Source organism: Bidens hawaiensis, unplaced genomic scaffold, assembly GCF_021521415.1.
Source record: "Bidens hawaiensis isolate Kalapana, Puna unplaced genomic scaffold, B.hawaiensis_p1.1 tig00028736_1, whole genome shotgun sequence".
Taxonomy (NCBI): domain Eukaryota; kingdom Viridiplantae; phylum Streptophyta; class Magnoliopsida; order Asterales; family Asteraceae; genus Bidens; species Bidens hawaiensis.
Window position 1 is genome coordinate 90,951 of NW_027505128.1, and position 72,089 is coordinate 163,039.

At 35.6% G+C, this 72,089-nt stretch overlaps 3 protein-coding genes across 3 annotated transcripts; 2 read left to right on the forward strand and 1 right to left on the reverse strand.

The window, feature by feature from the left end:
• The first annotated feature begins 28,582 nt into the window (after positions 1 to 28,582).
• On the forward strand, positions 28,583 to 35,130 carry LOC143610914 (uncharacterized). The gene is made up of 6 exons (XM_077085263.1): positions 28,583 to 28,776; positions 28,853 to 29,125; positions 29,211 to 30,181; positions 33,329 to 33,742; positions 33,830 to 34,035; positions 34,837 to 35,130. Exons 1-6 carry the CDS (start codon positions 28,691 to 28,693, stop codon positions 35,092 to 35,094), a joined length of 2,208 nt encoding a protein of 735 aa, XP_076941378.1. The 5' UTR covers positions 28,583 to 28,690; the 3' UTR covers positions 35,095 to 35,130.
• Positions 35,131 to 35,581: 451 nt separating this feature from the next.
• On the forward strand, positions 35,582 to 36,195 carry LOC143610915 (non-specific lipid-transfer protein AP10-like). Its single transcript, XM_077085264.1, has 2 exons — positions 35,582 to 35,936; positions 36,023 to 36,195. Exons 1-2 carry the CDS (start codon positions 35,599 to 35,601, stop codon positions 36,027 to 36,029), a joined length of 345 nt encoding a protein of 114 aa, XP_076941379.1. The 5' UTR covers positions 35,582 to 35,598; the 3' UTR covers positions 36,030 to 36,195.
• A 656-nt stretch (positions 36,196 to 36,851) lies between these two features.
• LOC143610913 (uncharacterized) lies at positions 36,852 to 44,758 on the reverse strand. The gene is made up of 4 exons (XM_077085262.1): positions 41,618 to 44,758; positions 40,893 to 41,152; positions 39,337 to 39,885; positions 36,852 to 39,234 (listed from the first exon to the last, which is right to left on the reverse strand). Exons 1-4 carry the CDS (start codon positions 44,756 to 44,758, stop codon positions 37,026 to 37,028), a joined length of 6,159 nt encoding a protein of 2,052 aa, XP_076941377.1. The 3' UTR covers positions 36,852 to 37,025.
• Between the last annotated feature and the right edge of the window lie 27,331 nt (positions 44,759 to 72,089).

Genomic DNA, 72,089 nt, shown 5'->3' on the forward strand with positions numbered 1-72,089 from the left:
ATATTCTTCTCTACAATCACACACCATCGTATTAACAGAAGCAAAATAAAATATGAAAATAAGTCGGACCCTAATATAAAAATCAATATGAATTTAAGCTTTCTTAGGAGACTTTCCGAAAATCACAACTAAATTTTCATTTCGTATTAACTATTCACGATGGCCATTGGAGTTGAGATAAGGAATGGATCTTATACATTGGATGTTACATAATATATATAGCATATATAGTACAGATAATACAAGTACAAAACGAGATAACTTGTGTTGTATCTAATCCAACATGTGTAAGCCCACTATTAATGGTGTACATAATAAAATTAAGGTATAGAAGGTGTCCCGCGTGATTTCCGACTTTAATAGCCATAAATTGGCAAAAAAATGAAATTAAATAAGGTAAAAAAATTTTATAAATAAGATAAAACTAAAATAAATAAATGTTGAATTGTTGGTTCATTGAGTGTAAGGTTTTCATCTTCTTATCAATAACCATACTTTGTTGGTTCATTGAGTGTAATGTTTTTATCTTGTTATCAATAACTATGCTATAATGTTCATATAATCAGCTTAAACCTTTAAAAACTAAACAAAATACCCCTGCTCTATTACAATCAGTAGAAGAAAGCTCATTCAAGAAATAGGCTGCACATTATCATAATATCACTTACAAGTTACAGTGAAATAAATTAAAATTCTCAAAATCATGAATACAAGTGAGTAATTATCATCACAATCTATGTATAAATTTCAGAATGTTCAAGAGCATCAACTAACTGGACATTTATAGCAAGAGCAGAAAAAAGCACACTTTTTGATTTCATTCATATTAATGGCAGGAATACATTTGCTTGAAAGAACCTGCAACGGATTTCAATTGTCAAATTTTAAAGGCTAGTATGCATTAATAAGTGCCATGTAGATGTGTTTTGTAGGTTGAACTCCTGAATCATACAATTCTTTTGGAGTACCCTTTAAGTTTGCTTTTGACCTTAAACATATAAAATGGTAATATTCATAAAAAAGTAATAAGAAAAAAAGTGTTTCTTGGGCAACCTAAATTGGCCTGTTTTGACCAAAAAAAAAAAATAAAACTACTTGGCCCATTTTGACCCATGCAATAACTGTCTGACACGTTTGACACTTCTGACCCACACATTTTTCAGCTCAAAACAATGTGTTAATTTCTTTTTCTAGATTTTATCTACACGAACGTTAGTTTAAATAAACGGGTCCAAAAGTCCATTTGGCCTCGTGCAAAAGAATTACCTATTTGACCCGTTTCACAACTTCAAAGTCCAAACAATGTGACAGTTGACTATTAATGTCAAAACAGTGATTTACCTCATCAACACGAAAATTATATATCTGGATGGTCGAATCATCCATGCCGATAGCAATAATATCACTGTCTTGAGTATGAAAAGCAAGAAAAGTAGTTGCTAGTGGTGGAAGCATAATAGTTGTCACTGTCTGCACAAAAGTTGAATTTTAAGTTAAAACATTGTTCTAAATGAGCATAACATCAAAGAGCTTTGTTGTTTTAGATTCATCACCAACGTCTTTGAAAGGTGGTTACTTGTTAAAAACTTTCATCTAGATAACTTAAATTTTCAAAATCTTGATCTAGTTCCATTGAAGTTGATGCTAAAAATTTAGTCAACATTACCTTAAAAGTGAGAAAGGGTTGGGGCAATGAAGTAGGTGAAGTGGTTGGATTTTGCGAGTTGTTCCCACCACTGCTGGATGTGATTCCAAGAGTCGAACGAGAATGAATACCACATATAAAAGTCAAGACCATGCTCCCTAATGGAATGTTTAACCGATTCATTTCAGATCGACCGAATTGGTACAAAATTTGTAACAGGGAAAACCACGGAAAACACTTTGAATAAAGAAAACTTTCCTCCCGATGCTGACATCACCTACGAATCAGTTTTTGACAGTGCAAAGCAGGAAACCGCCTTTCTACCAAAATTTATAACTTACAACCTGTAGAGTGTAGACAAAATAAAACATTAATAAATATACAATGAAGTCTTCAACTAAAATAACTAACTACATGTAACGAATTTGCAAAAAAGAAGTCAAAAGCACTAAGAACATGAAAACGACCTGCTTTTCCTTTTGAATAAGCCCATTTTAATTGGAAATTTATCTATTATAATTTATATACTCGAGATTTACTTTAATAGAAAACCACTTTGGGTCCATTATGAAATATAAAATACTAAAATAACACAAACTTCCCAAATTATTTTGTAATAATAGAAATGATAGCAAGAAACAGTTCTATTAGAGAATCTCAATCTGAAAAGCCAACATTTAATCAAGAAAATTTTAAAGTACCAGTTTTCATCGCATATCAAGTCAATGTTTTTCTCTTTAACAACATTAAACATAAAGAATTAAGAAAAAAACAAAACAAATTGGATTATGTATTCAAATATATAAAACTTACTATAACACATCAGGTCGGCACATGTGGTCAATTTTGCCATCTCTAGTTAGATGTGAATATCGTTGGTTCAAGGGAAGAGTATGGTGATTCCCAGTTTTGATTTGTATTCTTCCTCACCCTAAGCAAGACAATGATAATGTAATCAATACAAGATGAAAAACACAGGGTAGAATATAATAAAGAAACAGAATATGCCTGGAGAGGTGGTCTCATCTCCCTAATTATGACTTCCAACCAACAATCTATACCTAAAAAATGCATTCTCATTTATTAAAATGAAAACAAAACTCAAACCTTTTAGTTTTAGATGATACGACCATACGACAACATTAGTAAGGTGATAGGATTATACAGAAGCATACAAATCAAACGATTGTTCAACCAATACAAGCATATGATTTTTGTTTGCTAGTGAAGGGATTGTATGTGAATTGAAGGAGTAAGAATTTTTGTTTGCTATTGAAGGGAATGTATGTGAACTGAAGGAGTAATCAATTGAAACAGATGGATGGTAATCTGAAGCGACAACTTAAGGTAGTGTAGAAATCGTCATTCATATGCATTCAAGGTGAAATCAATACCCTGCATTCAAGTCACACAGTAAATCCTAAACCTTCAATAAAATTTTCCAACCCAAAAGGATTAAATAGCAACTCCTAAAGTTTGTTAGCTTCATTAACTTGTACGATAAGTTTGAAAAACGAAATAATGTAATGGCAAATTACTTTTCCTGTCATATTATGAAATTACATTTATATCCTCGTCCTTTAATTGTGAAATTACTTTTCTAGTCCATCACTACTCCTTAATAATATAATATAGATATAGATATAAACTTGTAATAATCCCTAAACACCACACTAATAATAATATTATTATCATCGTTAAACCTTGTTCTAAAATCCTTCCTAAACACCACACTAATAATAATATTGTACACATATTTATACTTTCATTTTTGTATTTCAAGGTAAAAATAACATTGATGAATTATGAAATGTCTTTTTTGTCCTTTTCATTAATTATGAAATGATCTAAGCAAAAGGGTAAAAGAGTAATTTCATAAACATGAATTATAAAATGTCATTTTTGTCCTTGTCATGCAATTATGATAAGACATTTGTGTCCATCACTCTTTCTTTATAATAATATAGATTAAATGTATAATTTAACATTGGTTTAAATCATTTTATTTAAGTCAGATCATCAAGATGCATATCTAGATAAAGGAGATCCAAAAGGACAAGGATGTTGAACCCCTGAATTTGAACATAGTATTGCTCATGTCACATTATCTATATTGTTTTTATTGTTCGCGTTTGTTTGTTTTGTGTAACTTTTTTATGATGTCACTGCAGGCATTGCAGAGCTCAACAGTGACTTGAAGGCCCTGCACATCAACTCTGCAAAGTAAATATTTGTTCTTTTTTCATGTTTTTATTATTTGTTTGAAAATGACATCAACAAAGTTGTGACCAAGATGATGAACATAAGTCACGTTTCTTAAAAGCGCATCACCAACAGCCTTCTTATGTAATGAAAACCTTCTATGCTTATATCATTGTAACCTTCTGTATAGTCCACCAATTGTAACTTGCATTATAATATAACAACTTATATTAGAATGCGGGTTGCACCGGGTACTAAAAATAGTATTATTTGTTTTCAAAATAAATATATTCAAAAAAAAATCGATCGACGCATTAATTTAATTGCAATTAAAAATGTTTTTTTGTTTTATGCCATTTTAAAACTATTTTGGAAAAATAACACATCTACCCATTAATTATTTTTGAAAAAACCATTAGCCCCTTTTCTTTATTTGCTATCTTTTTTGGTTGATAACTAGGATAGATTACACTAGAGAGGAATGATAGGAGGGATGTCGATTATATCAATACTATATATAATATACAAGAGATGGGCAAATTAAGACACTTAAGTTTTAAATAATTTACAACATAATCAACATATGGTACAACTACAAAGCATAATAAATAAGGACAAAATAGACTTTCAAGCATAAATTCACACGTGAACTTTCAGTTCATCTAATATATTTACAATTTTTTACCCGAAACTTTTATTAAATACAAGAATATTTATAATTTTTCCCCCTACTCTTTAACCATTTATTACCAATTATTTTAATTTTAAACCAACTTTCCCCCACGATTTTTAAATCAACATAACTTTTTCGTACGTAAATATTTTTTAGAAAATGTTGCACCATAAAAATGAGCATTTTATTCTCTTTAATTTGAGTATGATATTGTTGGAGTTTTTTTAAGTTAAAAAATCAATATGTTACGTATGAGTGTTCAATGCCAGTTTTGATGGTTTAAGTTAAACATGCGAGCCTAACTATTAGTAACGATTATTTGTCATCGAAAATAGTAACTAAACAGTAGAAAATTGAAACCGAAAGTTAAAGAAAAAAACAATCGTTAACCTAACCGATGATAGATTTAAACGGTTGTAAGGTTTCAAACCGAACCATGAACTCCCATAACTGTTACGTGATTACCAGAGTCTATGTTCAAACACCCGCTGCATCGCGCGGGCATTCTTCTAGTCTTTATATACAGGTAAAACATAAACCCTAATATGGTGATTCAATCATTTTAATAAATTAGGAATCATCGTAACTAGTAATGGAACTTACTTGTAGGAATGGATACCTTATAGAAGGAAGACGATGTCATGATGATTCCTGATTCGGTCCCATTTTAATGTCACCCATTGATGAAGATCTAAGAGAGAATGTTATTGGTGGGTGTTTTTAATTCTCTGTAAATAAGATGTGACATGTAAGGGGAATCGTAATGCATATATGGGTATGTACATAAAATAGCCCATATATCTTATGAGCCCAGTTGGGTTATTTGACTAATCATAATTATTTAAATCGTAATGAGGCCACATTATTGGGCCTTTTCCAACATTTTCCCAAGTAGCCGAATAACCATTTATGGCGAGTAATTCGTTAAATAAGTGGTCAAGTTAAACACACATAAAGTTTTACATTAAAACCATGGTAGATAGTTGAAATTGTTCGAGTTACTGACAACTCGAGATCCCGACAATTATACTAAAGTCTCAACATAAAACATTTGAAACTTGAAGTCAAATAATTTTGAATAAATCCTTAAAGGTAATTAATTAATTTGCATATACTTTGTATATAGATCATAATGTGCACATAAGCATTATTATAGACCAAATAAAGTATTCGAGGAAATCATGATAATACATAAACACAATCTCCTATTATACAATTTTTATACTTATACCCATCCATGTTATAAGTTCTCGGAAATATTTGGAAAGGAGACCATAAGTTATCGGATCCTGATAGCATATTCGTAGTGTTAATGTATTCAGTGCAAAGCTTATTTACCTCTACTCTTTCATGTATAACTAAGAATAAGTACTTTTCATCCAAACATAATGAAATGTGATGTGGGCTCAATTGTAGAAGGCCGGGCCATGATGTTTCTGGAGGCCCAAGATCGCGCTTCCAACGGCGCTGCATGAAAATGGACATAACTTGAGCTACGGGCCTCCGTTTCAAGAGTGCTACCAGTCAAAATTACCATTGGAATGTGGGCCACATTGTGTTAGCCAGCCGTTGGAAGATTATCCGGTTTATGTTTATGAAATAACCCTTCTAGACACACATTGGGCCACTTTTATGTTTTTCGTCTAGTTTGGGGTTTTCAATTGGGCTGTTGTTGGGCTTGTGTTTATTTTTATTAGCGCAAGCCCATTTGAGATGTTTTATTAATATGTTAAGTTACTTGTGACTGATAATTGATCAGAACTGAATAAAACTAATTTGGCTTTTCTAATTATTTCCTTTTTGTGTCGAATTTAGGGGTTTGGGAAGGATCTTCACGGGTATTCCAAGAATCAACGTGACTAGCCTTATGTTTCTAATAGTACGCTGCATCAAAATGCTACTCAAACTTCTACTGTTCGAGAAACTAATGGTAACTGACTTATTAAAGTGAATATTCAATTGTTGCAATATGGAGTTAACACTTTTGTGTTCACTTATCAGATTTTTTAACAACATTCCACGGCATGTTGCATTATAAAATGCAACATATTTTGCCATAATTGTGGAGATTGTTAATTGTTGCTTATGACTCCTCCATAGCATTGTTCTGACTATTAACGTATAGATATACCCGAATTTGATTTCTTTTCATCTTTGCATTCAACAATGTAAGAATCATAATAGCCAATTATTTTCAAATTGTTAGTTATTTTTTATATCAAGTTGTACTTTTTCCTTCCAACAATATCATGGTCGGGTATAAATCATGTGTTTATATATATACATATATATATATTTGTGTGTGTGTGTTATTTTATAGTTTTTATTTAGTTTATTGTTTGAAATATACTTCAAGAGTGCTTTTATATTTCAGGTCATTGAGTATTGAAGATACTAATAGGAAACAATTAAGAGCATTCTTTGAAGTCTTAGGACGATCGAGTTCGATGCGCGCATGATTCATGGATAATAATACAATACTACTACTGATAATAATAGTAATAAAATAACAATATGTGGAATTATGGATGATGGACCCATGTGTGAAGGGTTGGCACCTCATGGTAGGCTTCTATGCATCATACGTATATCGAGGCCCAGAGAAAGAACTAAATGAAGACAAATATTAATGGGTTGATAAGTTAACATACTAGAGTTGGGCCTAGAAAGTCATGGAACAAAAGAATAAATGAAGAATTTGAGGTTGATATAATTGATCACGATAGTAGAGAAGGCATGCAGTTGACGGCTCTTGAGATTTACATAAGGAAGCTTTCTCTCTACAACTATTAGATGTTTTTTTGTGTTCTTGATGTAGAGGCAAGGCTAGACCTCCTCGTGACCAGTTCGATGCGCGCATGATTCATGGATAATAATACAATACTACTACTGATAATAATAGTAATAAAATAACAATATGTGGAATTATGGATGATGGACCCATGTGTGAAGGGTTGGCACCTCATGGTAGGCTTCTATGCATCATACGTATATCGAGGCCCAGAGAAAGAACTAAATGAAGACAAATATTAATGGGTTGATAAGTTAACATACTAGAGTTGGGCCTAGAAAGTCATGGAACAAAAGAATAAATGAAGAATTTGAGGTTGATATAATTGATCACGATAGTAGAGAAGGCATGCAGTTGACGGCTCTTGAGATTTACATAAGGAAGCTTTCTCTCTACAACTATTAGATGTTTTTTTGTGTTCTTGATGTAGAGGCAAGGCTAGACCTCCTCGTGACCACTTCATGTGTACAATTTTGTGTAAACTGATTTTCATCAGATTCTATATGCTTTATTGGTTAAGGACTTGGTTGAATATGTTATTTGATCTTGTTTGTTTTATCAATTGATTGTTCAAGCAGTTTATGTTTTTGTTTATCAAATCATGCATCTACTATCCGGTTATATTCATCAACACTTATGACTAGGTTCTTATGTCATTAATCCAATAATCGTTAGTTATTGCAGATCATTTGGTTTTCATGGTATAGAAATGGTAATTGGGTAGATCGTGTTCAGTTGTGTCAACAATTCAGATAGGGTTTCGTTTGCATCAAAACCAAACTAATAGGTCTACTAATTACTGCGCAATCAATTTGTTTGAAAACGTGGTTAGTTGGTCATCGCATTACCTAAACCTGAAGTGAATTACTTTTTTTGTAGTTGTTTACAAAAGTTAAAGGTAATCGTGCTTGGAATTCAAACCATTTTTCTAAATAGCTTGACATCGTCTGTCCGCCAAATATAATAATTAATTAGTCATGTGTTTTACTTTCACTTTCCATTGAATTCTTGTGGAGAAGACCTTACTTACATTTACTAGTTATAGATATTTAAGTCTTATAAATACTTATTTGAGATTAGAACACGACATCTACATCAAAATGGCGTCGTTTCCGGGCACTCAACACGCAAAGTGCTATTTTAGTTTACTTTAATCTAGTTTTATTTTTGCTTCAAAATTTCTTCGTTTTATTTTACGTGGGGTTTTGTGTTTTGTGTGTGCAGATAATCTTTCAGGTCTATGCATACGAGGTATTCAAGAAGCAACGAGCCACTAAAATTTGATCGGATAATCGAGAAAACAACTAAGAGAAACTGATGTGCTAAAAATTGTCAATTAAATATTAACTAAATTAAACAAGTAATAAAAACTAGACCTAAGACTCAACTACACAAAACACCGGCAAGTGAACCGATCAATTGTATTAAAGCTAAGTAAGTCCGAAATATCGAACCCACAGGACTCTATAAACTTCGTAAATTAACTAATTAGACTCAACTTACGACACGACTATCTATTATTAATGTTTTAAGGGGGTTTTAAACTAATATTAAACTAAGAAAGTAAATAAATAAGTAAACTAGAAACAAGCAATCAAACACAAGATCGAAACCAGTAAGAGAAGGAATCTACCTAGGTAAGAATCTCATGCATCAACAATCATCAAGCAATGGACAGCTAACATGATATGGAAACTGATTTCTAAACATATTCATCTAACAAACCCTAAAGGACCCTTGACCGAATCAAACGAAATCCGAAAGAATAATTATTAGATTATTAAGCAATCAGTTGGATTGATTTCCTCAAAGTCATCAATTAGGGTTAATTAATAGTATCACAGGTAAGCAATCTCACGAAACACTAAACCCTAGATAACTTGATAAAAAAAACACGACATCATGAACAAGGATCAACACAATAACCAAATAAGAATACTGTCACTAATCTAACCTAGAATGCGATTGTCCAAGACATATGAACAACTCCTCACCTCACAGCTATTGGAGTTCAGCAGAACATTCAAAATCTTAATCAACGATCAACAAGCTTCTATGATCTAATAGGCCTATTCAATCAAAATAATCAAAACACCAAGTAATTGATTAAACATGAACCCTAATATCTAAAAAACACAACCAATAGAAAACAAGATCCATCTGAAGAAATAGTTAATAATCAACCAAGATAATAAATACTCATATGCATCATGAAGGCAAAAATCAAGTCTTTACTAATAATATAACAAATCCATAATCAAAACAATCGTCCAAAGCAAGAATCAAATCAAAACATGTTCATCAAACCTAGGTAGACATGAAGTCTTGCCTAGAATCATTATTAAAAACGAATCCAAACAAAGAAAACAAAAGAGAATCATGATAAATAACAAGAACGAAGAAAGTAGAGCGATAAAACCCTTAAAAGTTCTTCCTTGATTGATTGAAGGAAAGCTTCTTGATCTCTAATGTAATCAACCTCCGAAAACCTTCAATCTCTTGCTCTTTCCCTTGGAAAATCGGCTGCCATAAGTTGTATCTTCGTCTAGGTTTATAACATTAAGTTTATATAGTGCATAACGGGCCTTAACTTGCGAAAAATAGCTGATCTGGAGCCCTAGGCGCCGCGCGACCGGGCTGGCCTCCCTGGTCGCCCGACGCGGCGTGTACCAGGAGGGAGCTCGAGTTTTCTTGTTATTTTATTACTTAAACATGTTAGATATTCTCCTTAGCTTCCAAGCAACCATGAGAAACTTCTAGGCCTTATTTTCCTTGACTTACAAGTCACCATCTACATGAAAACAAATTAAAACACTAAGTGAACTAATCATGTAACCAATGATGAGCAAAAATGAACTTAAACTTCATATGAAATGATAGAAAAAATTAGAGCTTAACATGCAAGACACCAAAAGATTTAAAATACGATAAACATCAAATAAACTTGACTCAAAACCAAAATGAATAAAAGATGAATAAAACACGAACTAAACCGAACTAAAAACATTAAATATACACAACTTTACAAGGGATTCAAGATGTATAAATAGATGTATATCAAATATCCCCACATTTACTCTTTTTTCGTCCCTGAAAAACTCTGATGCAGTTGGATCAGAATCAGAAAATACAGTCTTAAGACTGCGATCACCGATATTGTTATCCACTTAAACCCATGCCTTAATATTTACCGGGACAAATAAGATCCGACAATAATATTACTCAGTGGTTTACACAATTAAGACCCGCTTATTTTCAACTTTTACCGGACTTGACCACCCCAACTTGACTTAAACCTCAAAATTAGCAGATTTAAAACTTTTGTAGCTCTATTTTATTTATGAATAGTTAAGACGATCAAGGGTATTGTTTATCCACCTAAGCTTAAGCATCGAAGTCTATCAAGCAGCCATTAGATATGATTAAGGTACAATTAATTAATAGCAAGTGTTCCCCACAACATGACATACCCCCGTTATCAAGTAATACACCAAACCATTACCATAGGTGAGTATGCAAAATTTCCTCTATAGGGCTTACATGTAGCGTGTCCCTTGTGGTCCGTTTCTTAATGGTAATGAGACGCGAGCAAGGGGACCCCACATGGCTAAAAGCGTGGATGATCAAGTCTGTAGTGTATTTGTACTTTTTGTACTTAGTGATCATGTTTAAAGACTTATGTGGCAGAAAACTGCGGGTTTGCCCTTTTTTAGCTTTATTTTAAATATTAACAACCCCATATAGAATTGTGAATACCCAGATGAATAGACTGCATACTGACCCATGGTCTCCGAACCCGGGACATCCCATCAATACAAGATTTAAGGTTATAAATCCATACGCCAATGATGTGTAAAACACTAAAACTAGCATTTTAAGATTTATATCACAGGCTACACGGCATAGTTTAATATTTATATCACAGGCTACACGACATACTCTAACGTTAAACCTACCCAAGCATCATATGATAACGTATTCAAATTTTAAAATTTTCAAACTTTAAAGTATTTCCACTTTTCATACCAAGAATTGAGGCTTGAGTATGACCCGACCTTTCATTACTTATCTTCCACGGACTAAACACTCTACCCACAAGAGATTTCCGTTTTAACCATTTTATCAAATTGCCCTTTCATTCTCAAGGCTGAGCCTACCGACACATCCCAAGTTAAGTGCGCTTTCTTTTATTTATCTCATATTATTAGTAATTCGAAAAATCAATTTTCGATAAATATCATCATCTCCCACTTTAACGCAAAAAAAACTATATTCAAGGGACATATTTCTAAAACTTTTTTTTCAATTTTTTTGAAGCAAAATCAAATTAAATTACGACTCAAATATCCTATCCCCACACTTAAATTTTGCATTGTCCTCAATGCAAGGATAAGGACGACTTAAAATAAAAAATAATAATAATAATAAATAAAAATAAAGTCGGACTACAAAAAACTAAAAATCTAAAAATTAAAACAAAAACAAAATAAAAAGTTAATAAGCTAGATAATGGAAAAGACTTAGCTGGTAATATGCGAATGAAACATGATGCCAAGGTCTTCTTCCATGGATGCCCTCCAACTACGAACGTGCTTAGCAAAAAAGTAACTCCTTCCATCATCCACGAACGTAAGCGGCAAAAAAAACAAACATATCTAAAAATGTATCTTATCAAACTGATAGATATTATGCAATTTAAGTACTTCAATCAACCCAAAAAAAATATTAAACTTGAATAATTAGCAGCAAATAATAAATATAAAGTATACGGCTCCACTGCTACTCTATCCCCACACTTGTCTTTTTCATTAAATTCTTCCTTGAGGATCGTCTCTATAGCTCATTCAATCTCTCTTTTACCTAACAAAACTCAAAAACACAAAACAAAGAAGAACTACAAAAAAACTACGTTAGTAACTCAAAGAAAATAAGGTGCCGCTTACTACTAGCACTTCGGCACTCACTTTGACGACCACGCTCACTTCCAATCTGAGGCTTGGGTTGATTCCACATTTAGTTTTATCTTCTATGCCAAGGCCTGCTGCTGCTACATCGGTGGTTCCTCCGACACCGACTGTGATGTCTACACATCCTTAGGGCATCTCTTTTATGAGAATCAGCCGTCCACAGGGTCCGCTACAGCCTGTCCTAGCATCTTTTCATACTTTACCCCCAACCCATCATATGGACATGCTCTTGAGCCTGATTCATTTATACGAGAATCAAATGGCGGTTGATCGTCAGGATCAAGAACAGTTGATGTTAAGCCAACTTCGTCTGGTGGGGTATGTTTCCTACTGTTAGAAGGAAATGAAAGAGCTCCGTGAGATTGCAACAGCTTAAGGGACAAAGATTAAGGATCAGGAAGATCTCATCCTTCAGTTGACATGCAAAGACGACGCTCTGAAGAAACTGAAGAATGACGATGACAATCCTGATGCTCCGGGTACTGGAGGAAGTGAGCCGAAACAAGCTCACGGCTCATCTTCTAGTGCAGTGGTGGTGAAGGCAATGATAAACAATTGATTTTTTATCATGACTCGACAAACGGTCAACCTATCGAGTCAATCAAGGCCAACACCGTACTATTTATGGATGATAAGGGGGTGGTGAGGAGCACTGCCAACGCGGAAGAGATTGAAGAAGGACATTTCGTCGATCGTTCCCTAACTAGTGAATAGATTTCACTGTTATTAGGGCTTAACGATGAAGAATTAGACGCGTTGAAGGCAGAGGAAGATGTCGAGGTTGTAAATGATCAGGAAGTGTTGCTTGATGTGAGTATTGCACACGGGAATACGCCGTTTATGTATGAAGACGAGGAGATTAAGATGGAAGATGTGACAACAGAGGAATATCCTGATCTTTATCATCATTCAAACGTTGATCAGGGTGTTCCAACATTCACTGAAGAACATGTCAAAGCTGCTGAAGATCATCTGGAAAAGACTTCTAAGAAGAAAGAGAAGATGCCTGAACGAGAGTCTGATCCATCTGTTGATGACATCATAGGCTGGTTCAAGGCTCGAACAATAAAGATCAGCGAAGCCTATCGTTATGCGGATGAATAACAACAAATGGATGATGTTACATGAGCTAAAGCTAATCAGAAAACAACTTTCAAGCCCGTGCAAACAGTTAAAGGTGACATTGTTTCTTAGTTATACGATTCTGATTTTAAAGTTTTTATTATCAAGTGGGAGAACGGTGTTCAGTGTTTCCAATACATCACTGAAATTCTCACATTTCCGAGGTGGGTTGTTCGTACACTCGCCAACAAGCCGTTTATAAATCGTGGTAAAGATCGACTAGCAGAATGGTTTCATCGACATTTGCTTTTCGAGGTTAACCGTGGTTTTAAATTCTTTAAGCCACAAGTCCCAACCCATAAGTACATTGATGAAATTGATCCTCGTACGAGTTGGAAAAAACTTGTACTTAAGGTTAAACCACACAAAACGATGAAATGTGTACCGGTTAAGACGTTCCAGCAGAATCTTAACCTATCGTTTAATCATTGTACTACGATAATCGAACGGGTAAGGCAGTCATTGTGTTGGGTAAAAGGCTTGAAGACCAGTTTCATACGAGTTATCGATCCAATGTGGCTCGTTAACTAATCTGAAACCGACAATGACGTGTTGTTTAAAAACAAGATTTTGATTGAACGGCGTGAAGATTACGATCATGCTATGCAATTCCAACATGTTGTACGTGTTTGTCATGCATTTGGGATTCATAGTTTCCGAGACTGGAAGACTTCGAGGTTCAAGTAACTTAAAGACAATGAGCTCAAGACGATGGGGTGTTTGTTAGTGCATGGTTTTATCGCCTTGAGTCTTTGTAATTATCGTTTGTAATTAATGATTATTATAATGCTAAAGGGCATTTTAGTAATTATTTCTTATTCGTTATGTAAGGCTCATTCGTTAAGGATGTTTAACGAATGAGACATTTCGTTATTAATTATAGTTCATTCGTTAAAGTGTTTTAACGAATGAACCCTAATCGTTGTTTGTAATGGTCCATTCGTTAAAGATGTTTAACGAATGGACCTCATTCGTTATGTATTAGATCCATTCGTCATGGAATGTTGACGAATGGGGTATAGTGAATGAGTCATTCGCTATACCATAGTGTTAACTTATGTAATGATAACGAATGGAGGCCATTCGTTACGGGATGTGTAACGAATGGCATCCCATCATCTAAATAAGGCATGTTGTGCCTTTGATAAATTAAGTATTAACTAAGTTTTATACCGAACCTCTGTCCAGTCGTTATCTCTCATTTACTTCGTTAATATTATAAAATAATTACCTAATCTATAGCATATCACATAATTAGATCTATTATCTAATCAATATAATATGAATAGGTATTGATTAAATCTTGGTGTTTAACAAGATTCAAAGATCCAGGAGCTTCAAGCAAACATGGGTGGCCTTACTATTTGGATCTCTAAAAAAAGTTGATTCAAAAGTTTGGAGATGAATTTAAAAGTGGTAATGACAGTGGTGAAAAGACAGCTAATGATAATCAAGGTAGTGGCTCCAGCATGCGCCCTGCTTCTAACGTTGATACCTCTATACCACTTGAACAATACCTGGCCGCTCCACCTAGAACATCTGAGCAAGTAGAAAGGATAAAGAAGAAGAAGTTGATTCGAAAGAACTCCAATCAAAATGTAGTATCTTCTTATCATCCTGAAAAGTTCGTTATGGAGATGCAAAAGTGTTTTTCTGACAAGTATGGTGATCGCTTAGGGGTTGTTTCGTGGGGTTATGATATTGATAAGGAGATGTGGTTGGTCAAGAGAAAGTTGGGAACACATAATATTATAAGAAGATGAAAGACTTTGGTTCGTGGACAAAGGTTGACTTGAGTGACTTAATAAATGCACCTTTCCACAACCTGAACAATGATCCAAAGGCAATTAACTTATGGAATAATTTGAAGAATGAGGTTGAAAGGGGATTTCCTAATATGCCTACTCCAGAGTCGTTTCTCAAGAAAGCAAAGGGAGTGTGTGATCCTCATACAAACAAGGTGAAGATGAATGTGATGTGGCCTCCAACAACTAAGGTGACATCAATTCCAATTGCCAAGAGATTTCCTGAGGGTGCTTTTGATGAAATGAAGTTATGGACGTATGATGGTGAAACGGCTATTGTCATTATAAGGCTGAACAAAGGACAATATCGTATTGTCGATCCAAGGGATTTACTTAATTTTGGTGATAAGGACATAAAGACTCTTAGCGGCTTTCAAATTACTGTTGAACCACTTTACAAGCCAACTGCTAAGGAATATACTGGAATGGTGGGATCTATTATACGCACTGGATTATGGGCAAGCGCTTACAAGGAAGCTGACGCTGATATACTTGAGCACGAGTGATTATCAAGCGGTAAACCAAGGGGGAGAATTTGGGTCACAGTTAATGGTTTACGCTTATACTATTGGGTTTAGTTTTGGGATACTTTATGTAAACCGAAATCCATGATTTTGGTGGGCTTAGTGTGTTTGGGCTTAGGGTTACCATGTACATATATATGATGTAATGTTAACTGTTTTAGGTTGGACGTTCACGAGAGAGAGAGAGAGAGAGAGAGAGAGAGAGAGAGAGAGACGAGAGAAGTATTATCAGCTTGTAATGCCTTACAAAGGGCTTAAGCACCCGACGTTATAAACGTGTGTTTTAAAGCATTATTATTGTGTTCTTATTTTTTTATTTTCTTTATATTGAATCCATTCGTTGTTAGATTTCGCTAACAATGAGTATACGTGATATCACATTCAAAGATCCTCTCACGGGACTTATAGTGTAGCATGCAGGTGGAAGAAAAAGTTGATTTCCTTTTGGTTGAGCTTGTAATTCAGGCTTAATGCCTAACTCCTCAATATCAAGTCATGCACTTAGGGATGCGCATGGGATGGTACCGGTACCGACCGGTACCGATCCCGATTTTCCCGATTCCGAAAATTGGAAATTCTTGGTACCGGTACCGGTACCGAAATATTCGGTTCGGTACCGGTACGGTACCGGTACCGGGACGGTACCCGGGATAGTACCGGTACCGAGGGTAAAAAATCGGGAAATACCGGTACCATACCGTACCGTACCGATCCCGAAACTTAAAACCATGGTACCGATTCGGTACCGATGGTACCAAATCGGTACCGATTTCGGGATCGGTACTGGTATGGTACCGGTACCAATCGGTACCGGTACCGATTTTTCTCATCCCTAGCCCAAAGTAATACTGCTCTTAGATTGAAATACATTTTCTTATAAGTATCAAATATCTTAGCGCCTGTTTCCCATAAGAGTTTTAGATCTTCTATCAATGGTTCCAAGTAAACATCAATATTGTTACCAGGTTGGTAGGGCCATGATATCAATAAAGTCAACATCATGAATTTTCTTGAGATACACAAATAAGATGGTAGATTATACGCTATTATGATAACGGCCCAACTATGCTTGGAACTTAATGACTTGTGAGGATTAATACCATCAGTAGACAAGGCTAATCTAATATTCCAATCTTCTTTTTCACGTGTAGTCAACAAGCTTCAAAGAAGGAGAATCACGAGGATGAGTTACCTTGCCATTACTGACCCTTCATCGTGATGCCATGCTAAGTTATGTGCGAATTCTGGTGATGAAAACATTCATCTAAATCTAGGGATGGGTGGAAAATACTACAAAAACTTTTTAGGAATGTTTCTTCTAAGTAGGAGAACCACGAGGATGAATTAGCTTACCATTATTGACCATTCATCGTGCATGCCATCTTAAGTCATGTGCGATTTTTGGTGATGAAAACATTCTTCTAAATCTTGGGATGAGAGAAAAATACCATAAAACTTTTTTAGGAATGTTTATGGTATCTTTCTTCCAACTGGATGCACCACAATTTGGACACTGAGAAGCATCCGTATGTTCTTCCCAGAATAGAACACAATCGTTTTCACATGCATGTATCTTTTCATATTGTAGACCTACTCCTTATAGCAACTTCTTAGCCTCATATATCGAGCTATGAATCACATTATCTAATGGCAATACATCTTTTAAGGCACCCAACAACGCAACAAAACTAGCATTAGGCAACCATATTGACCTTTCAAAATGTTGGAATTTCAATAATCCACTAAGTGCATTATACTTCGACCCTATATATAGTGGCTTATCACATTCTTCAAGAAGTGATTTCAGTGAATCATGTTCTTTCTTAGCATATGCGAAGGCATCATGTAGCATTTCCTTTCTATAATTATAATCACTTGTATAATTATAATCAAAGTCGAGAGGCCTAAATTTATTAGGAAGTTTTTCTCTATGAACAACCAAACCTTATAATTTTCAATGAAACCATGGTCAAACAAATGATAACGGACATTATCGATAGAGTGGTGACACAAACTGATACATTATACATAAGGACATGGTATAACATTTTATTTTGGAATATTTCTTTGCGCAAACTCTAAAAAGGCCTCCATACCAACCTAATATGCATTTCACAATCTATTAGACGAGATTCATGATTTATCGATGACCATTTGTTTCTACTTTGAAAAAATGACAAAAAAAAAAAATCAAACCTTATACGTAAATGAAGAATATATAGACAATACAACACCATGTAGCAAGTAAAAAACAAATCAGATTTTTCTATACGCAGTACCACATTTTATGGATAAGACAGGTTTTTTATCTGCCACAATCATTCACAAAAACAACCTAAACGATCATAATAACGATTTAGTAATCAAACCTACACCATAATCTAGTCAAACCAGTCCAATGTTCTTTAATAATTATCACAAACTTCACAAAAGAAAATTAAAAAAATTAACAGTCGATTAAACCCTAGAAGACTATGAAACCAAGGTAAAATGGAAGGCATATACCTCACAATAGTTGAACTTTTGCCAATAATCTTCAATTGGACGAAAATCTTTACTTCAAAGAAGCAAACCCTGGTTCAGTCCTGGTGTAGAAAAGGCAATTGTGTAGTCATGGTGAAGAAGATCGATGAAGAAGATGATGTGGTGGTGTAGGGGTTGGGATGAAGTAGATGGAAAAAGACCTTTCAAATTAAGAAGATGACCGATGGATGAAGAAGACCTGATGGTTCATAAATTATTATAAGTGTCTTTCAATTTGTGTAGGGGCTAATGGTTCAAAGCCTGGTATCTTTCAATTTGTGCATAATATTATTATAAGTGTGGCGCTATATTGTGAGAAGATATATGGGCGAAAATTTATTTTTTTTATTTGGTTTCAAGATGACTTACAAATATGACACGCAAGTTAGGTTTTTAAGTTTATGATACTAGTTTAATGGCGCACAAAAAAAATGTGTCATATTTCAATTTTTGAAAAAAATGACATTTTTTTTAACGACAGACACATTTGCGAGTCATAAATCACTGTATGTCGTAGTGAGCATGTCATTAAAAACCTTTTTTTCTACTAGTGCACGCTACTAAAAGAATATTAGTATTTTGTTAAACATATATAATGAAAAAATATAATAAATTGAATGACGAATATAGCGTTTATTCTTAACTAAAACAAAGATAATGCACACAATAACAATCATTAAACAATAACAATTATTGAAAATTTCCATCACTAATTTTTTTTTTGTTAAATTTGACGCATATAAACTATATAATACTAGTTTGAGCCCTCGTGTTATGAAGGTTTATTAGGTTTTTGTTTTTAATTGTTTTGCTATTTTATATTTTGTAATGATTTATTTTACTTTTAATATAGTTTTGTTTTGATTTGATATATATATTGGTTTGTTATGTTCATTATATTTTTTAACTAGCTTTAGAACACGTGTAATGCACGGAATGCTTAAAAGAAATACAACTAAGCTATAGAATATTCATAATCACGAAAAAGATGCACCTAGTAATTTTATAAGTTGTAATTATATTTTTTTAATGGAATAATGAGCTCTAACAAAAGATGATAAGAAGTTCTATTACGAATGACATAAAAAAGGAACATCATATATAAAATTATCATGAATAAAACACATATTTGTATTACAATTTTAAAATAGATATAAATGAAAAATCAATGGATCCATAAAGGTTAAATGAATATGTGAGAAAGAAATTATTATTCATTCATAATTTATTTTTGTCTTTTATCATCTTAGACCTATAAATATATGTATATATATTGATTTAATAAAAAAAAGTAGATACGACTTCATTAAAAATATTTATATTATGATTATATTGATATTGATGTGATGTAAAACACACATGTTTTCCTAATAGTTTTTATGTTATTTTGTGCTTAAACGTTAACGATTATTTTGTTATTCTTGCATTAAATTACATGTTTGTGTATGTGATAGGTCCCATGTTGAAGAAAGCGAGAAAACGAGTCAAATGAAAAAAGAATCAGTTAAAACGGAGCTCGGATGAAGCCGGTACGCAAAAACGAAGATAAATGAGCTGAAAGTCGAAAAACGTCAGAAAATGTCATGTTCGAGCTACGTGACCAGGTCATACCATTCAAGAAGCATGTGGTAGATTCCAACATGTCCCAAGGCTACCAAGAATGTTCAAGAATCAGCTACCACGTCTATTTTGTCTTCTAGTGGGCCTAGTGGGCTTGTTTTAACCTATTTTATATTAGGAAGGAGGTGATTAAACATATATATAAACCCTAAAAGCCTATGAACGATTTTATTCAAGTTTCCAGCCATCCCACACCTGCTCTAGAGGAGAAACCAAGGAGGACAAGCTTACGGTTCTATCTTTTATCCTTCGGTTGTCGGTTTTGACTATTTTAACGTTTGTGAGTTCGTTTTTGGTTTTTAAGCATTCAAACCTTTTGTAATCAGATTTATATGAACATGTTTATCATTTATATCTATTTCATCTATTGTTCATTGATTATGATTGGCTAAACTTATTTGTTCTACATAGGTTAGATGATTATTGTTAGGTTTTAGTGAGTTTTATGGATTGTTTGATTATCATGACTTGAATTGTTAATGAAAAGTTTGGTTTAACATTGAATTAGGTTGTGTTTAGTGGCTGTGAATTTATTAATTATTCTCATATACCTCTTGCTTTGATTGATTGAATAAGTTTTGATTGATTGTTGCTTGTTAGAACTCCTTACTTTGTGTTTAGGGTTTGTTTGCGGGGTGATCAACCGTAGGGTTTAAGTGAGTGTATTAATTGAATATAATCAGCGGGTGAACACCTTCTTAGAGACCGAGAGGTGATAGGAAGTAAGGTTGTCTCATAGCTTTTACTTGTTAGGATTAGGACCGCGCGAGAGCGGGTTCAGTTCTTGTCGGGTTTGGGGTTTTGAGCGATTAGTTGATCTAATTTAAGTTAAACTAAATTGTTCCTCTATCCTTGGTTGCGTAGTATTCGTCTCCATTAGGGTAGTGTTTCGGTGAGACCGAGAGGAGAGTCGACATTAGAGCACTTTAACAATTCGTTTCCCGGTTTGTTCTTAAAATCAACTAAGTGTAAGTTAGAGTTTGTTGGTGAGACCGAGAGGTGATCTAGCTTCCTTGAGTGAACCTTAGTTGTGTCATCCTTAGGAACCGGTATCGTGAGATTCTTCAATCCATTAGCTTGTTATAACCTCAATATGATTCTTACCTAGGTAGACGTTTTCTCCGATTGCAGTTAAGTTTCTAAGTTTCAAGTGTTTAGTTAAGTTAAGTTAAGTCTAGCTAATTAATTTAGTTAAAGTAAGTTAGGTTAAGTAGTTAATTATTAAAAATCATTTAAATACTGTTAGGAGAGTCTTGGTAAGGGTTAAGTATCATCAACGTTTTCAAGTGTCCTTGTGTTCGATACTCGGACTTCCTTAGTGTAATACTATTAGTGATCGGTACACTTGCCGGTTTTGTGTGGTTTCTTTAGAATTTTCGTTTAATAAATTTAAAGCTTATTTGTGAGAGCATCATTATACATACATCAAGTTTTTGGCGCCGTTGCCGGGGACACGGTTAGAGGCGTATTGAGAACGACCCGAGTTAGGATTTACCTATTGTATTTTCGTATATTAGATTAGATTAGTTATTTTAATTAGTTTAGTTTTAGTTTAATTTTATTTTAAGTAATTTATTCTGTTTTTATCTGGTGCCCGTGATCCTTTTATTTTGAGTGTTCTTTAAAGGAAATATGTTCGGACGACACGTTGGAACGCCATGGTGCAAAGCGTGTGGCGGAGATCACTGGGTGCATGATGCTTATGAGAGGAGAAATATAGAAGTTGAAGCACGGAAAGCTCCATGGGAATCACTTGTGGCAAAGCCTCCTCCATACCAATTTGCATATGATCAAATGGGGAACTTCTTAGGGTATAAAGACTTATCGGGAAATATATTAGAGCCAACCCTAGAATTGGAATCAATAATGGACGATGTATTGTTCGCTATTAGAAATGATTTGGAATATATTCCACCTTTGAATCCACCTTTGTTTGAAACCGTGAGTGAGATTGAAGATATCAGAATGAAGGAGCAGAGAGTAGAGGAGTATGTTCCCTCTTGGGAGGAAGAATTTAAGGATGAGTTCGGTGAAGAGTTGATGGACTTTGCCATTACGGATGAAGGCAAGTTTGACCCACTTGGTGATCTAAAGCTGCTTGAAGATTTAATATATAACAAGCCAAGTTTGGGGATCAAGAAGGAGCTTTGTAAGGAGATCCATGAGATAGTTAGTGATTTGGTCCTTCCAACACCTCACCTCGATTGTGAAAAAACAAAACGCGAACCGTACTCAATCTCTATTCGGGACGTGTTAAGGTTTAAAAGTTTGGCTAAAGGAACTAGAAGGAGGATTTCTGGGCGAAGAAATCGTAGTGTGATGAAGAGATTGACTTCCCCGTTTCACTTCATTGAACCATTTTTGAGGGAATTCAAGAGTTGGTGGGCCGAGTTTAATTCATATGGTCGGGACCATGAGAGTTGTGCAATTGGTTTCTTCCCGACCAATTGTAAAAGGAGAGTGTTGAGGAGCATCGATGGGAAGAGGATAAAGGAGAAGCCTCCTGATTGTGGTTTCGGGAGCGAGTCCGGCTGAAGACTATTCAATAAACTTAGCGCTTCCCGGGAGGCAACCCGGTAATATCTTTCCTTATTATTGTATTTTCATTTTTATTTTTATTTCCAAGTTTTGCCTAGTGTTTCTTCTCTTACTTGCAGGTTATTCCTTGGTTGGTTGATGACGGTTGATGAGCTGGAGTTCAAAACATGTGTGGGCATGAAATTTGTTTAAGGATTGCCGCTTTCGTTCGTTAGTGATAGCTTGATAGAGAGCACTGGAGTTTTAAGCTTGAGTTCGAATAGGAGGGCGAGGAACATGATTCATCGCACACTTGCATGATCACATATACCAGGGGAGTCTGTTCCACTTTATTTTTCTTTATGTTTAGTTTTGTCTTTTCCTTGTCTCACATTGAGGACAATGTGAAATTTAAGTGTGGGGATGGGGAACTGACGTTTTCATTTTTAAGAAAAATAAAAGAATATTGAAAATCTTGGGAGTTAATATTTAAAAAAAAAAGTAAAAAAAAATGTCCCTTGAAAATTGTTTTTGTTCTACGTTAAGCAGGAAATGATATTACTACCAATGTGCTAACAAACTCTCGGAACTTTTAAATAATATAAGAAGGGATGGTTTGCATATCTGATTTGGGATGTGTCGGTAGGCCCAACTAGCTTTGATAGTCCTCTTTAGCAGTTTTTATATATATAATAATTCGAAAACGGTGAAACCGAATTTCGATGCTTAGGGAGGATTACCATAATCTAAAAACTTTGAGATGGTTATACTTAGATGCAATCAAACCAGCACACACCACATGTCCATCTTTCTACGAGCTTAGAAATAGTTATATATTTTAGGGTGATATAAAATATTGAAAAAAAAATCAAAAAAAAAAGAAAAAAAAGAGAGCGAAAAAAAAAGAAAAGTAAAAAAGAAAAAGAAAAAGAAAAGTATGTATTGAAAGTTATGTTTGTATATTCTCAAAAGTTGTTCAAGAAAAGCAAAATGCTTGTGAAGAAAGTTATGTATTGTAAAATGCTAAAGAAGCATTCTTTAAAGTTAGTAAAATAGGCCAAAGATGCACATACTAGACGGGACTTAGAGTTTACGCGTTGCTAAGGGGATAGTGACTCTGAGGTTATCGCTATTGGGGCTCAAAGGTTCTTAGTCAATAAATATCAAATTAGGAATTTATAGGACAAAGTCCAATAATATTTAGGAATAGCTCGTACGACCTCCACATGACCATTCATCCATCAAAATTTCATCGAGTGCATCTAATTAGTACCATCAACGAGTCCTTGGCTTATGGTGATTTGTCGAGCCAGATTGCTTTGACTCTAGTTTTTCTAGCTCTCTTTGTCTGAGATGGGGTAGGTGTAGCCTTAATTTTTGGCCTTTAAATGTTAAATGCAAAAGGGGGGCTTGATTGGCTGGTGGTTGGGTTTAAGTGGACAACAATATCGGCAATCGCGGTCAATATGTCAAGCTGTTTCTTATGTTTTGATAATGATTAATAATCTGGGAGTTTGTTGTTTTTCACTTGGTTATAATCCTGTGTAGATTTCTTTTTCAAGGAAGAAAAAGGTTTAAGTGTGGGGATTTTTGATGTGGTGTAAAACACACATGTTTTCCTAATAGTTTTTATGTTATTTTGTGCTTAAACGTTAACGATTATTTTGTTATTCTTGCATTGAATTACATGTTTGTGTATGTTATAGGTCCCATGTTGAAGAAAGCGAGAAAACGAGTTAAATGAAAAAAGAATCAGTTAAAACGGAGTTCGGATGAAGCCGGTACGCAAAAACGAAGATAAACGAGCTGAAAGTCGAAAAACGTCAGAAAATGTCATGTTCGAGCTACGTGACTAGGTCATACCATTCAAGAAGCATGTGGTAGATTCCAACATGTCCCAAGGCTACCAAGAATGTTCAAGAATCAGCTACCACGTCTATTTTGTCTTCTAGTGGGCCTAGTGGGCTTGTTTTAACCTATTTTATATTAGGAAGGAGGTGATTAAACATATATATAAACCCTAAAAGCCTATGAACGATTTTATTCAAGTTTCCAGCCATCCCACACCTACTCTAGAGGAGAAACCAAGGAGGACAAGCTTACGGTTCTATCTTTTATCCTTCGGTTGTCGGTTTTGACTATTTTAATGTTTGTGAGTTCGTTTTTGGTTTTTAAGCATTCAAACCTTTTGTAATCAGATTTATCTGAACATGTTTATCATTTATATCTATTTCATCTATTGTTCATTGATTATGATTGGCTAAACTTATTTGTTCTACATAGGTTAGATGATTATTGTTAGGTTTTAGTGAGTTTTATGGATTGTTTGATTATCATGACTTGAATTGTTAATGAAAAGTTTGGTTTAACATTGAATTAGTTTGTGCTTAGTGGTTGTGAATTTATTAATTATTCTCATATACCTCTTGCTTTGATTGATTGAATAAGTTTTGATTGATTGTTGCTTGTTAGAACTCCTTACTTTGAGTTTAGGGTTTGTTTGCGGGGTGATCAACCGTAGGGTTTAAGTGAGTGTATTAATTGAATATAATCAGCGGGTGAACACCTTCTTAGAGACCGAGAGGTGATAGGAAGTAAGGTTGTCTCATAGCTTTTACTTGTTAGGATTAGGACCGCGCGAGAGCGGGTTCGGTTCTTGTCGGGTTTGGGGTTTTGAGCGATTAGTTGATCTAATTTAAGTTAAACTAAATTGTTCCTCTATCCTTGGTTGCGTAGTATTCGTCTCCATTATGGTAGTGTTTCGGTGAGACCGAGAGGAGAGTCGACATTAGAGCACTTTAACAATTCGTTTCCCGGTATGTTCTTAAAATCAACTAAGTGTAAGTTAGAGTTTGTTGGTGAGACCGAGAGGTGATCTAGCTTCCTTGAGTGAACCTTAGTTGTGTCATCCTTAGGAACCGGTATCATGAGATTCTTCAATCCATTAGCTTGTTATAACCTCAATATGATTCTTACATAGGTAGACGTTTTCTCCGATTACAGTTAAGTTTCTAAGTTTCAAGTGTTAAGTTAAGTTAAGTTAAGTCTAGCTAATTAATGTAGTTAAAGTAAGTTAGGTTAAGTAGTTAATTATTAAAAATCATTTAAATACTGTTAGGAGAGTCTTGGTAAGGGTTAAGTATCATCAACGTTTTCAAGTGTCCTTGTGTTCGATACTCGGACTTCCTTAGTGCTATACTATTAGTGATCGGTACACTTGCCGGTTTTGTGTGGTTTCTTTAGGATTTTCGTTTAATAAATTTAAAGTTTATTTTTGAGAGCATCATTATACACACATCAGATATAAACACCTAGTTGGGCTAGAGTTTATGGTTTATGCTTAATCTAGTTGGGCTTGGGTTTTGGCTAACATGTAACATCGAAATCACTTGATTTCGATGGGCTTTTGTATGATTTTGGGCCTTAGGGTGTTTGGCATTATATATACCTTGTAACTAGGTATTATTGTGTGTCAATTATTAGTAGAACGGTGTCAGGTGTAGGGTTACATAGTCTTTGATTCTTACAATATTGTAATCCTCGTTGAAGAGCTTAAGCACCCAACAATTAAAATAACGTTTGTTTTAAAGTACATCGTGTGTTTATTACTGTTTTTACTTGTTTGTCTTGAATCAGTTCGTTGTTAGTTTCCGCCTAGCAACGGGTTTATTGATATCACATAGAAAGATCCTATTCTAGGACTTGCATACCTCACATATTTTTAATCCATATAATTCAAGAAATTCATTATTTAATTAAATGATGGAATGATATGTTTTGATTACACTAACATAAATATATTTTTACTAAAATATAAGAATAGTTTGAGCGGGAAATTTAGGCTATGAATGAATTCTGCAAGTGACATGTGTCCCAAATTATTGTCTTTTATTAGAATATATAGGTAGATGTTTGGGCTCTTTCAGTTGAGATGTGTAGGTTTTTTAGATTTTAACAAACTTAAACAAACATGAACATGTTGATTTTTTTTAAACGAGCAAACAGGAACACAAATATTTGTCTTATGAAAAAAGGGGCGGTTGATGTAGGTGACGATGTTGGTTGATGCATGAGATGAGAGATTGACGATGGTGGGTGGTAATTGGAAGTTAACCAGTGATGAAGAGGATAGACCGACGACAGAGAATGTGTAACGGAGAGAAATTAAATTAGGGTTTGATAATGAAAGTGTTTCACAAATAAATGAGATTTAACTTGTTTAAGGGTTGTCCGGGTTTGGTGAGACCCATAACCATCGAAAATTTTTGTTTGTTGATTAAGATGTTATTTCACAAATAAATGAGGTGTTAACTCGTTTAGGGCTATCCAAGTTTGGTGAGACCCAAAAGACACAAAAATTATTGTTTGATTATGATATGGTTTAACAAATAAATTAGATGTTATAACCAATCTATGGACTATCCGGGTTTGGTGAGACCCACACTTACAAATTCGGGTCAAACACATGAGAAGCCTCAAATCACAAATCAAGCAATCTGGTGGCTTAAGAGGGGGTGATGAGCAACCAGAGAGTGATACGTATGATTTTTTGGTAGACATTTAGATAGCTAGACCGATATAAAGATAGATAGATAGATAGATAGGTAGACTCTTAACCTTAAACTATACACATATTTGAGTGAGGTTGCCCTACTTTATCCATAACCATTATGTTTAGAAGCATGAAAACATAACAATACAATTGTACGTGATACTTTGCTTTTTTTAATAGAAGGGAAAAATTGAGAGAGACAAATGATTACATAATCGACTTATAAATTATATTATACTTAAATATGATGTTTTAGAAAACGCTTAGCGCTAGTCGAATGGTGGGGGTAAAGACTCACAATTTGTAGGAATTAATCGAATTTGAATTTATATATTAATTTTCAATTTTGACCAACTAACGATTAATTGACGACTTGTCGATAAGGCACAAATCAGATACTAATCACCACATAATCAAATTTTTACAACCATAGTTAAAGCAATATGTAAATTAGTGTTATATTTTCTCATATCTCATCACAATATTACAAATTAAAGAAATAATAATTACCAGACAAAAAAATATAAATAATTTCTATTATAATATTAAATACTTTAACTCACCTATAATAAGAATTAAAAACAGATTTTAATATCCTTTATTATTTAATTATAGAAAAATTAAGTAAAGAGAAAATTTCTAAAATATCAACTTTTTAGAGAGTTATTTCAAATATGTCACCATAGAATTCAAATTCCATCTTTGTCCCTTTATTAATTGTTTCTTTACTAGCACGTCGTTGCCGAATCGCCTTTACATTAGAAGTTCGAGACGACATATTTCTTAACTCGTCGTCTCCCCGCCATGTTAGCTCAAAACTCGTCGTCTCACTATCATGTTTGCTCAAAACTCGTTGTCCCCTGCCATGTTAGCTCAAAACTGGTCGCATCCCCGCCATGTTAGCTTAAACATTAAATTTATTGGATTTTGTTATTTAAAAAGTTATATCTAAACAAGGTATACGTAAAATGATTTTCATGGTACACACTAGTTTTCTTAATCGTTTTATTATCCAAAATCCAGTATACAAGAATTTAAAAACCAATAAAATTAAATATATTTAAATATTTATTAAATTAGTTTAAGATCCATGCTTTTAGTAAAGATAAGGTAAAATTATTTTAGCTAACATAATGAGGAGACGACGAGTTTTGAGCTAATATAATTGGGAGACAGCGAATTTTGAGCTAACATGGCTGGGAGACGGCGAGTTAAAATACATATCGTCTCGAACTCCTAACGTAGAGGCGGCATCGAGTTAGTAAGGAAACAGATAAGGAATTTGAATGTTTTTTTTTGAACGATCAACTAAGTAACGTCGGGTACTCCAGACCATTGACTAAAGGTAGCCCGAGCCGATCACGAGTCCGGACAGACGAATTAAAATATTATAATTAGCATTAAAAATTGTTTACAAAATAGTGTTTGAATGCCTGACCAAACATCTCAAAAGCTTGTGATTGGCGCCTCCTCCTCCTCCATTCCCTTCCACATTCCTTGGTCAAATTCCATCTACCAATATCCATTCATTCCCTGTTTCCGATTATTATTATTATTATTCAACCCGATACGAATCATAAAAATTAGGTCAGATTTCAATCTTTTGTTACCGGTGATGGGTCAATTCGGTGTGTAATTCGGTCAAAATTGATAATTTTGTTGCTCGCATGTCTCTGTTTTGTTGCTTCAGTTCCAATTCACCCTTTTCATAAATTAAATAAATGAAGAAGCAACGGAATACCCTTCATCATGGATGCCGTTCTTGAAGTTTTATACCCGAATCTGTTGCTCTTTGTTTTGGGCTTTGGGTCTTTTCTATCCACCTGTTTGCTTAGGTATTTAAAAATACTATTCAATTTTGATATATATATTTTTGTTTGATAGACTGGTTATTGTTTTCTAATTAATCAGGTTTACAAGAAAGAGTGATTGGGTAGCCAATGATTTGATGGTTCCATTGACAGAACCCATGAAAGAAGAAGAAGAAGACTTTTTTGAGTTTTCTAGTGAAGAAGATGACATGGTGGATCAGAAAGAAGATGATGTAATTGAGTTTTCTTTTACCTTCAAGTTTCCAACGTTTGAAGAGTTTACTAAAAACTCAAAATTTGTTTCTGAGGTTTTATTGGAAGAAAGTGAAGCTGATACCAATTCGAATAAGTCTCCGGTTCTTGATTTTGAAGGGTTTGTTTTTTAAAACTTGTTACAATAACTGCTTATTAATTTATTTCTGGTTTGTTTTTATTGAAGATAAATTGTTTTTATGTAGGTGTGTTAATGATGATCAGAGGGAAGATGGTTTTGAAGATAAAAAATGTGTTGTTGAAAAGTTGATGGCTGATAGTTCAAGTTTAAAGGAGAATTTTGGGAAAGTTGATGAAAAAGATGAAGTTTTTACTTGTGAGGAAGAAAATTTGCAAAATGATAGATTTGAATCGGTAAATTTATCTTCCCATTCGTTTAATCTTCGTTCACCGAGTGATCTTCAGTCTGAAGACGGGTTTTTGTCAGATGAGATTAGCATTGCAGAAGTGGAGGAAAAATATGAAAAGTTTGATACTTTTGGGGATGAAAGTGTTTTCCCGTCTCCTGATTCGAACACGGATTCATTTGGCTCAAACAATCTTAGCTCATTAAGTGATGTTAATTCTAAAGACAGGTTGGTGTCAGATGAGACTGAGATTGCGGAGGAAAAAGATGAAAAGTTTGATGCTTTTGGTGACGAAAGTCTATTTTCCTCTCCGGATTCGAACACAGATTCATTCGGCTCAAACAATCTTAGTTCACCAACTTTTGACTCACACACTGAAGATGGATTTTTGTCGGATGCAGATTTCGAAGTAGAATTTGATGAAATTGATGAAAAAGAACATAGAGATTGGGCACAATCTGACTTCTTAACCGAGAAAGATTTTGGTTCAAAATCAAGAAATGGGAATGTGCATGAAAAGAATCTTTCAAGTGATGCTACAAACAAGTTGGAATCTTTATGGGAGCATCAGGAGTTAATTGATCAGTTACAAATGGAGATCAAGAAAGTTAAAGCTATTGGATTACCAACCATTTTTGAAGAATTGGAATCGCCTCCAAAGATCATGGAGGATTTGAAGCCATGGAAGATTGAAGAAGTGTACCAAAATGGTGGAGGGAAGATGAGTGAAGTTCACAAGTTTTATAAAAGTTATAGAGAAAGAATGCGCAAATTTGACATTTTCAGTTACCAGAAAATGTATACTATAGGTACCTTAATCCTTCTTTCTCTTTCTTAATATTTTATAAACATGTTATAATATATTAATAATAACTTGATTTTGCTAAACATTTTAAAACACTTACGCACAAATCACTTGTTAAGTAGATTATTACATTTTTAATGTTGATGAGAAGTCAAATCCAAATAAAGATATTTTATATTAAAGTTGCGGTTCTCATGTTAGCCAAATTAAGGTATAATGAGGATTTCACTTGTTTTCTTATCTAAACAAGAACATGTTACCCGAAAAACTTGTGATACAACGCGTGATGTGTTGCAGTATATCTTTCATGATATGTATAGTCGAAATAAAGTTTGAAAAGGAAGGGGAAAAGGGCCCATTTTATCTGGTTAGGTGGGGTTAAAGAGAAACACAAAAACTATGAAACTTTTCAGGTTGTAGGGTTAAAGAATGATGACTTATGAAATAAAAAAAGGTTATCTTTTTTTTTTCATTGTGGGGGGGGGGGGGGGGGGGGGGGGGGGACAAGAAGATGGTTTTGGGTCTTTTTCCATTAAGATATGATGTAAATAACTTTGGTGATCAACTTTATAGAAACAGAATAAAGATTAAAAAAGTTGGCATAGCCTGCAAACATATATTGTACTACCAAAAGCTTTAAAGGTGTGTCCTACTGAGTCAGTGGTAAGTGTTTGAGCCTTTTCTAGCAATGTTTGGTTTTGTGCTCAAATGAACCAAAAATCAAAATTTCTGTTTTTGAGTTTTTAAAAACCGTTCTGTTGGTTTGATTTTTTAGATTTATTTGGGCTTAATATTTTTGGGCTGGAAAACGTTAAATTAATATGATGATTGGGCCCAAATATTTTTCTTTATTAATAATAAATGCTTATTACGCATTTGGGCTAAAATATTTGGGTCGCACTATTTATTGTATTTTTCCAATTTACATAAAATTCAAACATGAAAGTGAAATACATTCAGTTGGTCTGGTTCCGTTTTTTCAATTTTAAAAACATGCAAAACCAAAACTGGAACTGAAACTAAAAGTTCGGTTTTTATGAAAACATAAAACCTAACCATCAGTTTTTGCTCGGGTTCGGTTATTTCAGTTCTGTTTTTCAGTTACACATTGTTTTTTTTGGTTTCATTCACACCCTCGAAGATGTGTTTTACCTTTTCTCTCACTGGTTAGCAGTGTATTTGTGGGGTTCCGGTTCTCACGTTAGAAAATCATATAAACTTGCTATTTTATATAAAGATATCATTTGTCATTGATCAAAGTACTCACATGACTAATTTGATTTATGGGGTGGGGGGACAAGACTGATGCCATCAAAAGCCCTAAATATGGTCTTGCATTCCTAATGGATTTGCACTCATTGAGGGATGTTGTTACCTTTTTCTTGAATTTTTAATATGCTTTTTTACATGAAACCAGAGTATCTTAATGTAATCTGCAAATTTTGACCCATTTTGTGTTTTTTTTTTCAGAAAGTCAGTAAAATCTGAAACTTTGCCAACATAATAATCCAACAACCAAAGATTTTAATAATAACTAAAGGGTTTTCAGTTTCATGCTTACTCAGTTCTCAAAGGGATTTCTTTTCTGTCTTGTTATTGTCAATCTAGATACTTTATTATATTACAATTGTTTCTTTAATGTCACTCATTACAGATCCCACAAAATCTTGTCTGGTACCTAGAGAGAGTTTATCTGAATGACACCTAGTCATGCTTTTTCACTTTGGATGGGATGTGTTATTCATACACCCTTTATAGGGTGTATATAAAAGACAAAATGTGTGTTAAAAGGGTGTATGAATATCAAAAAAGGGTTTGTGAATAACCTGCATACACCCTTACTAAAGGGTTTTCAGTTTCACGCTTACTCGGTTCTCAAAGGGATTTCTTTTTTGTCTTGTTATTGTCAATCTAGATACTTTATTATATTACAATTGTTTCTTTAATGTCACTCATTACAGATCCCACAAAATCTTGTCTGGTACCTAGAGAGAGTTTATCTGAATGACACCTAGTCATGCTTTTTCACTTTGGATGGGATGTGTTATTCATACACCCTTTATAGGGTGTATATAAAAGATAAATGTGTGTTAAAAGGGTGTGTGAATATCAAAAAAGGGTTTGTGAATAACCTGCATACACCCTTACTAAAGGGTTTTCAGTTTCATGCTTACTCAGTTCTCAAAGGGATTTCTTTTCTGTCTTGTTATTGTCAATCTAGATACTTTATTATATTACAATTGTTTCTTTAATGTCACTCATTACAGATAAAATCTTTGAGTGACAACTATCAGTATTCAGTAATAACCATCTATTCCCAGTAAAGTAAAATTTTATATTATGTTTATTTTGATGAGACCAGAATTAATTTTATATTATGCAAATTTTGACCTATTTTGAGTTTTTTTTTTTGTGAAAGTTAATAAAAACTGAAACTTGTACCAACATAAAAATGTAAGAACAAAACATGATTTTAATAATAATTAAAGGGTTTCTAGTATCATGCTTTCTCAGCTCTTAAAAGCATTTCTCTTTTGTCTTGTTATTGTATCTGGATACTTTATTGTATTATAGTTATTTCTTTAATGTCACTCATCAGAGATCCCACAAAATCTTGTCCGGTACCCAGAAAGACAGTTTACCTAAATGAAACCTAGTCATGGTTGTTATTTTTACTGTGGATAAATCTTTGACACTCACCAGAATAACCACCTTTTCACAGTAAAAAGTAAAAGTAAAAAAAAAATGAGTTTTTCTTGCCAGGGGTGTTCAAGATCGGTCCGGTTGGTTTTGGCGAAAACTTTGGGCTGAACCTCTAACTACGGTTTTGATGACAAACAAAATCATACGGGCTGAATGGGTCGGTTGGAGGTCAAACCGTTGGGGTTAGTGGTTTGAACCAGTTTGCCTAACTTATTATTAAAAATCGTTATGTAGTAAACCTAGCTTTAGCATTATTCTGGATCTTCAAATCACTGTAATTACTATAAAAATGCACATTTAAACAACCTTCTAATATCTTCTGATTGACTTTAAGAAGTCTACTTTAATCTTGCATAGCTAACCCAGCTTAATTAGCCATAGTCGAACATAACTACTTTTTGGGCAACAAAAAGCTTAATATTTTTATCTTTATTTGTGTAATATACAGGTTTCTTACAGTTGAAAGATCCTCCACACTCATCTTCAAGCTCAAAATTCTCAATTCCTGAAATTTCAACACTTTTTGGTCAAGCTTTCACCACCAGCAAAGGCAAAAAACATGAAAATGACCCAACAACCAAGTTCATCAAAGAACTACAAAATGATTTAGAAGTTGTGTATGTTGGTCAAATGTGTTTGTCATGGGAGATCCTACACTGGCAATACGAAAAGGCGTTGGATATATGGGAATCGGACTCACGTGGGATCTGCAGATTTAATGATATTGCAGGCGACTTTCAACAGTTTCAAGTGTTAATGCAAAGATTTATAGAGGATGAAGCTTTTCAAGGTCCAAGAATCCAAAATTATGTTAAGAACCGATGTGTGTTTCGCAATCTTCTTCAAGTTCCAGTTATTAGAGGTAAGACAGTGATTAGTTAAATCAGTTATATACTTTTTTGCAATTTGGGATTTTTTATTTGTTTATTTATGGTTGGTTGATTTGTAGATGATCATATGAAGAACAAGAAGGCAAGAAGTGATGAAGTTGTGTATGATATTACAAGTGACGCGTTGGTTGAGATTCTTGAAGAATCGATACGTATATTTTGGCGATTTGTTCGTGCGGATAAGTATAAACGACAAACACCTGTTGAGTTTCAGAGACCCGAGGACTCACAGTTATACTTGGATCTTCAAAAAGATTTACACAAGGTTTGTTCTTTCGATTTTTTGACACAAATTTATGTGCGTTCTAAAAGGTTTTCTTCAAGCATAAAGGGCATGCATGGGTTGGTTTTTGGCTCAAACCAAACTAAAAACCAAAAAATCGGTTTTCGAGTATTTAAAATCCGTTTGGTTATGGTTTTTTGGGTTTTATAAAAGCGCTTGAGCATTTTGGGCTGAGATAAAGAAGCCCAAAACAGTGAATTCTGTTTTTTTATTAATTAATAATTAAATGATTATCACGCATGTTGATCAAAAATATTTGGCTACACCACCATTAATTTTTTATAAATTACCTCAAATTGGTTTGGTTTGATTTGGTTCAGTTCTAGTCGGTTCAGTACCGTTTTTTCTGGTTTTTATTAATAGCAAAATCAAAGCCAAGTTAAAAAGAAAAAAAAAAGGTTTCTTAGAAAACATATAACCACAACGTTGGCTTTTTTTTTGTTGGGTTATGTCGGCCATTCCTTTTACGGCTCGCTTTGGTTTTGTGCACGCTCCAACGCTTAAAATCCTTCTAGTGGAGATTTTTGGTTAAAATCCTACTTTCACTGGTTTCTGCCTTAGTCCCATTAAACGTAGCGCAAGTTGTGTTTTGTCTGATTCTATTGGTTATCAGGGTACTTGTGGGGTATTTTGAGTTTCATGGTAACGGGTTAATTACAGCACCAAAAAGAAAAAAAAAAGTATTTTTTTAACCAAAACAAGAACCGATATGAAAAACGAATCTCGAACATAATAAAGTTTGGATCTTGTTTAGAATTTAACATGTGTGTGATGAATGTGCAGAAGGAAAAGAAGTTGAAAGAGCAACTGAGAAGTGGGAATTGCATACTAAAGAAGTTAAGGAGTTGCAAGGAAGATGAGACAGAAGATCAAGTGCTTTATTTCTTTAGTCAAGTGGATATGAAGTTAGTGTCAAGGGTGCTTCAAATGTCTAGGCTTACGAGTGATCAGTTAATCTGGTGTCATAATAAAATAAGCAAAGTTAGTTTTCTGAACAATAAGATTCATGTAGAGCCTTCATTTTTGCTCTTTCCTTGCTAATGTTCGTTTTTTTGACAACGTTTTTAGCACCATAATGATAATCTTTAATGCTGTTTTAATGGTGCCAAGCTATTCATGTTAACTTTTGCTAAACTATTGATTCACAACTCATATCTATTTGTTAGTTATAATGAGAGGCTGGATGTTACAATTTTCACATGATCCGTTTTGACACGACATCCAAACTCCCAACCATGATATCTAAAACTGCCACCAACTCACCAACACCAAGCGGTACATTCATGAATACATGATGCAAGAAATGACCGACTGACGTTACAAATAGTTGGAAAACATATCTTCAAAACGTACTATAATTAGAAGCCCTAATTCAAAATGTTGAAGAGGTGGAGTTTGAACATACACTTGTCATATAACCTTTGTGTTACGTGCCAAACACATCGATCTCATGCATAACCCCCCCCCCCCCCCCTTCCTATTCCTATATATAGCCCACATCAACCAAGCCATCATCAAACAACATTCACACACATATAACCAAACATGAAAGGACCAGTGGCTCTAGCAGTGTTAGCAATGATAGTGATGGCTCTAGCCATGGTGCACCCAAGTGAAGCCCTTAGCTGCGGTGATGTTACTGGCATGCTCTCACCATGCGTAAGCTACTTGCAGTCTGGTGGTTCGGTGACAAACAAGTGTTGTGACGGAGCCAAGAAGCTTCAAGGTGCCATCAAGAGCAAAGCGGATAGGCAAACGGCTTGCAACTGTGCTAAACAAGCCGCCGGCCGGCTAAAGGTTCAGCCAGGCTATGCCAGTAGCCTTCCAGGAAAGTGTGGCATCTCCACCAGTATTCCTATTAATCCTGGAGTCAACTGTAACAAGTGAGTGGCTAGAATTATTATATTACATATTTGTCTAGTTAAATGTTTTGAATGACTAAATATATGTTGTTTTATTTATGGTGCAGTGTTTGAGGTGGCTGGATGAGTTGCTGGAATAATAAATAAGGATAGATGTATTTCCGGTGGAATAAATTATAAATGTGTTAGTTTCCATAAATAATAATAATAATATGTATGCATGTAGTGTCCATGGCTTTATGGACACATATGTTATAAATAAAATTGTGTCATTCTCGATCCCTCTTTTAAGTTTTTTTTATAGCATCGGCATTTAATTTGCATACTTCAACCGTCTTCATTGTTATTTCGTTAAATTTCTAGTTATAAAGAGAGTGCGGATCATATACGAAAGTGAAAATGACGAAATAAGTCTTAATTAATAACAAATCAGTATTGGTTCATCAGATTCACTAACTTGCGATTCAAAGTCCGAAACTACACACAATAAATCGGGTCATCAAAGTTTGTTATATCAAGGATGCTAGTGCATACATGATATATAGTCGGTGACGCACGGATTGATTGTTGTTCGACTATGGTCTTGACAAGTAAATACGCCAAAACCAATACCAAGCAATTACATGTTGATGAAGAGCAAGATTGTTGCACAATATGCAAACACTCGTGTAGCATATGTTGATGTTTCAAGACAATCGACAAAACAATTAGAAGATCAAACAAATCAAACAAGTTAATTACAAGAACTTACAATCAAATACAAAGACCATTAAATACAATTGCAAAATGCTAATGCTAAGAGATATTGATCACTAAACAGGTTTATGTATTTATGTAAGTGTATAAAAACAATCTCTTATAGAAACAAATCAATTTTTAAGATTTTTTTTTAATTAATGTATAATTTTTGTATAATGTAGAATATATTACAAAAAAAAATGGTCTTCTCACGTTTTAACAAATTCGAGATCACCATTACAATGTCTCACTGTATCAGTAAATTAATAAAGCAAAATAATAGCCTTCTGCTGTATTACTTTGCAAGTGTTGAAGAACAAAACAAGAAACATGAATTACTATCAAATTGTAACAATAAGAATATAAATTTTCTTACCTCAGTAGAAAATAAGGGTCAAAACCATCCCACACCGCCACATCACCGCTAGCAGACTCACCAGCCAATCCATCATGTAATCTAACCACCGATAAAAACAGATTACTAATCATCGGGTTACCAAGAAACGGTTTAATCCCATCTCCAAGACCAGATACGTCTATCTCCAAAGGCCCGCGGTTGACCGATCTTCCTTTAAAAATACACCGAGAAATCGCGTAGACACCGAGAAGATTCGAATAAACGGGCAAAAACGCATCTTTATGGTTACCCAAACCACCAACCCAGTTGACCTTTTTCTTATGGTCAACTGCAAATGACACCAATCGTGTGAAGAATTTTTTTCGCCATTCAAGTAAGAAATCAATTGATAAAGATTCCGATACCGGAATCTTTTCAAGATGAGAACAACATATTTGACAAAGAAGTAATTTTTCTTCATGATGATTATCAATCTCCTTATCAAAAACCCGTCTCACAAGATCCCTGTTTGACCCGATACCATTTGAAACACTTAGCACCCAATTACAAAGATTGTCAAAGTAGTCAACCCAATGACCAAACATTAACGATAAATGATCGAAACTTAATATTATCACTTTGTCCACTTGGCTTGGGATTACCGAATTCGTTTCTGAAGTGAAAAACTTTTGAACATCAACTGCAAGCTTGCTTCTAAGCGAAACATCCTCGTCTTCTAGAAGCTTTATGCAAGTTGACCACATTTCAAGTGTTCTAGAAGCTTGTTGACCAATAAAGTCTGATGGGGTTGTGTCAAGTGTCACGTGTTGACCGATAAATTCAACCGGTTGAAGCAGGCCAGATGCGATTACCGACTCGGCTGCTGCTTTGCGTATGTTGACTGGCTCGGATGCGTCAGCATGCTGTTTGACCAAGTCAACGTAGTAACCGATGCAGTCATACACTTTGGTTGTTAAATTGGCTACGTGATCAAATTGGCTCGTGAACATAACTGAAAACTGTTTGACGCAAACTGCCATGCAGCATAATATTGTTTCCCGTGTTTTAACGTGTCGGGTGAGTTTATATAACGAAACCAACTTATCCCAAAAAAGGGATAACGAATCGAAATCTATGTTACCAACAAATCGGGTTTCCACGATTAGTGATTTTTGAAAATTAAGCTGATTCCATGTGAAAAGAATCTTTAAAATCAAACAAATGCATCTGTGATTCTTTTCTTGAAATAAAAGCTTCTCCATCTCGGCTTGAAGATTAAGATTAATCCAGTTTTTCAAACCGCTCGTATCGTTTATATGATCGTTTAATTCAGCAGATTTAATAAACAACAGAAGCCATTTAAATGTTGTGATACGAACCTCGTATGACGCATCTGACATGGACCGAATCAAATGCTCCTGGAACCCGGTAAAACAGTTACTCAATGAAGGATTGTGTTTCGCTGACACAGGTGTAAAAACATCATTTTTATCGGTATCTTTTGATGTTTGGAAAACACAGTTGAAATATGAAGTTGCTGCTTGTTTCCGACATTCAGCTACTGTCGGATCATAATAAGGCAACCTTTTAGAAGCTTCTAGATCCAAGCACTCTGAAGATAACTCCCAAAGAAGCTTATAAACACCATCAAAACTTTTACTTTCCTGGCACGTTCGCGAAATATCGAGCATAGCATCAAGGACTTTTAAGAAACCCGTGTTGAGTGTTGGACACGAGCACAAACTCGCGCTTCCGATCCACGAACGTGCAGAGAGGACTTTGTTCAACTCGTTTAAAATCTGGTCTTTCTTTGAGGAATCAGTTAAGTTTCTAACATTGGTATCTAGAAGAGCGATTAACTGTAATAACAACCCGTGAATCATATTTGAAGAAGTTAAGTTTATTCTCGAAGGCAACTCGGTTGCGATGTTTAAAACAATGAGTTGAAGTTTTTCATTGGATATCAGGCCCGTTAAGGCCCGTGAAGCGAGAACACGGACCCGAAGGTTGCTTTGTGTTGAGCATTTTCTGATGAATGGCATGAATAGAAATGGGTCTAATAAGTCTCTGGTTTCGCTTGCAATTGTTGATGGTTTGAGTCTTGATAAGAGCATTAACATGGGACATAAGCTCGGGTGCACCGCCTTGGCTAGGTTTGACCCTACGTGTTCGGATGATCCGGTTGTTAGCAACTCAGTGGCAATTTTGAGTTCGCTGTACAAGAACGGATGCAATGACGGGTACCTTCAAAACAAAAATAGTTAAAGTTTGTTAAAAAAATGGGGTGCGTTTAATCTCAAACAAGCCAAATAAAAAAACTCAAACAAAAATACAACTTTCAAATACCTATGAAAAAACTCAAGACCGGTCAACGCACGTCTGGCAGATTCTCGTTTCTGCACATTAAGAAACCCGACCATTCTCCGAACCAAAGCCGTGTAAGCAAGACACGCACCGTTTCTAACTTCCCAATAAGGCGAAGAAAACGAGCGTATAGCAACAATTATAGCCTCAGCAGCAAAACCAGAGGTATCTGTTGCAAGATTCGTATCATTAAATGCTACCCGTAGCACATTAAACGCATGCACTGTTGGAATAACACCTTCATCCCGAATCTTTGAGTTCACTTTACAATCACCATTTGTTCGTGTATCGTGTTTTAAATTTGTTTTTGTCTCGGTTTGATGCATCATGGATTTGTTGGCTACATCAATTAACCAACGTAGGGCCCGCGGGAGAAGTCGTTTTGGTGTGCCTTCGGGTTCTGAAAGAAAAAAGGCGATAAACGCAGCGGGAATACCTGCACTTCTTCTTAATAAGTCATCAACTGTTTGGTCTTTAGCAACAGTTCTTTCCATTAACTGTTCCATCCAAGATTCAGTTAATTTGCCGAGTCTGGAATGTTGACAAAGTTAAGTTATCAGTGTAAGTAGTTAATTTTATAAACAGCATATATCATGAACGAAATAGTAGTGTAAGAACTTACAGTTAACCGAACCAAACAGAATTCAGTATGGTTCAAACTGAGCTGGTTAACCGAATAACTGAATTCAAACCCTAAATTGGTTATTCGGCTACAGACTTACAGTTACAGCTCCCAAATTGATTAAACTGAATAAGCAAATCTCTTAATCGGGTTAAATGGTTTATTCGTTTAACTGAAATTAGCATTTGCAAAATTGATAACTGAACTGAATAGTAGAACAAGAACTTGGTTCGGTTTTTCGGTTTCAGTTTGGTTTGGTTTGGTTTAGTCTTTTTCAAACCGAATGATGAACACACCTAATACAAAATTCTCGATCTTGGGTTTGGTCTAAATCTACTAATTGGTTTAAACGGTTTATTCAAATTAACCGAATTCAGCATTTCGTAAAACCAGTAACCAAACCGAATAGCAGAACAAATTCAGTTGGGTTGTTCCGGTTTCAATTCAGTTTGGTTTTCGATTTAGTCGGATGAACACACCTAACATTAATTCACGGACTTAGGTTTTGTCTAAACGGGTTGTGTTTGGGTTGACCATGGCTGACCTGTTTAACCCATATATTTAAAAAAAAAGTGTTTTTGTATCATAACTTAATTTGGTTGGGTATTACATGACATAAGTTAAAAATTAAAAGAGAAATTGACATTGGCCTTTTTTAATTAAAAGTAACTATTTTTAATTTCTATACATTTGTAATTTTGGTTAAAAATTTATAATTTTTGAGTATGAACATGTGAATAATTTCGGGTCAAACAAGTCTTGTTCGTGTCAACCCACGAATACTCACGTCATGTTTGGTTCACGTGTCTGGCATGGTTTACAAGTTTGGGTCGAACTTTTGACCCACGACCATGACCCATTAAACACACTTAATAAACACAACAGTTTTCCAAGTTCAACTGACAGTAAAACAAACCTTGGATTGTCAGAGCAAAGTAACCGATTGCATAAAGCAGAAAACCCTGCCCGAGTCTTATCAATCGCACCATTATGTTTCATTTTCATGAGGACTTCAAGAAAGTGGGTCCCAATAGTCTCTAGTTGTTTGAAGTCAAGAACAACATTATCAGTCATGCTGACATCACCATTTGAATCAGATGACAGGCCACATTCTGTTAAGATGTCTGATTTGGGCAATGGAACTTTCCTTATAATGGTTCCTAGAAGGAGACTCACCTAAAATAACAAAATAAAAAGCTTTCAAATTAAGGGTTGTTTAGATATGAGTTAAAAAGTGGTAATGTGAGATTAAATAACCACAATTAGATAACCAACTGTAACAAAAACTGAAAACTGATTTAACTTATATGTGGACAATATTTCATATTTATCTTGCAAGTTAATTTTGTTCATTTACGACTCTTAGCATATTCATTTAAATTTTTCTGGGCCTATTACAGTTTAGCCTAGCTTTATTAACTTTTTAGGTCCAATACATTGTTGTTCACATTTATTTTAATCAACTTTAGCTCAATTATGTCTGTTCATTTAGGTTCATGAACCGTTCGTTTATACTGTTAATGAACGAACATAAACAACAAAAACAAGAAAAGCCCGTTCCTTCAATATTCGTCTCCGATTGTTTGTTCGGTTAAAGTTAAAGGAATGAACACGAACATATTAAAAAAACATAGGATGTACCTCTTTCATTGCAAGCCAACAACCAACCATAACAACCTGAGCAGACGGGCCCACATCCTGCACCAGCTTTGAACATGTTTCCTTTTCTGATTCAGGTACACACGGGTCCACGTCAGCACTCGTTTCCCACATGTAAGAATCATCATCAATAAGATCCTCCACATCATCAGGCAAATGCCAAGCATCAGCCGACACCACAGAAAGTGCCATTACTGTAATTCTAGTAACTAACTCAAGAAGCTTCTCGAGTGCACGTTTCATACCAATAACATTATCCAACACAATATTCGAATTCCAATCGAGTTCTTCAAACATATAACGAAGCGTAAGCAACACACCATGAACAAAACTGGTCTTACACGCATCAGAAAGATCTTTTTCTCCCATTTCAACAGACGCACGCAGCCAATCAACAAGCGATGTCACATATTCTACAACAGCAAAATCTAATGTTGGTTTTTGTAAAACATAATTACTTGACGGTTTAACAACCCAACCAAGGTCCAAAACATATTTCCTAAAAATGAGACGCATCGTTAATGCTCCAGCATCACTTTCTCTAACGCGAGGACTACAAACTAGATCCTTAGCCCAAATGAGTACTTCTTTGACCATGTCGGTGGTCAACATTCCAGGAAGTGGGGTCGGGAAATGAAGTAGGATGTGAAAAGAATTCTCCCTAAGTCGATCCCAGCTGTCAACAATCGAGCTAACAAGTAATAAAGTTGCTTCGGGTGATGTAAACGCTGCATCATATGGAGTGATGTTAACTAACATAGTTTCAGTTAAAGATTCTTGAACAATCGACCAAGTATTGTTCATAACTAATATGAGATCCATTGCCATTATTTTCCTCTCATATGGAGCCGAAGGGTAGCATGAGAAAAACAAAAAGCTACTTAACCACTTCATAAAACTAAAAAGATCATCGGCTCGTTTGAAACTAACATCCTCGGTTTTGTTAAAAGGTTGCCAGTTTCTTTGCTTTAGTTGTCTCTCTAAAGCGGTCCGAACTCGATTAAAAAACTTTCTAAACAAACTGGTCAACTTCATTTGAAAAGAAGTTGAAGAGCACCTCATGTTTAAAGGCATTGCTTCTTTCATCATACTTAGCTCTAAAAAAGACGGTAAGCTAGCTGTTTTAGGGTTTAAAAACAACGACTCAATTGCATCTGTGCGAAGTGACTCGTCAACATGAGTCAGTGCTAACATGAGCCACTTCACAAGAACTTTGACCTTTATACCCTTTACACAAAGAAGAGCATATTCACCATTCTCAAACCTATCAACATCACCTTCGATTAAAGCAAGCGAACGAGAAACTTTGAGCAAAGAAACCAAAACCGCCACTTTCTTTTCAACTTTGAGATTCATATTTGTACCATAAACATCTGAATAAGAAATAAATGAACTTTCTTCAACCGGACTGATGGAGATAAACGCAAGCATTGGGAATATACTGTCGACATCCACTTCAAGAATCACCGGAAACGCATACGTGTTCAAATTTGACCTTAATTTTGAGTTTCCAGAAGCAAGCCCGTGCATAAATGGAGGCAAACAAACCTTTCTATAATTAACATACCCGTTTTCAACACCATCACTACTCCAAAACTCATCACGCAAACACTCAAGAAAACATTTCAAAAAATTTGTGGCAGCACAACATACATCATCGTCAATGTATGCCCATGTTGTCTCAAACATCAAATCAGGGCTCATGTCTAAAATCGTCTTTGCACCTAATCGTTTTGTAAGCGAAGCTAATGGCACATATCTACCCTTACATCGTGCACCCATACGAAGCAGAGAATACACAATCTTCTTTAACAACAACTGAATTCTCTCCTTTCCATCTGTTGAAGGGAGACTAGATTGTATATCTAAAAAAATGTCAAAAATCAAATGCACTTGTTTGACCGTTTGACTCAACGGATCATCCAAGTTATTCCATATAATCCTCAATATCCTCCCACCTATATCATCTGAAACATGATCATATTCTTTATTGGGACTCGTTTGTATCAATGTTTTTATCTGTTGCAGACAGATCTGCATCACAGTCAACGCATGAAAGTTAAAGTGACTATCCGTAGGATTCTCACAATACTTACATAATTCAGGCAAAATCCCATCGTAAAGTATCGTCTGACCTAATACTTCACCCTCCTCACAAACGACTACAAAAGGAGTATTAAGTAACTTTCTAGGTACCGAAGTAAGTATCCCTCTAATCAAACAAAGCCTAGTGAGTAGAGAAAACTCTTCAATCTCTGAAAACAGATTCCCTTCATACGGAATCTTCTTGACCACGTCTTGAAACTTTTTACTAAAACTTAAACCACGACGAAACATACCTTCCATGAAGGCCAGCCCAAGCTCTTCCGGACAAAGGCACACTTGTAACGCGGCACAGAAAGTCACACCCGCAGCCACAAAGCAGTCTCTCGAAAAGGCCTCGGATTTCAAAACGCTCAAAACTGTAGTCAGAACCATCCCCGTGAAATTACCGAAAGCACTAAAGTTGTCCGGGCAGCGCTGCAGCAGGTAATAAACACAAGACAGCGCCTCCTGACACTGCTCCATCACCAGCGGAGACGGCCTAGAACAAGCATTCACCTCCGAAACGACACTATCCAAGCTGGAAACAGCATCCAATCCGATCAACAGTGCGCATTCCTCCACCACCTGCACTAAATAACCAAGCTTGGGAGAGCTCATGACGGATAAACCTACGCGCGAGACGCAAAACCTCTTCCTGTTTGCATCGGCATTGGCATACTCCTGACAGAGGGAGCGAATAATAACGGAGTGGCGATCTGTGGTCTTGCAGAGGACCGAAAGGAGGGTTCGATGCAAGGGGACGGAGTTCTCGAGAAAGAGGATTTGGAGGTAAAGCCTGGAGGCGTGAGTAACGAGGGGCTGGTCGGCGGTCTTGAGGAGGTCGGTGAAGGCGTTGGCGAGCTTCTTGGCGTGGTTGAGTTGCGAGTAGGTTGAAGTGAGGGAGACGAGCTCCTTGAGTAGCGAGTAGAACGGAATTGTGGGATGATTCGCGACTGATTCTTTGTAGTAGCTTGGGAACACGATGGCGCTGTATGTGTACCGGTGCCGGTGTTGTAACGCTCGCCATTTCGCAGACATGATTTTGCCAACTACGAAATCAGGGTTTTTGCTTCACTATTCTCTTCTTTTATTTTTTTTAATTAATTTACTAGTAGTGTTTGTTTTCATAGATTTACGATTTGGAGTGTTTGGTTCAACTATTAAATGGGACAGCTTACGACGTTCAGTAAGAGATAGGTTTCTATAGAGGTTTAATGGTGTTATCGTCACTGTTTTAAAAACCGGTTCAAACGACCTTAATGGTGTTATCGTCACTGTTTTAAAAACCGGTTCAAACCGGTCGGTTGAACCAGTTAAACCGGATTTCATACAGCAGGCCCGTATTTTGAGTCTGGTATTTTTGACCGGTTTGCTAAAACATCGTATCGACGGCTTTTGTCTAAAATACCGGTTTTTACCGGCAAACCGATTTTAAGCCCGAGAAATCTTTGATATTTACGGTCCATATTTTTTCAAAATTACTTTTAACCCAACAATTAACATTCAACTTTAAAATTGTTTTATTTTTAAAGTTGAGTGCTTTTGCATTAGTTTTTTAATGTGCATTAACTTTTGGATTATTTTTTGTATTAGAAATAATTTAGATTTGGGAGTAATTTTGGATTGAAGATACATTTTTAGAAAATTATAGGGTAAACTATTCAAGCGGTTAAACCTCCCGATATAACACGGTTCAACTGGTTGTACCATTTTTTAGCCTAATCCAGTACAAATAAAATACCGGTTTTTAAAACATTGGTTATAGCCTCCTATATATATATATATATATATATATAGGGGAAGGATCAAGAGAGAACTCATATTTTGGGAGAGAACTAGAAAACTCCTAACACTAGGGTTATAATTGTAAATTTGGTTTTCCATTAGGTGTTAATAATCGGATTTATTTGTGTCACCTTCCTCCATCAGATGGACTTTACCTAACAACCTACAAATTGTGAATCAACACATCTTGATGATTTAGAACCCTAAATCATTGAATATCGATCTTCTATTTGTGTGTAATTACGCATATACAACCGTTAATCGTGTCTCCAACTTTGATTTCAACCATTGAACATAACAATTGAAGATATATCTTTCTTATTCATGTGTATTTTTACTAATTTTCATTGTTTCCTTGTTAAATTGATCATATATTGCTTTATCTGAAGTTTTACAATCAATAATCGTACTGTAAGTTCAGAATTTGATGATTATAGGTCAAAAACGGTTGAATTTGTTAATTCTAGGTCAAAAACGACCAGAATTTGATGATTATATGTAAAAAACGACTACTAATATAAGAAATAAACATAATTGGTTGGCTTCATGTGTTGATTTGATAGTTTAATTGATTAATTACAAATTAATAGATTATAAGGATATAAATGAATATTAAAACTGGGTAATAATGTGTCATACGGAGTATTGCATATGTGCAATACTGTTAATACTACATATGTGTAATATTGTTAGTGTTACATACAAGTAATAATAAAAGAAAAAAGAAATACCATGATATGCATTATTGTATTGTTATATGTGTGTAAAACATGGTATTACATATGTCTAATACAGAGTTTTGAGTATTGCATATGTGTATTACTATTATTGTTACATATTTGTAATAAATAAAAAAGAAATATCCTAACATATGCGAGACATTTGCAGACTTAATGTCAAATTATGACACTTCTACCATAATCTTATTGCAGTATGCTTGTCTTGTAAAACAAAGTGACATCTTGCTCCATGTAATGCATATAAGTAATATAATGTTTTATGTACTACACATATGTAATATAATGGAGTATACATTACATTAACTAGGGATGTTCAATTACCGGGTTAGACCTGTGAACCTTGTTTACAAAAAACCGTGTAAAATAATCTGTATTAGAAACAAGTCTGGTTCTGATTATGGTTTTCATCAACAATTGAGAAACGATATGGTTTGTGTATGTACTTAGCGAAACAGGTACAGACATGTGAACACGTGAAAATCAATTGAATGATGTTCTTTATCTGCTATGATGAAGAGGTTAGATAGGAAAATAATCTAATTAACTACTGTCATATTTATTTTCATATTTACTTGAATGATGTCTTTACTAGCTATCATTTTACAATTGTTATACTAATTTTGTTTTTTTTGGGCACTGGGCGGTTTCATGTTGGATTCTTATAGGATCAAGGAAGCCTGTTGTAATCAGGTCAAGATATGTCCAGTTCATACTTAATCAAGATAGAGCAAGGCAACCGATCATGAAACCACACCGCGAGAAGGTCCATATTGTGAAAGAAGCTGATGTTGCTGCAGTTGATGCCACTGTAACTAGGTCACCGTCCGATCATGTTGTCGACCATTATGTCATACAATCGGACCGCATTGTGATTTCGTACCTTTTACATTGCGTATACGCATTACATTGTTACATATACTCGGTAAATGCGTATTACACGTGTGTTCATATTATACCTTAAAAACATTGTTATTAATGTCGATCTGTCGACTATTGAAACCTATATGAATGTAATACATGTGCGTATTTGAGTGTTATCCTTGTGTTTTAAACATTGCGTTGTGCGCTACACACATATGCAAACTCTAGTGTCATATGGTGTATTACTGTGTGATATATATAGTTTACGCATTGTTTTGATATATACATGGTCATACTGCAGTACGCATGTGCCACTCAGTTTTATACACATGTTACAGGCGTGTAGTCATATCTTTGTGTATGTGTTTATATACTGTGTACAATCTGTTATATTTTTCTATCTACAAACACTTCGCTTTACATATATACACAACTTTTTGAGTTTTATCTACATTTTTTAAACATCATGTGTACCCTGTATTCTAAAATCCTCATCCAGCCTTATATGTTCGTGTTACACTTATACATTATATGTTTTACATACATCGCTGAACATTCTATACATGTCTATTGTTTATACCTTACGCATATGCATAACGTACATGTAACGTTTAATCTGTTTTTAATTCAAGTAACAATACACCATTAATGCATAAAATGTTTAACGCGTGTGTCAATCATATGCTACTAGTTTAGGTCTTTAATATCCACACACTTGTATCAAAGAAACATACATAATAACACATAACATACACATTCATCCATATCGATCAACCGTTTTCATTCAAGTGCATGTATCAAACAAACAAGCATTCATGTCAAACTGATTGGCATTATCATAAATTACCTAACGCCTTATGCTTTTACAAAACGGTTATTTATTTCATTCATAATGATCAACTATTATCCATCAAAACCCTTAAACAGGACATTTTTAACCATTAACTTTTTTTAGTTTTTGCTTTCCAAATCTCTAGCATCTTACAACATATGCTTCTTGATAGTTTTGGCGAGCTATGTATTTCATCCGAAGAATATTGATTTGTTCAACCATCCTAACATCATCCGTGCTGAAATCAAAATCAACCTAGTTGCTTCCTTTATAGCACCGCATGTGCTGCATCGTGAATATCCGACAAATCGTGACATTATCTGCCCATGGTAACTTCATTTTCCTTGGCCTTTCTGAACTCGCAGCTTCCACCTTCGGGTGTCCAACTAATTTATGTAATTGGAAAATATGTTAGTTTGTGTAAACAAGTAAAAAAACAACCATTATAACAAACATATATGACGAGAATATGTATTACTAATTTATTACACATATGCATTGTTAATATGATTAGAAAATATGTTTTTACCTGAATTGACATATGTGTTGCATGTTGTCCTCCCCTGTTTCTGTGTTGCCTGCTGTCCTCCCCGGTTTCATGCCCTGTTTCTGTGTTGCCTGTTGTCATCCCCTGTTTCATGCCCTGTTTCCTTTCTTGCCCGCACGTTTTCTTGCATATTGTTTCAATAAAACAGTTGTGTTATTATGTTTGCTCACGTATACAATATGTGTACTATGTGTGTAGTGTGCATATGTAGTGCATATGTGCAATACACCATAACAACATATATAAGTGTAATACATCTGTAATGCACATATGTAGTGCATCAATAATGCCAGTAATACATCTGTAATGCATATATATATAATGGACCATACTTGCATATGCATGTAATGCATCAATAATTTGTGTAAGCCTAAAAGATGGCATCATTTATGAAATTTGAACATTACAACTGTTTACCTACTTTTTTTTCTTATGATTTATGTTTGATTTCGCTGCATATTTGGACAAATTAGACGATTGAAACAACATTTCTGAAACAGATAATTGTCATTCATTGATCACAGGTACTACATACTTATGGAATATAATTGATTCAAATATATGTAATCAGAATACTATATGTATGAAATGTATCAGTTTGTCTAACCATACTATTAATACTCCTATATTTGTCATTGTTTTCTGAAACGTCTTCACTTTCGTCGTTAGTAATTTTTCCACTGTTTTGCTATCAGTCTGGACATTATTATCTTTATTACGTATATGTATTGTACCTAACAAGCACTCAAACATTATCATCAAAGTTGAAGATTACCATTAGTATGTTCAATAGTACATATGTGCACTATCAGTCTATAAATAAACATGCTAAATAACATTACCATTACTATGTTTAATAGTACGTATGTGCACTATCAGTCTATAATTAACAATTCTATAGTGAAATACAACATTCATGTATTATATCTATGTAATATTTCATTAATAATGTAAATAATGGACTGATGTATGACACCACGTATACAAAACGCTCATAACTTGTACTTATGGACGTCTAATCGACACTGTGCATACGAACTGTTCAAATTTGACGCAGTGTACACCTAATCGGCACCTATAACACACATAATCTACAATATATACACAAATCATTCAGAATAGACGCAATATATGCCTAATCAACACTTATTATGTAACTAATCGACACTATTGTTCTTCGATTAATAAGAAAAAGCAAAAACAGAGACGGTTGAACGCGATTTTAGTTTAATGCACCTAATTGATGTAGTAATGTATGAAATTGACTAGTATTATTGCTTACCTGATAGTGTTCATCGTTTTTCTGCTTGAATTCGTAGTCAATTAGACGAAACCGATGATCGATTGAAAGAATAAAAAACCCTAGGATGATAGTCTGCTCGATGTTGAATGAATGAGAGAATAAAGACTGATTGTTTTTTTTTGTGCAATTCCAAGTTTACCCTTCTTCAATAAAAAACCCCCACCATTTTTTCTTTGTGTCGCCTTCTTATTTTTAGCCATTGATTTAGTAAAATCAATGGTTCTAGTGGAGTTATCTAGTTCTCTCTTTAAAATGAGTTCTCTCTTTATCCCACCCTTATATATATATATATATACAACAAGGTTAGTATGGCGGAAATCTTGTTATTGCTTTTGTGAAATACAACCGTTTAGATTTTTAATCAGTTATGAGAAGTGTCTTGTGTGCACAAGGTTAGTGTGTTTACATATTTGAAATGAGCTTGATGATTGTGTACTGGTATAAACATAAAACAATGTATTTTCTCTTTATTATACATATATATGATATGAAAATTCCAGTTTAAAAAACCGAGATTGTATCTTCTTCTGTTGTGTTAATGTATGACTAGTTTAGTGTAATTTAAACATTCTAAGATTTGCAGCTGCTATGGACCCAATTTCTACCTAAATGTGATATGGAACCAATTTTTACAAGAAATTTGGACCCAATTCAACAAATAATTCATCAATAAGTTAAAGTATTTTCTTTCTACTCACATAACTTTAGCAAATTTTAAATCTTTACATCAACTACACATTTATTGAGAAACATGTGAGGTCGTTGCACGTATTATTTGTAGTCGTCTCATATCTCAATCAATCAATCACACTCAGTGGAGTCCCACCAATAGCAAAGCTATAAGTAGGGTATGGGAAGGGTGGGATGTAGGCACACCATACCTCTATCCAATGGGATAGAGAGGTGGCTTTCAGAGAGACCCTAAGCTCTTGACTACATATGTATGCGGCAATAAAAGAAAATCAAAGTTCAATTATAGTATAATTGATAATAGCACGTAGTAAAAATGATAATACTATATATATATATATATACTAGCCGTGTGCTCGCGCGATGCGGCGGGGCATGCACACAAACATGGTATCGGATGCATAACCTGTGTTAAAACGTGTATTATGAACAAATTAATGTATAACTGGGTTTTCGAAATTTTAAACTTTTTTTTAGAATATCTAAATTTATTTGGCTTACATCTCGCTATAACTCGAACACATTTTGACCTGTCAAATAGGGATAAATAAATTTGGTACCGGTACCATAACGATACCGATTTAGTACCATCGGTACCAAAGTTTTGAGTTACGGGATCGGTACAGTATTTCCCGAATTTATACATTCGGTACCGGTACTATCCCGGTACCGGTATCGAACCGAATATTTTGGTATCGGTACCAGTACCAAGAATTTACAAATTTCGGGATTTGTATTTTCGGTACCGGTACGGTACCGAGCTCATCCCTACTGTCATAGACCTCGATCGTTGACTCGAAAAAATAAAAAAGAAATTTAAAAATGATCAAAACTCATTTTGCTGGGCATTTTGACCTAAACCAAAATTGATACTTTTTTTTAAATGTCACGAAATCATTTTGCTTATAATACGGACATCGATATTTAGTAAATCATATATTGAGACGTCAACAAAAATAAACACGTCGTTATTGTATGTTTGAAATTTATTAAAACTTATTATATTTAAAGATATAAAAGAAAAACCGAAGAAAAAGGAAAATAGTTGAAAATGTGAGTAAACTCAATGGGATGAAAGAGTAGTTATTAATTAAATTTATAAAAGTTGAATATAGTTAAAGGGTTAAATTTGTAATTATATTTTTGGTTCATAATTGCATATTTAAGTTTTACTCTTATGCTTAATTGACTTGTACATTATAATAAACACATCAAAATAAAATAAAGTTTACATTGAAACGTTAATAAAAATAAGCACATTGCAACGGTAAGTCCGTTTTTTTTAAACATAATATATAAAAAGATATTGAAGAAATAAAAATTTTAAATGAATTTGTCAAATAAATGGGTAAAGATTAAGGGTTTATGTGTAACTACTTTATAAATTAACAAAGTTTTGTTAAAGTTGAAGGACTATATTTGTAACTATTTTCTAAATCAAATATTCTTAACCGTCAACATGTCCAAAATACTATAATACCCTTAAAATTTCAAATTTGTATGCATTAGTAATTGTTTATTATGCAATAGTGACTGTACCTCTTAAAATTTAAGAGGTCCTTCACTCATGCATTATATATAGTGTATATATATATATATATATATATATATAGGATGAGTATCATTACAGAACTGCTAAATTATTTAAGAACTTGAAGGAACCCTTGAAAATTAATGTTTTTTATAAAAAATTTTGTATGTTAATGTTATTTGAGTGTAGCTTTATCATTTTTTATATCTATACTTACGAGTTCAGTTTTGAAAATTAGTTTTTATACATATCTATGTTTTGTTTTACACTTATAATAATTTCTTAGTACATAAATTATACACATATGTAAACTTGTGATTAATATATGTAATCAAAATTTTTTATATAAAATATGATAAAACTACTCTTAAATAATGTTAATATATAAAAAAATTAAAAAAATGTTTGGTTGTATAGAGTTCCTAATAGTTCTTAACTTTTTTAGAGTTTTTAAATGATACTAACCCTATATGTATATAATAAAACGAAAACATAAAAATCCTACGTGTCACGAAGTGGTCGTTCCCTCTTATTTTAAAGTCACCAGATTTGCTTGATTTTTAAATGAAGGCTTCTCATGCATTTGACCCGAATTCACAGGTATGGGTCTCATCAAACCCAGATATTTATTAAACAAGTTATAGCATCTCACTAAATTAAAAACTAATCTCACCAAATATTTGATACAAAATTCTACAAAGTAGTGATATACTAAAAATCAATATCTGATTTATTTAAAAAAAAGATATATGTTATTCATAATTAAAAAACCAATTTTATAATAAAAAAATAAACAGGTCTTAGGTCTTCAAACCCATATAGCTTTTAAACCGGGTTATAACATCTCATTTATTTGTGAAACAATTTATCATCAAACCATAAGTATATTATTAACTTTCATACAATAAAAATAAAAAAAATTCAAAAATAAATAAATATTATAAAAAAATAATATAAAACAACCCCCGTAATACGGGAATAAAAACTAGTGTATATATATATATATATATAGAAATGTTCAAATAAGAATAAGAAGTTTCTTAGGAATGGAAAGAACCAACAAAGTTTTACATTTGGCATTACAAATTATGGTAAAATAACAATTTTAGGAAACTATGTCGGTTATAATGATGAAAGAGTAATTCTAGGAAACTATGTCGGTTATTGGTAATTTTACATCTCAACAATTGATTAACATGATCTAATGGCTATGATTTATTCCTAGTCTTCCTAGGAAACAACTTATTTTTAGAATAACCCTCCCCTATATATATATATATACATATATATATATATATGATGAGTACCATTACAGAACTGTTAAATTATTTAAGAACTTGAAGAAACCATTGAAAACTAACGTTTTTTATAATGTTTTTTTGTATATTAATGTTCTTTGAGAGTAGTTTTATCATTATGTATATCTATATCTACGATTACAGTTTTGAAAATTAGTTTTTATACATATCTATGTTTTTTTTACACCTATGTAAATTGTTAGTACATAAATTTTACATATATGTAAACTTGTGATTAATATATGTAATCAAAATTTTTTATATAAAATATGATAAAACTACTCTTAAATAATGTTATGATATAACAAAAATTTAAAAACTGTTTAGTTGTTAAGGGTTCTTAAGAGTTCTTAATCTTTTTAGAGTTCTTAAATGGTACCAACCCTATATATATATATATATATATATGTATGTATGAAAAGAAAATACTATAATGGTGTGTGACCAAAATAAGGTAAATAGAAGCCCCTAAGGTATCATTTCTCCCTAAAATTCCTTAACTATAATTCTACTTCTCCAAGAATTCATATCCCCAATCATGTCCTCTGAGAGATTTAGGTCTATCAAATCATGCATAATCCTCTCATCCCACGTCAATTTAGGTCGTCCTCTACCCCTCCTCCCCTCTATAGTAATGTTTTCTACGAATCTAACTGGATTCGTCGTCTGTTTTCTCTTCACATGTCCAAACCATCTCAATCTCCACTCTCTTATCTTGTCTGATATGTTAGCTACCCCTAATCTATCTCGAAACACAACGTTTCTTATTCTGTCTAACCTTGTGTGCCCACACATCCAGCGTAGCATTTTCATCTCTGCTACCTCCATCTTCCGCACTTATGCCTTCTTAATGGCCCAGTAATCTGTTCCATATAGCATTGCAGGTCTAACTGCTACCCTATAAAATTTTCTCTTTAATTTAGTTGGGAAACTCTTGTCGCAAAATATACTTGTGGCTGCTTTCCATCTACACCATCCTACCTGAACTCGATGGGTCACATCACTGTCTAATTCCCCATCGCTCTGAACAAATGATCCTAGATACTTAAACTTCGTTACGTGCGGAACCACTTGCCCTTCAATGGTGATCCGGGCGTCTTCATTGTCATTTACTCCATCCGTCTTAGAGCGACTAATCCGTAAACCTTTTGTCTCTAAGGTTGTTTGCCACTCATTTAGCCTCCTGTTTAGGTCTTGCTTTCTCTCAGCAAGTAACACAATATTGTCTGCGAACATCATACACCACGGGAGCGTCCCCTGAATCGACTTTGACAACTCATCCAAGACTACTGCAAAAAGGAAAGGACTCAACGCTGACCCCTGGTGAAGGCCTACCTCTACGGGGAAGAAATCAGTATCCCCACGGGCGCACGTACACTTGTTGCACTCCTAGTATACATATCCATAATTATCTCTATATATTTCCTCGGGACTCCTCTACCCTCCAAGAACTCCAGAGCACTTGTCGTGGCACGCTGTCGTAGGCCATATCTATGTTATTTATTTATTTATTTATTTTAGGTAATCTACTCTACATGTTTAAGTTGGAATGCAGATAAGAAGTGGTATGTATGTAATCTTAACTCTTCAATTTAACAACATTAGCTTTAGTTTTGTTGTCTATATAGTCACCTTTAATGTGTATTTTCAGATTGCAAAGCAGGTAACAAATAGGTGAACTGTAGTTACAACCTTACCAAATCTATTCATTAATTTGGCATCTCCATTGTACATATACCATTACATATGTTGTTTTTGGCTACAATTATTGGCCTTATTTCAGCCACTTATATTATTACGAGGGTAAGTTGCTTGGTGATTAGATTGATGTGTGGTTTAAAACCAAATTTAGTTTTTATGTTTGAGTTTTTTTAGTTATAGATCAGGCTCGCTCTTGAAACTCAAACTCTGTTAAAGGTCTATCCGATTTGAAGACGTTCACATTACTTTTCCTCAACTGTTGAATAGTTGTGGTTCGTTAATTGACGATTGGAAACATGGATACAAGGATATTTATGTAAATTGTTCATCCATCTTTTGGGCTTGGGCTAGATGGAGTGCGAGATGGGCTTGGGTCTGATATGTTATACAACCTGATCCAACTTAAGTCTAACAATCCATTGATTCTTGTAACTTAACAAGAAATATTTTAATCTGTTAGCGTCATTAGTAAGCTTCATAAATTTTAATAAATACAAGGAATGGAATTAGATGTTTATTAGAAGTAATTAAATAACAAGGTTCGTTAAAATAACTAACCCCGTTAGCTCGGTTACGTTAATCTTCGTTAATTAAGGAGGCCTTGCTAGATCAACGAGACTTAGCTAACGAACCCAGTTTATTGTAAGGCCCCGTTACTGGTGCCTCACATTTGGGTGTTGGATTTACTCATAAACACAGTTCTAAATATCAGAGTTAATTAAAAACTTTCACGGAATAATATAATTGTCAACCATCCATTACCAACATCCATAACTCGTCTTTTAAAACATAACATAAAATATAGTATCAAAACATCACGACAAATCCCAGATGCCAGCCTCTTCAGTCTTGCCATGTGTCTCCCTCAAGCCAGTTGTCTTAGTCGATTAGCCTGCGTGCATACTAGAAGTCAGCGGCGCTGAGTGAGTTCTAATTAATCAGGCAACATACACTATATTCACATATGCACCCGAAGGTACATACCTTCCTATTATCTTACATACTTACATACTTACGTATTTTCATTCTTTCTTTCATAATAACATACGTACTTTCATTCATACACATACTTTTTAAAGAGCCTTCCACCCTATAAACTTCGCCGATATTATTAGGGTCGGTCCCCTACATTCGCCGATATTATTAGGGTCGGTTCCATACATTCGCCGACATTATTAGGGTCGGTTCCCTACATTCGGCGACATTATTAGGGTCGGTTCCCTTTCTAACGATACTTACCCTTCATATTATATATTCATCACGTACTTTCATACATACATATTTCATACTTGGTATACTACATATTACCTTTCCTGTCGATACGTGCAATATCCGAATAAAGCTTTCATTCACATCCAAAATATACATACATAAATAACATATAAATCATACATGGCATACACTTACCATTTAAGGTAAGTGTATTAACTATCACATCGAGTATGCACACAGCCCCGAAAACATAACAAGGAAGTGGGGCAAGAAACTCACCTGAATGCGGTTACGTTCACCGTTTATGGTAATCCCTTTCTTGAGCTGTGCACGGCTAACTGTATATTATGTACATGTATTAATTAACTATTGCTACTCATATCGTATTTCTATCTTTATATAACCTACAACGAACAGGGGTCCGGGGGCAGCGGGGTTCTAGGGGCGGCAGCCCCTAGCAGGGTCCAAGGGGCAAAGCCCCTGGCTGGGGTCGAGCTGCCAGGTCAGCTTGGAAAAATTTTATTTTCTTTAACTGTATTAACACATTTTTCACTAGGATTTTAAGTTATTATTTTATTCACCTACTCATTCGTTAGCCCGATTCGTGGTCTAGTACTGGATTACTTTTACTTAGACGTTTAGCGAACTTAATAACAAGCGAAGTTATCAGTAGCGATGTTATATGTTAACCGAACATATCAGTGGGCGAACTTGCCTGGCGAACTTGCTTAGCGAACTTATCAAGATGCGAAGTTAACATTCAACGAATTTAACAGTGAGCGAACTTATATGCTTAAGCGAACATATCAGTGGGCGAACTTGCCTGGCGAACGTGCTTAGCGAACTTATCAAGAGGCGAAGTTAACATCCAGCGAATTTAACAGTGAGCGAACTTGTATGTTTAAGCGAACATGTCAGTGGGCGAACTTGCCTGGCGAACTTGCTTGCAAGCGAAGTTGTACGGTGACAGCCACGGGTTGGTTTTAACCACAAAATCATCTCTGTTTCAACGTAAAACCTTATATATGATGTTAATACCTCCCGTAAATCGTTCCCCTGGCTATTTCGGATAAGACTTGAACCGGAAACGCATAAAGTTTGGACCTTTAGACCCAAAACGTTCAATACTAGGTTTAAGGGTTCATTTAATCGGGCCTCATAGATTTATGAGTTCATTAGATTTGTTTTAGCATCATGTTTACAACTTTACATTTCGTTTATCCCCGATCTATTCTCGTTCTAATTTTTAGGGCTAAACGTTTATAAAAACGTAAACTTAAAGATCAAAACATACCTTTCGGTCTCGGTTAGCTTGCTTATGAACTCTAGATTTTGTGTATGGCTCGCATAGCAAAGATCTACCAAAAAAGAATGTTCGCTCGATCTCGCTTTCCCTCTTTCTCTCTCGGCCGTAAGGTGGTTATGTGTGTGTTTGGAGTGTGTAGACAAATATGGAAAGATGAAATGAGGATTAGGGTTTTAGGTTGGTTTAAGGGGGTATTTATATCCCTTAAAGCCCATGGACCTAAGGCCCATTCCCTTTAATCCATCTTAATTAGTCCAAGTCCATGATGTTTTCTTTATTAGATGCTAGTTAATATTATTTAACACATGACAATTTAACGCAACTTTCTTTATTTAATACTAGAATTATTTAGGATGTTACAAGTCTTCCCTCCTTAAAGAGGTTTCGTTATCTACTTTAACAGATTAGGGTAAAACTTGCGCATCTCATCCTCAGCTTCCCAAGTAGCATCTGATCCTTTTCGATGCTTCCATTCACTTTCACCAATGGTATAACCTTTTGACGAAGCTGCTTCTCCTTGCGATCAACAATCTCTATCGGTTGCTCGATGTAGTTCAGCTGTTCATCAACCTCAATGTCCATTAATGGCACGTGAGACGTGTCATCAGCTAGACACTTTCTCAGATAAGAAACATGAAAGGTTGAATGAATTCCTTCTAGCTCATCGGGTAAATCCAGCTTATAAGCTACTTCACCCACACGATCTAAAATCTTAAACGGTCCAATGTACCTCGGACTCAATTTTCCTCTTTTCCTAAAACGGATAATCCCCTTCCAAGGCGAGACCTTGAGCATCACATTGTCACAAAAGTTAAACTCAATTGGTCGTCGCCGCTTATCAGCATACGACTTCTGCCTGTCTTGAGCAGCTTTCATTCTTGCATTAATCTGATCAAACTTTGATGAGGTTTCTTGCACCACCTCTAGGCTTCCCATCTCCTTCTGACCAATCTCTCCCCAACATACCGGAGTTCTGCATCGTCTACCGTAAAGCATCTCAAACGGTGGCATACCAATACTTGAATGGTAACTGTTGTTATAGGAGAACTCTGCTAGATGCAGGTGATCATCCCAACTTCCACCAAAGTCTAAAACACAAGCACGTAGCATATCCTCAAGGGTCTGGATCGTCCTTTCGGATTGTCCATCTGTTTAAGGATGGTACGCCATACTGATGTTTAACCTCGTTCCCATAGCTTCATGGAATTTCTTCCAGAACCTCGAAGTGAATTGAGTATCTCTATCAGACACAATCGACAGTGGCACTCCATGCTTAGATACAACCTCCTTAATGAACAAACTTGCTAACGTTTCTGACGAGATGGCCTCTCGTATAGGCAGAAAGTGAGCACTCTTGGTCAAACGGTCCACTATCACCCAAATGGTATCATGATGCTTAGCTGTACGAGGTAACTTAGTTATGAAATCCATGGTGATGTGTTCCCATTTCCATTTAGGTATTTCCAAAGGTTGCATCTTCCCATAAGGCTTCTGATGTTAAGCTTTGACTTGTAAACAAGTTAAGCACTTACTAACATAATCTACTACATCATTCTTCATTCCCGGCCACCAATAATCTCTTTTCAAATCTTAGTACATCTTAGTGGTTCCTGGATGAATCGAGTATCTTGATTTATGGGCTTCATCTAAGATTCGACCTCTAAGATCACCATGGCGTGGGATCCACATACGGTCAAACCTAGTCTTAACACCATGAGTGTTCTCCATCAACTCATCCTGCTGGCCGTAAATCCTTTCTTTCTTCACTAACTTATCATCTACTAACACTTCTAATTGCACTTTGATGATTTCTTCGAAAAGGCTTGAATTCATAATCAGCTGGTATGACTTCACTGTTACAAGGACTTCCTCGTTCTTACGACTTAGCGTGTCGACGACCACGTTAGCTTTACCAGGATAGTACTTAATGTTGCAGTCGTAATCCTTTATCAATTCTAACCACCTCCTCTGCCTCATGTTCTTGCTCTTTCTGCTCGAAGAAGTACTTTAAACTTTTATGATCCGTATAAATAGTACACTTAGTACCATACAGGTAATGCCTCCATATCTTTAAGGCATGCATTACTACTGCTAGCTCTAAATCATGCGTTGGATAAGTAGTCTCATGGACTTTCAACTGTCTAGACGCGTAAGCTATCATCTTTCCTCGTTGCATCAACACGCAACCTAACCCACGATGCGAAGCATCAGTACAAACAACCAAGTCCTCGTCACCATCGGGTAAAGCAAGGATTGGAGCTTGCGTGAGTCTCTTCTTTAACTCCTGGAAAGCCTCTTCCTGAAACTTACCCCAACTGAATACTATCGACTTTCGGGTCATGCCGGTCAACGGTGCGGCTATCTTGGAGAAACCTTTGATGAATCTCTTATAGTAGCCAGCTAACCCTAAGAAGCTTCGTATATCAGTCGGATTCTGTGGAGTCTTCCAGTTTGTTATCACTTCAATCTTAGCTGGGTCCACGGTAATCCCTTCAGGATTGATTACGTGACCTAGAAATTGCACTTCTCGCAACCAGAACGCGCATTTCGAAAACTTAGCATACAACTTCTCTTTCTTCAGAGTCTCCAATACTTCTCGCAGATGCTCAGCATGATCGGACATGCTTTTGGAATAAATCAATATATCGTCGATGAACACAATAACCGACTTGTCCAACATTGGCCGACATACCCTATTCATCATGTCCATAAATGTTGCGGGAGCATTCGTTAGACCGAATGACATTACGAGGAACTCGTTGTGTCCATACCGCGTCCGAAACACTGTTTTAGGGATGTTTGCCTCTTTCACCTTCAACTGATGATAGCCTGATCTGAGATTTATTCGTGAGAACCAGCTTGACCCTTGCAGTTGGTCAAACAGATCGTCAATCCTTGGCAAAGGATACCTATTCTTTACCGTAAGTTTGTTTAACTCGCGATAGTCTATGCACATTCTCATGCTTCCATCCTTCTTCTTCACGAACAACACTGGTGCGCCCCACGGGGAAACACTTGGTCTTATGAAACCTTTGTCGAGGAGTTCTTGCAGTTGGGACATCAATTCTTTCATCTCGGACGGTTCTAGATGGTAAGGCGCTTTCGCGACGGGTTGGGCTCCTGGTACTAAATCTATATGGAATTCTATCTCTCGCTCCGGTGGCAACCCTGGAAGTTCCTCTGGGAATACTTCTGGGTAGTCGCGCACAATAGGAACATCTTTCATTTCTTTCGTCTCGGCCGTAGCGTTGACAACATACGCCAGGTAGGCGCCACATCCACGTCGTAATAAACCTTCGGCTTTTATCATCGAGATGACATTAAGCCCCGAACTTTCCTTATCACCATAAACCGTCACCTCACTACCATCCAAAGATTTTAACCTTATTACCCTACTCTTACATACTATCTGAGCTTCAAACTCAGATAACCAATCCATTCCCAAAACCACATCGAACCCTCCTAAGGTTATGACATAAAAAGTAACAAGGAACTCATGTCCCTCTAATTCTATCTTACGGTTTTTAACCATTCTCATTATTTTAACCGAGGCATCACCAGCAGTTTCTACCATAAAAGTTTCAGACACTCGGCAACATTTCATTTTGGCTAGTTTACTAAAGGTCGTAACTACAAAACTTTTATTTGCACCCGAATCAAATAATACGGAAGCAGAGATACCATTTACTAAAAATGTACCGGTCACGACATCGGGAATCTGTTTGGCCTGTTCTTGAGTCAGCATATAGGCCCTAGTCCTTGGCCTCCCTTGTTCAGCATCTTTCTTCTCACTTCCACCAGCTTCACCGCTCGTACAAATCCTCGCCAAATGACCTGTCTGTCCACACTTATAGCATGCGGGCTTTGCATGGCAATCCTGAGCAAAATGCCCCACCTTGCCGCATTTGTAGCAAGAATTCGACCCTGATCTGTACCCCCACAATGGGACTTTCCACACTTATGGCACACATCAGACCCAATGCCCCACTTGCATTCTCTAGCGTGCATCTTCCCGCACGTCCTACATGACCTCTTCTCCCACACTCTCTGCTTCTTTTCCTTGGAGTTCCACAACTGAGTACCGGGTCGTTTGACGTTGACCCACTTCTTATCTTTCTTCTCTTCCTCCACCACAATATCATCCGCAGCCAGGTCTTCATAAACCATCTCTGCGAGCTTGACAGCAGAGTCAAAGGTAGCAGGTTTACTTGTCCTGACTAGCGTGCGGACTTTCTGTGGCAATCCCCTCACATAACACTTGATCCTCTTAGCCTCAGTGTTAACCATATCGGGTACCAACCTAGACATTCGTTTGAACTCGGTGGTATACTCACGATGTATCATCGTCCCAGCTTTCAGGTTCAGAAACTTCATCTCCGCCCTCTCAACTTCTGCGTCAGCACAGAACCTCTTCACCACCAGCTCTTTCAGATCCTCCCACCTCAGGGCCTTAATCTCATCCCGGGTCTTCCTCTGCTCCACACTTTCCCACCAATACATTGCCTCCTCCTCAAACGATTGGGTGGCATAACCGACAGCTTGGTCGGGACGGCACTCGCTGATTCGGATAATTTTATCCATGGCAGTTATCCATTGAAGAGTAGCAATCGCGTCTCCCAAACCAGTCAGTTTTGGTGGGTCACAACCCTTGAAAGACTTATAGTTGCAGCCACCTCGGCCCCTCTTTCTATCATCAGCCTTCACAGACCTCACCACGCTCGAAGCCTCCCTTTCTCCTTCATCATCTTTCCTACCATCTCCTTCCGCCTTTTCAGCAGCTCTTTCACGGTCTCCAGCAGACCTCTCCAGATTCATGTTCTTTACAGCAGTGGCTACTGCTTGGACAATAGCTGCTTGGATTAAGGGATCTAGCTGAACCCCTTCATTATTGCTTGGTTTTCGTCCAGCTGCGCTTCCTTCACCTCCCGTGTTGGAAGCTGTTTCTACCGAAGGTCGTTGGACCCGACGAGGCCTGCCATGACGTCCAGTGCGGCATCCTGCTCCAACAACTGCCCTAGATCCAGCCATCGTATTCTGGAAAGGAAAACACAAACGTCATCACTCAAGGAACTATTTAGTACAAGGATAGTAAGGCTAACATGTAATAACAGTGGCCAGCTGTGATTAGCTGATCACGTTACTTTCCGTGTCCTATACCCTTCCTCTTATGAGTCTATTTGTGCTGATTCTACTCTAAACAGTTAATCAATCGAACAATCAATTAATCCTATCCCTATCCTTCACATATCCTTTCTTTAGCAATTACACTAACATTAACATGCATATTTAACCATACACCTTACCGTTTACTGAGCTTGCTTGAGTGACACATGGCTATCTTGAGCTGGCATCTTCTTTCTCTTCTTACTTAAATCCCATTCTCTGTTTGAGTCTAAGCATGTATGATGCTTAAATCTCTCGAACTTTACTCTGATACCAACTTGCAAGCCCCGTTACCGGTGCCTCACATTTGGGCGTTGGATTTACTCATAAACACAGTTCTAAATATCAGAGTTAATTAAAAACTTTCGCGGAATAATATAAACTGTCAACCATCCATTACCAACATCCATAACTCGTCTTTTTAAAACATAACATAAAACATAGTATCAAAACATCACGACAAATCCCAGATGCCAGCCTCTTCAGTCTTGCTATGTGTCTCCCTCTAGCCAGCTGTCTCAGTCGATTAGCCTGCGTGCATACTAAAAGTTAGCTACGCCGAGTGAGTTCTAGTTAATCAGGCAACATACATTATATTCACATATTTACCTATGCACCCGAAGGTACATACCTTCCTATTATCTTACATACTTACATACTAACGTACTTTCATTCTTTCTTTCATAATAACATACGTACTTTCATTCATACACATACTTTTTAAAGAGCCTTCCACCCTATAACCTTCGCCGATATTATTAGGGTCGGTTCCCTACATTCGTCGATATTATTAGAGTCGGTCCCCTACATTTGCCGACATTATTAGGGTCGGTTCCCTACATTCGCCGACATTATTAGGGTCGGTTCCCTTTCTAACCATACTTATCCTTCATATTATATATTCATCACGTACTTTCATACATACATATTTCATACTTGGTATACTACATATTACCTTTCCTGTCGATACGTGCAATATCCGAATATCGTTCACGTACCGACAAGCTTTCATTCACATCCAAAATATACATACATAAATAACATATAAATCATACATGGCATACACTTACCATTTAAGGTAAGGGTATTAACTATCACATCGAGTATGCACACAGCCCCGAAAACATAACAAGGAAGTGGGGCAAGAAACTCACCTGAATGCGGTTACATTCACCGTTTATGGTAATCCCTTTCTTGAGCTGTGCACGGCTAACTGTATAATATGTACATGTATTAATTAACTATTGCTACTCATATCGTATTTCTATCTTTATATAACCCACAACGAACGGGGGTCCGGGGGCAGCGCCCCTGGCAGCGAGGTTCTAGGGGCGGCAGCCCCTAGAAGGGTCCAAGGGGCAAAGCCCATGGCTGGGTTCGAGCTGCCAGGTTAGCTTGGAAAAATTTTATTTTCATTAACTGTCTTAACACATTTTTCACTAGGATTTTAAGTTATTATTTTATTCACCTACTCATTCGTTAGCCCGATTCGTGGTCTAGTACTGGATTACTTTTACTTAGACGTTTAGCGAACTTAATAACAAGTGAAGTTTTCAGTAGCGATGTTATATGTTAAACGAACATATCAGTGGGCGAACTTGCCTGGCGAACTTGCTTAGCGAACTTATCAAGAGGAGAAGTTAACATTCAGCAAATTTAATAGTGAGCGAACTTATATGTTTAAGCGAACATGTCAGTGGGCGAACTTGCTTAGCGAACTTATCAAGAGGAGAAGTTAACATCCAACGAATTTAACAGTGAACGAACTTGTATGTTTAAGCGAACATGTCAGTGGGCGAACTTTCCTGGCGAACTTGCTTGCAAGCGAAGTTGTACAGTGACAGCCACGGGTTGGTTTTAACCACAAAATCATCTCTGTTTCAACGTGAAAACCTTATATATGATGTTAATACCTCCCGTAAATCGTTCACCTGGCTATTTCGGATAAGACTTGACCCGGAAACGCATAAAGTTTGGACCTTTAGACCCAAAACGTTCAATACTAGGTTTAAGGGTTCATTTAATCTGGCCGCATAGATTTATGAGTTCATTAGCTTCGTTTTAGCATCAAGTTTACAACTTTACATTTCGTTTATCCCCGATCTATTCTCGTTCTAAGTTTCAAGGCTAAACGTTTCTAATAACGTAAACTTTAAGATTAAAACATACCTTTCGGTCTCGGTTAGCTTGCTTATGGACTCTAGATCTTGTGTATGGCTCGTATAGCAAAGATTTACCAAAAAAGAATGTTCGCTCGATCTCACTTTCCCTCTTTCTTTCTCGGCCGTAAGGTGGTTATGTGTGTGTTTGGAGTGTGTAGGCAAATATGGAAAGATGGAATGAGGATTAGGGTTTTAGGTTGGTTTAAGGGGGCATTTATATCCCTTAATGCCCATGGACCTAAGGCCCATTCCCTTTAATCCATCTTAATTAGTCCAAGTCCATGATGTTTTCCTTATTAGATGCTAGTTAATATTATTTAACACATGACAATTTAACGCAACTTTCTTTATTTAATACTAGAATTATTTAGGATGTTATATTTATCAAGTAAGCTTAGTTAACCTCGTTAACTTGGTTAACTTACTTTACTAAGTTTGTTAGTTATTTTAGTCAGTATTAAGGTTAATTAACGCATATATATATATGTGTGTGTCTGTTAAATATATAAGTCATGCTCACTTAAAGAAGGAGGTTATAGTTAATTCAGAACGCTTAAGGATCTAGGTGAGTTTCTAGCCCCTTTCTCTGTGTAACATCCGGTTTCCCGTTTTGGTTAATGAAATAATAGTATGAGTTATTATGAGTTGGGCTAGTGTTATGTTAAATAAAAATGGGTAATGGACTTGGATTCGTAAAGAAAGAAGGAAGACCATAGGCTTAAGCCCATGTCCCATAATATAAATACTATAATTATCCATTCATCCATCCATTTTCACCCATTCCACACACCATCCAAAATACACACTTAAGCTCTCTCTCATATTTATCTCTTTCTCTAACCGAAACCAAGAAGGAAAACCGAGCATTTATCCAAGGTAATAATAGTATGATCTTGTATAGATTCAACCCGCTAGATCTAGTCGCGAAACGATGAACTGACACCCTCAACCTTTAAAGTCACGAGATCCTGATGGAACCGGGTATAAACCGATTAAAGGACGAGCTTAGGGGTCACCCTAGCTCGGATCTGGAACGATTGGGATGAAAAACGGTGGAAAAACGAGCAGACCTCGCTTTTCCGGCGAGATCCCGTTTTTCCGGCAATGGCGGAGCCAGAGGTTAGGTCACATCAGGGAATGTCCTGATGTGACGTCTGATGAAATGTCAGAACCCTAGGCGCATGTAATGAATGAACAACCATTCTTTATGCCCATTCGTTAAGGAAGAATAACGAATGAACTGCCATTAGTTATGCCAATTCGTTAAGGAATAATAACGAATTAACTGCCATTCGTTATGCCCATTCGTTAAGGAAGAATAACGAATGAACTGCCATTCGTTACGGCCATTCGTTAAGGAAGAATAACGACTGAACTGCCATTCGTTATGCCATTCGTTAACAGAGGACTAACGAATGAGCTGCCATTCGTTAGCGGAGAACTAACGAATGAACCCTCATTCGTTATAAAGGTCCATTCGTTATGAAAGAACCGTTCGTTAAGAAGAATCCCCATTCGTTAATGGAACTGTATAACGAATTATACTTTGAAAGAATGATAGAAAGGTCCCTGGACTTAGAATAAAATGATTCAATTACATAGAAGCCCCTTGACTTTATTAATTAATAAAAGATACTTTAAAAGTTAACGAATAACGATTTACTAACCGGTTAAAGATTAATGAAGTAAAACCGACTTCGACGCTTAAGATTAATTAAGTAAACAGTTAAGAACGACTAGAGCTGTACTTAATATTCTGTTTATTAAATAGTTAGTCGCGCACAACAAAAGAAATGAATAACCATTAACGGTGAACGTAACAGGACTCAGGTGAGTTTCTAGCCCCACTTCCTTGTTATGTTTTCGGGGCTGTGTGCATACTCAATGTGAACGTTAATACACTTACCTTAAAAAGGTAAGTGTATGCTATGATGATTTATGTGATAGTATTTATAAATGTTATGAATGAATGCTTGTCGGTGCGTGAACGATCTTCAGATATTGCACGTATCGACAAGGAAAGTGATGTGTAGTACGCCTAGTATGAAATATGTATGTACGAAAGTATGTAATGACATGAGTATGTACGAAAGTATGAATATATAAAGAAAGGTATGTAAAGTTAAAGATCGAATGGAAGGTGTGGTTAAAAGGGGACAGACCCTAATAATATCTGCGAATGTAGGGAACAGACCCTAATGATGTATGCGAATGTAGGGAACAGACCCTAATAATATATGAGAATGTAGGGAACACACCCTAATAATATCTGCGAAGGTTATAGGGCGGAATGTTCTTTAAAACGTATATGTATGAATGAAAGTATGTATGTAAGTATGAAAGAAAGAATGAAAATATGAAAGAAAGAAAGTATGTATGTACAAATGAAAGAAACAAAAAATGCTAAGTATGTAATATGTGTCTTCGGATGCGTATATATGTAAGTATGTGAATGTATTGTATGTTTCCTGATTAACTAAAACTCACTCAGCGTAGCTGATGTAACACCCCGCAACCGCAGCGGAAACGTAAACGGGATGCAACAGACACATCTGATATCAACCACATTGTTTATAAAGAAAACTGAATACATGAATATACTTCAAATTACATTATCTCGTATTTCATTACCGTCTAGGTGATACTCACATCATACAATACGATACATAATTCTATTTATTATAATGTATCCTAACATCCCGCACGCAAATCTTACACACATCAAGCACTTAGCACGTAAGCAATCACTTCATCTTAATTGTACCTGAAAAGCATGTGAGAAAACGGGTCAACTACGAATAGTTGGTGAGTTTCACAATTCGAGTAAACCATGATAAATCATTATCAAAATATAATATTATCGATGTAATTATGCTGAGCCCACAAGTGAAACCTCTGACTATCACACACAACCCCCGTGGCATATCCCCCGCCCACGGACCTGCCCCAAACCGCTATGTCTAACATTACATAGCAAAATAAATAACAACAAAATAGACATGTGCAACTGGCTGGGAAACATCAGCAAATCCATGCCGGACCAGTTGGGTTTGTCAGACCAATAGTACTATCCACACTCTACCGGCTTTCAGTTAACCACTCGTGTTCCGGGGCCTTAGAATGTTAGCAACTCAGACAATTACCGTCTTAGTACATTTCCGTACGATTCCCGTACAATAAAATATATATATAATCCACGCAAATCCATGCGTTCAGTATGTACTTAAACATTTCAGTAGTAGCATGCTTCCGCCCCGAGAAAGTATTTAAAAACAATTCAGAAAAGGGGCTCGTGAAACTCACCTTAGCACATGCAAGTAGGTAACAACAATCATTATCAGTTAACACGTCCAATCTGTAATATGATCCCTACGATCGTTATTATACAATTATTGTTTATATAATCTTTAACCGTGTTAACCGGTACATCTGGGGACACTGTTAACCCAGTATTGTACCCATTCCGGGGGCAATGTTAACCCAGAAACACTTCTAGGGACATCTGGGGACACTGTTAACCCAGTACTGTACCCATTCCGGACTCAGATTGTGATATCGTTTAGAGTTTACTAGTCAAAATTACTATTAGTCGTTTTTCCCGTTTTGCGTGCCTAGCACGGTTATCCGTTTTTACGTTTCAAAAATGAGTTTGGTCACACACGACCCGAAAATAGTTGTTGACTGATAATTTAGTTAGAGTTGTGAAATAAGAGCTCGGTTTAGACGCCAGATTGGCCGCGGGACCTGTTTCCGTCTTTAGCGCACCGGAAACTGTTAAATCGTTTAAAATTACCCAAATCATCCGAATTATTTTCGAATGATTTATTTTTACTTGTTTAACTCAGTTATATGAAAATAGTTCATTTTTAGGGTTTTTATACACCAGTCAGCTCGTCTACCCGAACTTTGCTGGTTTACGCGTTTTATATTATAAAAGTTCACTTTTATTCCAAATAAATATCCGTTCATCCTCGGATCTTGAGATTTTGCACAAATAACATTTTGATAGTGGGGAATTTTATAAAAATATTTCCAGAATTAATTTTTATATTTAAAATTTATTTATCTATTTTTAAACACCATTTAAACACTAAATATGTCGTAAATACCATACGACCTTAGAAAAATCCCAAATTTTTTCTGGATGACCCCTGCCATCCACATAGTCCCCTGTAATTTTTCCAGAACCAAAATATCTCTTTTCATGCCATTTTCACTAAAACCGAGCTAGAAAACCCTAGAACTCGTTTAACCGAAAAGCCTACTTAGACTTCTCCAACTGGCCTAAAATTTTGTGTGTAACTTTTACATGATAAAAAAAGCTTATCTGAAATTTTCCAGAATTTTTCATGATATTTAACTATTTTTCACCAATTTTAGCCAAAACCGAGCATTAAATTCACCAAATATTCATCCTTTGTCCAAAAATTACCAAAAATTCACAGAATTCATATTTTCATGTGTAAATCATCCCTGTAAAATTTCATGACCTAACTCTAAACCTACCACAATCTGTCCAAAAATCCATAACCGAACATAAACCGAATATACCTTTTGTTTTCCGCCACTACAAGCTACAAACTCGTCTTTCCGCCTTATCTACCACTAAATACAGAACCTACAACCAACATACCACAATACCAAGCAAGTTACACTCACGATCAAGCCTCTTACACTATAGTTTCGGTTATTGTTCCAAAACTAAAGTTTAAACCGTAAAAATTCGTTCTTGGTTCGTTTAACTCCTTTCTTGGACCAAGATCCCTTGTATAACCCGTATACATCACTTGATCATGCAAGAATCGGTTTTCATCTTTGAAACCTCATTTTCTTGCAAATAAACTCAAGAAACGAAGATGGAAACGTAAATAACTCGGTTTTTACCTCGGTTTTCTTGCTAAAAACACGGGTTTTTAGATCATGAAGTGGAAGAGAAGATGGAATGTTGGAATTGCTTGATGTAAAAAAAGAAATGAAAGGCTAGGGGAACACCCCCAATGCCGATCGGAACTATGAAGGGGTGGGGTGGGACCCACCTTTTCATTCTTAGCCACATGTTTGGATATCAGAGATCTGGATAATGTTTTGGATAATCTGGTTCAGTTCGTTTTTCGGTTAAATGTTTAATTTAACTTAAAACGAGGCTAAAACGGTCGTTTTCGGCTTAAAAAAAAGGAAATTTATATAAAACCGATTTAAAAACTTTAAATATTTAAACCTTGACATTTATTAACTTAAAACATCATATTATTAATAATTGCGCATCTTTTTCGGCTTGATCGATTGTCTCTTGCTCGGTTTGGTATTAAAGGTTTCGTTTAACGCACCGACGTACCATTAAATCGAAATTCTTTTTCTGTGCTTTAATTCACTTATCCCGAAGCTTTAATACTTCGTAAACATCACTAAATATCATATATCTCGTCTATAATTGAACCCTTGATTCTTTCGGGTTTCAATAACTATCGATCGATTAATCGCATATTCAATACGATGAATTATATATTCACGTACAATCAATACAGTGAACCATGTATTCTCGTATAATTACTATGGTTATTCATGTACCCGACATTAAATATAACGTAACTATTGTCTACCGGTTAGTGTATACCTGGTTTAGTCGGAATCGTTACATTCTCCCCCCGTTAAGAAATTTCGTCCTCGAAATTTTACACGCCCATTATCCCCTTCCGAAAGAAAGGTGGGGGTTTTTCCTTCAGAATTCACCCTCGCGTTACCAGGTATAATCTGGTCCTCGCTGTGAATTCCACTTAATCTTAATCGATAAAGCTTGGTGTGTCCAAGCTGTTTAGTTTTCCCGTTTACTATCTCTACGGAATTATTTATGATATCAGGCATGTCTTCTATGAGTACCTCCATTACTAGTACTCTTGTTGCCTCATCGCTTAGGTACTTTTCAATCCGTATTCATGGCAAAACATCATGTATAGTACTTAGCCCCTGGAGTACTTTAATCGATAAACTAAATGACCAATCATGGAGATAGTCTCATAAGGTCCAATATATTAAGGAGCTATTTTCGGTTTTGCCAAACCTTATATCACCTCTCGAAGGTGATGCCTTAAAAATGCCTTGTCACCTCTTTCCAGTGATAATGGTTTCCTTTGAATGTTGGCATAAATCCTTTGCCAATCTCGCGCTGCTTTCAACTTATCTTAAATATCATAAATCCTATTGGTTGTTTCTCGAATCAATTCAAATATTATGGCTTGAGTGACGCCCATTTTCAATTTAATAAATTGGTGATAATTGCTTCACCCATAGAAAGCTTCAAGCTCTCGATGCGTCCTTCCTCGCCTTCCAATAATGGAAGTAGGATGACTATTTCGATCTGAGATAATTGAAAATGGTACTCCACGACGAGATACCATTTCACCATCATGAATTTAGACGAGAATTCATTGTGGTAATCGTCATGGATTGGGATGAAATGCGAGGATTGGTTAATCGATCCGCGATTACCCAATTTACATCATGCCTTTGATATATCTTGGGAATTTGCGTCCCGAAATCCATTGTAATTTATTCCCACTATCATTGGCGAATTTCTGTCGTTGTGGCGTTCCCTAGGGTTTTCGGTGTGCAGCCTTATCTCTTGCATAACTTAAATATTCACCAACATACGTAACCATATCTTTCTCCAAACTCGGCCATTAATAAAATCCTTTCAGATATTCGTATCATCAATAATCTAATCCGATCCTCTCTACTTGATCATCGGCTACGACGTTAGCCTTGCCGGGGTGATAACGGATGTCACAGTCATAATCGCTTAACAACTCGACCCATGTTCGTTGCCTCATATTCAGTTCTTTCTGATCGAATATGTGCTGCAACTTTTATGATCGGTGAAGATGGTGCACTTCGTACCGTAGAAATAATGTCTCCAGATTTTAAGTGCGTAGATAACCGCTCCCAGTTCTAAGTCATGAGTAGTGTAATTTTTCTCGTGTACTTTTAATTGTCGGGAAGCATAGGCTATAACCTTATTATTCTGCATCAACACGCATCCTAACCCTCTACGCGATGCGTCACAATACGCGACAAAACCATCGTCTCCATCGGGGAGACTTAAAATCGGCGCTTGGCACAATTTTTGCTTTAACGTTTGAAGCGCCGTCTCCTGCTCTTCTCCCCATTTATACTTTCGATCCTTTTGAGTCAGGAGAGTTAAAGGTTGGGCGATGCTGGGAAAGTTCTCTATAAATCGACGA

What these genes read in the sequence shown, in the direction of transcription:
- LOC143610914 (XM_077085263.1), top strand. Translation starts at nt 28,691, where the DNA reads ATGGATGCCGTTCTTGAAGTTTTATACCCGAATCTGTTGCTCTTTGTT. An exon ending in CTATCCACCTGTTTGCTTAG is followed by an intron (nt 28,777 to 28,852) that starts GTATTTAAAAAT and finishes CTAATTAATCAG; the next exon opens with GTTTACAAGAAAGAGTGATT. An exon ending in TCAAGTTCCAGTTATTAGAG is followed by an intron (nt 33,743 to 33,829) that starts GTAAGACAGTGA and finishes GTTGATTTGTAG; the next exon opens with ATGATCATATGAAGAACAAG.
- LOC143610915 (XM_077085264.1), top strand. Translation starts at nt 35,599, where the DNA reads ATGAAAGGACCAGTGGCTCTAGCAGTGTTAGCAATGATAGTGATGGCT.
- LOC143610913 (XM_077085262.1), bottom strand. Translation starts at nt 44,758, where the DNA reads ATGTCTGCGAAATGGCGAGCGTTACAACACCGGCACCGGTACACATAC. An exon ending in GTTGGCTTGCAATGAAAGAG is followed by an intron (nt 41,153 to 41,617) that starts GTACATCCTATG and finishes TTGTTATTTTAG; the next exon opens with GTGAGTCTCCTTCTAGGAAC. An exon ending in CTTTGCTCTGACAATCCAAG is followed by an intron (nt 39,886 to 40,892) that starts GTTTGTTTTACT and finishes TCAACATTCCAG; the next exon opens with ACTCGGCAAATTAACTGAAT.